This window comes from Bidens hawaiensis, unplaced genomic scaffold (genome assembly GCF_021521415.1).
Source record: "Bidens hawaiensis isolate Kalapana, Puna unplaced genomic scaffold, B.hawaiensis_p1.1 tig00035419_1, whole genome shotgun sequence".
NCBI lineage: Eukaryota > Viridiplantae > Streptophyta > Magnoliopsida > Asterales > Asteraceae > Bidens > Bidens hawaiensis.
The window spans coordinates 11,951-84,039 of record NW_027496147.1 but is presented as its reverse complement, the minus strand read 5'-3'; the positions used below and the strand labels follow the sequence as shown (position 1 = coordinate 84,039).

The following is a 72,089-nucleotide window of genomic DNA, read 5'->3' as shown; positions in this document are numbered from 1 at the left end:
CCACGAGGACTTATCCAAAATTCTTAACCCGGATTTCACCATACCAAATATGGACCATCCACCCGGGTTAAGTAAAAGATATTAACTGTTCTTAAGATGCAGGAAAATAAAAGTCAGAGGCACTAAAGGTTTCATCCCCCCAAAACAGAGGATCCATCCACCTTCAGTACCCCTATGAATTTTCTTCAGGATTAGTGATCCTTAAACCTACCTACTATTGTTCATTACAGACCAGAATATCCTTAAAAACATCAACAAAAATAAAAAAGTGGGCTCGGGCCTTGTCTTCTGTATCCTTCATCGCCAACCTAAGCTGCGTCATCACCCTCTGCAGCACCTTCTCCTTCACCAGTTTTGGCCACCTCCTTGACACCACAAGTCCCAGCCTCATTTTCCTCAGCCATCTCCTCATCCTCTTCGCCACCAAGAGCTTCAAGGACAGACTTCCATTTGTTCACATCCCAGGTTGCCTTATCGGAAGCAGAGTCGCTGGCCTCCTTCGCCATCTTGATCCGTGCTTGGAAGACCGACCTAGCGGCCCACATCTTGGCCTCCTTAGCCTACTTCACCGCTTCTTGTTGCTGAGTCTCCGTTAAGGATAGCTGATCCTCCAACTGTTTTTTGTCCTTGGAAAGTTGGATCATGGCCTTATCCTTGGCAACCACGGCCTTCCCTAGTCATGATAGCTGCTCACTCATCAGACTGATAATCTTTTCGTAATGCTCTTCGAAAGCATTCATAGCCTACAATCAACAGGAAGTATAAGTTATAAGGATATTGGATTCTTGAAAGCGATGTTACAGGATATAAGATACTTACATTCAGGACCGTGTCATAGTGAGTTTCAGGATCAGAGGACCTCTTCCTCTTAGATGCGGCAGACTTGGCTCTGGTCGTTGCAGTCTTAGGCTCGGAATTGGTTGCTGCTTTCAAGGCTTCTTTCTTGATGTCCGGAGAGGTGACCATACAATCAATGTTTTCCAAGGAAAACCTGCTTGTTTTGGATAAAAATCTGCTAAGGATCAAGTATCCAAATCTGTTAAGTGAGGTAAGGTGCTAACTTAATACTGACAAGTGTGTAATCGTAATATTGGTGAACACAAAGGTTTGATCACGAGGGAAAAAGCCCTTAATCAAGATAGTCTTACTTCGGTCAAAACTTATCAAGGCAATCTTTGGTAAAATAGCTTCGGTCAAGGATTAATGACATAATCTTTGGTCGAATTACTTTAGTCAATGATCAACAAGGTAACCTTTTGTCGAGGAGTATATGATTATCATGATCTCCGGCACAAAAAACCCCCGGACGATGAAAATTATCACCGTTAAGTTTATTAATGGTAAAAATCAGGTTACAAATGTGGTGGAGTTTATGATCGAGATTACAAGGTTTGCTAGTGCGTAGAGAGAGTATTTACTTCTGCTCTAGTGTGTGTCAGTACATGTGTGTTTTTCTACTCGATCATTGCTCATTTTAAATAAGATAATAACAATAACAGTATCTCCTAATTATCCGGAAGTCTTCCACTTAGCCGCTCCACGATCTTGACATCGTGCCATTAGCCATCCAGCAGCGATATAAGCGGTAGACCAAGTCTAAATACCGTTGTTGTTATTTAAACATCAATCTTCTAGAGAATTCATCCATAATCAGCTATGTTGAAGTAGGATCCTGGATCCATGCTCCAGCTAGAGGTTGCTCTACGAATATAGTTGATACAAATACGTCTTAAAGTTGCCACACATGTCTAACACATCACCATACTAAACGCAATCATTAGTAAACAAGTAATACCGAGGATCATCGATCCTTTATATACTTATACATATATCAAGGATAATCTATCCATAAGACAGTTAAGGATAAAGGATCCTCAGTATAAAATTCATGGCCTAACAATTGCCCCCAAAATGGCGGGTGACAGTGGAATACAGCTGTCATTTTGAAATTCAACATCACTGTGAAAACTGATAGATGGGACGGTTTTGCCAGAATATTTACCATTTAACCCCCAAGGTTAATTATAACCGTCTATATATGCCGCCCTATATCTTTGATTATATACACGCCTTCATCCAACGCATCAGGTATCGTTCTTACCTTTCTCTCTTATTTTATTTAATCATATCTGCTGCTTTATCTTCTTCTTCTCCGCCCCCTCTAAACCTTCTGAGCAAACCTCCTACGGCTTCGAGCTAACAGAAATGGAACCACAATGTCTGCTTGCTAACCCATCTACTGAAATCTGTAAGCTTACGAATCCCGAGGTCGATGACTTTCGTACACTGTTTCCACCGAAAACCATCTTTCGACCCTATGAATCCAGCGTTAGATGTGATGGTTACTCCAAGGTTTGGGTTTGCTTCCCGGCGACTCCCTTTCTTATCGGCTATAAATACCCCTTTCCACCTTTTACCCAAAGTTTTTTCGATTCTACCGGCATATCTTAAATACAAGCTATGCCGATGATTTAGAGGGTTCTTAGCACTATCGAAAGAATCATTGAGGAGGAAAAAATCGATTTCGGCCTTCCAGAGTTGTCATATTTGTATACCCTTACTACCTTCGGTTCTGCTCGTTTCATCTTCAAATCTAAGCCCCGACAGCCACATCCGATCTCGAAAGCCACGCTGAATGACTCCGTGTGGAAGAATCAGTTTTTCTTCGTAAAACGTGATTCAATACCAGGGGGAACTGATCTTCCTTCAACGTGGGTTACGAAGTGTAGGATCCCAGATCCTTAAGAAGTAGCAGGATCCTTTATTCTTCAATCTCTATCCTTATGCTGTTTTTGTTGTCTGCAGTTGAGAACTTCGCTTCATTGAGCAAATTACCTGGAACAGAAGAGAAAGCAAAACGGTTCTTGGAGCTGGATACCGCAGTTAGAACTTCTCAAGCTCGATTTATCGAAGGTTTTTGTGACATCTCTTCAAGTTCAAGCATGTCAAGTAAGTTAATAATTTTAAAATATTTATAATAAAGTAGAAGACTTATCTGTCAATTTTTCTTCCATAGGTACCAAGAAATCAGGAAAATCTGCTCTTAAGTTCTCCCTGGATGATATCGATTGTATGGTCACCTCTCCTGCTGTCAAGAAAGAAGCTTCCAAGGCTAGAACTAGCTCTGAACCCAAGACTGCCACGACCAGGGCCAAATCCGCAGCTTCCAAGAGGAAAAGATCCTCTGATCCTGAGACCCATTGTGACATTGCCTGTTCTGTAAGTATACTGTATTCTTATAATATTTTAGGATCCAATGTTGTTCCGATTCTGATATGAAACTTGATGATAGGCTGTGACCGCTATGAGGGATTATTATGAAAAGATTATCCATCAGATGAGCGAGAAAATGTTAGGCTTAGGAAAAGCTATGGTTGCTAAGGATAAATCTACGACCCAGCTTTCCAAGAAGAAGAAGCAATTGAAGGATCAACTATCCTTAGCCGAAGCCCAATGTCAAGAGGCAGTGGAGCAGGAAAATGATGAAGCCAAGGTGTGGGCTGCTAGGTCGATATTCCAGGCACGGATCAAGATGGCGACTGAGGCTGCTGATCCTGCTTTTGACAAGTCGGCCTGGGATGTGGAGAAATGGAAGGCTGCTCTTGATTACTTTGGTGGTGAGGATGACGAGGAAATGGTTGAGAACACCGAGGCTGGGACCAGTGGCGTTAAGGATGCGGTTGAAGCTGGCAAGGAAGGAGGTGATGCTGCGGTTGGAGATGCAGCTTAAGTGGGCAATGAAGGATATTAAAGACAAGGCCCGAGCCCACTTTTTTATTTTGCTTTTATGGTGTTTTTAAGGACAATTTCCATGGTTTGTAATAAACAATAGAAATTAGGATAAAGGATCCATGATCCTTAAGACAATTGGCGGGGGTGACAAAGGTGGAGGGATCCCCTATTTGTGGGGATGAAGCCTTTGTTGCCCCTGTTTTTTAATTTCCCTGCACTTTATGAACAATTAGTAACTTTCACTTAACCCGGATGGATGGTCCATCTTTTCGTATGGTGAAGTCCGGGTTAGGAATTTTGGACAAGTCCTCGGGGCTTATTTTAATTAATATATAAATCTTTTGACTTTTTACTTGTTATTTATTTTCAAAATTTTTTATTAGATATAATCTTAACATTGTTGATAGTTTTTCAAAATAACTTAAGTAAAAGATTTTTAGGATAAAAGATCATTATTACGATTGCTTAGGATAGAATATCCTTAAAGGTTGATAAAAGTTTTTAGGATAAAGTATCCTTAAAATAGGGTAAAAGTTATTAGGATATAGTATCCTTAAAATTGGGTAAAATATCTTTAGTAGTAAAACAACTTTAAGTGAATAACCTTCTAAACTGAAATATTCAAAACTATTGCAACAAATATGATACATAAATTAATAGAGATCATACCAGAGGGTCTAGATAGACCTAAGCTACCAGAAGATCCTTGAAGGAATAGCTTTAGGATCCGGGATCCTTAGATTTTTGATCTTCACAAAGAACTTAGTAAGTCTGTTGCAAATAATTCATAAGGTTAACTGGGATCAAACCCATTAAGCTGGGGACAAGCCCAAATAATATACTGGGGACAAGCCCGTGCAGCTGGGGACAAGCCCGTGTAATCTGGGGACAAGCCCGTGCAATCTGGTGTTAAACTGGGGACAAGCCCAAATACTGGTGTTAACTGGCGACATGGCCTTTGAGAAGAGGTGAAAACCCCTTAAACCTTAGGAAATGGTACGTCTACCATTATTCGTAGGATCCTCCATATAGCCGGAGACAACGAAATTGTCAGCCACTAAGCGTGTACTGGTCCCGCTGCCCCGAACTATACGTCGGATAACGTGCGCAACTGGCGATCGTGAGAAAGGTGAAAACCTTTAAACCTTAGGGGATATGACCATCGGGGGTCATATCCAATCGTGGGAAAGGCTAAGGAAATAGTAAAGTACCTTATATGTAAAGGAGAGGTGGCCAACCTCTTAGACTTTGAACCTCTTATTGAAGTCTGCATTATTACTTAAAAACTTGGAAAAGATAAATGTTAAGAATATATTATCCTTAGAATAACAAGAATAAAAAATAGATAAGTAATCAGATAGATATTACCGATTTTAGGATCCTTGATCCTTTAAGGATAATATATCTTCTCAGGATACCGGATCCTGATTAGAAAAAAATACTTCTTTAGGTGGATAGCATTCCATGCTCTTGGTAGTCTATTGCCTTCCATTGTGAGCAAATGATATGCCCCCTTTCCTGCTTCCGACTCAATCTGATAAGGTCCTTCCCATTTGGGCGCTAGCTTCCCATCAGCTGGTTTTGTTGTGTTTTGGAAGGCTTTCCTTAATACTAGATCTCCTTCTTGAAATATTCTGATTCTGATATTTTTGTTATATGCCCCAGCTACCCTTTGTTGATAAACTGCCATTATGATCTTTGCTAGGTCTCTGAGTTCTTCTATGGTATCCAAGTCTTCAAGAAGGATTTCCTCATTGGCTTGAGGATCACGGATGCTCGTTCTCGCAGTAGGAACCACCATTTCTGTGGGAATACTGCTTCGGATCCAAACACCAATGAAAAGGGTGTTTAACCTGTTGCATTCTTTGGAGTTGTCATATCTTCCCAAAGAACATAAGGAAGTTCTTTAGCCCATTTTCCCTTCTTGGATCCTAGCTTCTTCTTTAGATTGTTGATGATGATCTTGTTTCTAAACTCAGCTTGACCGTTGGCTTGGGGATGAACCGGATGGAAGTAATCATTTTGATGCCCCAACTGTCACAAAAGTTAGTGGTTCTATTCCCGATAAACTGGGAACGATTGTCACAAACAATTTCAGCAGGAATACCAAATCTAGTTATAATATTTCGTTTAATAAAAGATATTACTTCCCTTTCTCGGACTTGTACAAATGCTTCTGCCTCAATCCATTTGGAGAAGTAGTCAGTCATAGCAAGCATAAAGACTTTTCCACCGGGTGCTCTTGGTAGCTTGCCTACAATATCCATATCCCATTTCATGAAAGGCCATGACGAGGATATAGGATATAAAGGCTCCGCTGGCTGATGAAGATGTTTGCATGTCTTTGACAAGCATCACATTTCCTTGAATACTCCACTGCATCCTTCTTCATTGTTGGCCTGAAGTATCCAGTTCTAAGTATTCTAGAAATAATGCTCTTCCACCTGTGTGATTGCCGCAGTCTCCTTCATGAAAATCCTTGAGTACTTCATTGATCTCAGGATCCTCAATGCACCTCAAGAATGGACCTACAAGACATTTTCTATATAGTATATCATCTAATAAAATGTACTGTGATACCTTGAGTTTGAAGGATCTGGGATTCTCTATTGTTGGAATTTCTCCTGTTTGGATATACTTTTTGATTGGGAGGATCCAGGATCTTTGATTATCCGAGGATAAAGGATCCCAAAATACTATCTGCTTATCACTTGTTATTTCCCCAACTTCTTGCTCTCCTATTGCTGGTGAGAGAACATGAATGATTGGAATCTTCGTATTTTCTGGAATTTTCAAAGATGAGGCTAAATTTGCCAAAGCATCTGCCCCGGCATTTTCTTCTCTTGGTACCTGTACAATGCTAAATAATTTGAAGGATTTTGCCAATTCCTTAACAATATCTAGGTATCTGATTAGTTCTTCTCCTTTAACAGCATATGAGCCATTAAAGTGGTTAGCAATCAATAATGAGTCTATATATACTTGAAGATACCTGATCCTCATGCACTTAGCTAGTTGCAAACCTGCGATCAAAGCCTCATATTCGGCTTCATTGTTTGTTGCTTGAAACTCACAGGCTATAGACTGGGGTAATATGTCCCATTGTGGCGATTTCAGTAGGATGCGTAATCCTGTTCCTCTTACGTTGGATGATCCATCTGTGAAGAGTATCCAAGGATCCTTGGTCTTTTCTAGTTGTTGGACTTCCAAGTCAGCTTCTTTTTGTAGATCACTAGTGAAATCAGCCACAAAGTCCGCTAGTGCTTGAGATTTGATTGCTGTTTTTGGCTCATATTGGATATCATATGCACTTAATTTCACTACCCATTTGGCCATTCTACCTGATAACTCTGGTTTTCTAAGAACATTCTTCACGGGATAGTTAGTTCTCAAAATAATAGGATGAGTTTCAAAATAAAGTCTTAATTTAGTGGATGCCATAATGAGTGCAAGAATTAACTTTTCTAAATGAGAATACCTGGCTTCCGCATCTAGAAGACTTTTACTTACATAGTAAACGAGATGCTGTTCACCTTTATGATCCTTCACCAAGACGGCACTTACTGCGTTTCCTGAGACGGCTAAATATAGGTATAAGGATTCTCCATCCACAGGTTTCATTAGGGATGGAGCTGAGGATAAGTAATCTTTCAAGGCTATAAGCGCAGCCTCATTCCTTTCCGTCCATTCAAACTTTTTATTCTTCCTTAGAATGTCGTAGAAGTCCTTGCACTTCTCGGAGGATCTTGAGATGAATCTATTGAGGGCGGCTATTCTTCCTATGAGCCTTTGGACATCCTTTGTGTTTGCAGGAGATTTCAAATTGAGGATGGCTTCAATATGCTCGGGGCTTGCTTCAATTCCTCTCTTCGTCACCATGTATCCCAGAAATTTTCCAGCCTTAACACCAAAGTGGCAATTTGACGGATTCAATTTCATGTTATATTGGTCGAGGATATTGAACGCTTCCTCGAGGTCTCTAAGGTGATCCTCAGCTTTCTTTGATTTTACCACCATATCATCTATGTAGACCTCCATAGTCCTACCCAACTGATCCTTGAACATCATGTTGACTAATCTTTGGTATGTTGTCCCTGCATTTCTTAGTCCAAACGGCATAGCAGTATAACAGTATATGCCGGTAGGAGTCATGAATGCTGTATCCTCTTGATCAGATGGTTCCATCTGAATTTGTTGAAATCCAGAGGAAGCATCCATAAAGGTAAGCATTTCATGTCCTGCCGTTGCGTCCATCATGGAATCTATATGTGGTAATGGGAAATGATCCTTGGGGCCTGCCTTGTTTAAATCAGTAAAATCGACACACACCCTCCACTTTCCATTCTTTTTTGAAACAACGACCACATTAGCTAGCCATCGAGGATATTGAACCTCTCTGATCATACCGGCCTTAAGAAGTTTTTCAACTTCTTCTTGTATGATCTTGTTTCTCTCAGGAGCGAATTTCCTTTGCTTCTGATGGACGGGTTTAACAGATAAATCAAGGCCGAGTTTATGAGTGATTACCTCTTTTGAAATACCCGTCATGTCCGAGTGCTTGAAGGCAAAAGTAGATCTTCTTCGCCCTAAGAAGGATATTATATCCTCCTCTATATTACTGGGGATACTGGATCCTAAGAACACCTTTATTTCTGGATCTTCGGGGTCCAATGATACTTCTTTAAGGTCTTTCTCCAGAGCTTCCAGCATGTCCCTAGGATGTTGCTGTAATTGCTATGCTATGGTTGGCTTGGCTGTTGGCTTCATTGATGATGAATAATAGTTCTTGGCCTCCGCTTGGTCACCTACTATCTTTAAAACTCCCCAAGGAGTAGGTAGCTTGATGCACTGGTGATAAGTTTAGGCTACAGCCTTCATTTCATGGAGCCACGACCTACCTAAAATAACATTGCAACATGAGAGGTTATCTATAACACAAAATTTTTGGTATGAATTTAACCCTTCGATATAAATTGGGAGGTTGATGTCCCCCAGTGTCTTCTTGGTTTCACAACTGAAACCAACCAACACCGAAGTTCTAGGAATGATTCCTGAATCCGGGATGCTCATTTTCTTAAGGACATCATGTTGGATAATGTTGACCGAGCTGCCTCCGTCTACTAGGATCCTGCTTACATAATGGTTAGAGATAAATAAAGTAATAATCAAACCGTCGTGATGAGGATCCTGTATGTTCATTTTGTCTTCCTCATCGAAGAATATTCTCTTGTCTATTGTTAGGGTGGTTGACACGATTGGTTAATCTCCATTATCCATCTTTATCTCTTTAGCGAGTCTTTTTGCTGCAGAGAAAGAAGTTCCACATATGTCAGAACCTCCTGAGGTGAAATTGACCGTTCGCACGTCCAGCTTGTCCTGGTGAGGATCCTGGATCCTTGAATTGAAGAAGATTCTCTGATCAGTCACTCGAGTAGTGGGGATGAGCGGTCTTCTCACGCCGTCCAGTTCGAATTCTACTACGGAATCTTCTCTTATGGCACAAGAATCTTTAAATAATTCGTAGTCTCTGGAGACAAAGTTGATCACATGAGCATATGGTGGTGGCGGTGTTGCTTTATGTGGAAGGTCTTTAGGATCTTGGATCTTGGATTTCTTCCTTCCCAAGAGTTCTTTAAAGTGAACCTTTCTCAGGAGGTAACCAATTTCCCTCCTTAAGCCGATGCATTCGTCTGTTGCGTGGCCAAAATCTTCATGGAAAGCTCACCACTTAGACTTGTCCTTGAAGCCGACAGTATTCTCATTTTTTCGGGGCCACCTTGCTTTTTCTCCCAGATCCTTCATAGCACAGATCAAGCCATGGGTATCCACAGAGAAACAATAATTGGAGATGCAAGGATAGTCTTCATCGTCATCTCCTTCTTCAACTGCCCGCATGTTGTGATTATTGGGCTTGGCGTACGGCTTTGAATTGTTGTTCCTATTCCAGGATCCTTTATTCTTCTCGGGAGTTTCTTGTTTCGTTTGTCCTCCAAGACGATCCTGGATCCTTTTGTCTTCTTCTAATCGGATGTATCTTAATGCCCTGTTTCTGACTTCGTCTAATGTCCTGCATGGAGTCATCACTAAATCATCATAAAGAGGGAGCTCTTCTGAATTCCCATCTTGAATGCTTCAACAGCAGTAGTCATGTCAAGATTTGGGATTTCTAGAGCTTCCTTGCCGAATCTGGTGATGAAATCCCTAAGGGATTCATCACTAGGTTGGACAACACGATATAGATCACTGGTTAACCTCTCAAATTTCCGACTACAGGAAAATTGAGTGTTAAACAAGTTAACTAAGTGAGAGAAAGAAGTAATTGAAAAGGGAGGAAGATTTAGCAGCCATTTTAGAGCGGCTCCCGTTAGTGTGGATCCAAAGCCCTTGCATAGGCAAGCTTCTTTGAGTCTCTCCGGAATAGGATTGATCTCCATCCTTTCCCTATAATGTGCTACATGTTCTTCAGGATCAGTGGTCCCGTCATAAGTCTTCATATTCGGAGTTTGGAACCGCTTCGGGATTTCAGAATCACAGATAGGCGGTGCGAATCTGGATATTCTGTGGCTTCCCTCAGGTATCTCGGGGATTGGTCTTATGACTCCCAGAACACTGGATATCATATCCTTGAGCTTCTGTAGCTCCTTGGCCATAGCTTGGTTGATACCTGCATCCTGCACGAAACCACGGTTAGCATCTAAGGGTAAAGGATCGTACAAGTTACCTCTTTGTTGAGTGAAGGTTGGCATCTCAAATGAGTAGATGGGGTAAGAGGAGTCTGCGATAAGAGTTGGTCCTCCAGAGGCTATGGTTTGCATGGGGATTATGTCCCCTTCATGGACTTCGGAGGATGGTTGATGTTGGACGACCGAGGATCCTTGATTCGGAAAGAAGGATCCTTGATTCGGGAAGAAGGATCCTTGAGGTTGGGTACCATAGGATCCTTGTGGAAGGATGACCGATCCTTGCCGATAATATGAGGATCCTTGATTCTGCTGACCCATGGATCCCTGTTGAAGGATAGATCATCTTGACTGAAATAGCGAGGATCCTTGAGTCTGTTAACCCATGGACCCCTGTTGAAGGATAGATGATCCTGGCTGAAATAGCGAGGATCCTTGAGAGAACTGAGCCATGGATTCTGTACTGGTGAAATCCCGCATCCTTGGCATCAGGGGGGTGAGACCCTCTGCTGGCCTCTTGTTCTTCTTGAGATCCACTATCTCATGGAGGATCCTCTGATTAGTCTTGTTCTGCTGCTTCATGTATGCTTAAACCTGCGAAAACATAGATGAAACATCACTATTAGTATTAACCACCGGGGCAGCAGCAGCATATTTCGAGCTCTGAAAGACTGGTAGTTGCGTCTTGCTCCCAGCAGCAGCAGGCCGTTGCGTTCCCGTGATTGGCGGAGGCATCGGTGGCAAAGTCCTTGATGAGAGAGGAACCGTAGCCGGCATGGTTGATGAAGCAGAGGTTGATTGAGAGGCCATTGATAGTGATATGGGTATGAAAAAGTTGAGAATGATAAGAATAATATGGATTATAGCACCAATTGCCCCACGGTGGGCGCCAAATTGTTTTGGATAAAAATCTGCTAAGGATCAAGTATCCAAATCTGTTAAGTGAGGTAATGTGCTAACTTAATAATGACAAGTGTGTAATCGTAATATTGGTGAACACAAAGGTTTGATCACGAGGGAAAAAGCCCTTAATCAAGATAGTCTTACTTCGGTCAAAACTTATCAAGGCAATCTTTGGTAAAATAGCTTCGGTCAAGGATTAATGAGATAATCTTTGGTCGAATTACTTTAGTCAATGATCAACAAGGTAACCTTTTGTCGAGGAGTATATAATTATCGTGATCTCCGGCACAAAAAACCCCCGGACGATGAAAATTATCACAGTCAAGTTTATTAATGGTAAAAATCAGGTTACAAATGTGGTGGAGTTTATGATCGAGATTACAAGGTTTGCTAGTGCGTAGAGAGAGTATTTACTTCTGCTCTAGTGTGTGTCAGTACATGTGTGTTTTTCTACTCGATCATAGCTCATTTTAAATAAGATAATAACAATAACAGTATCTCCTAATTATCCGGAAGTCTTCCACTTAGCCGCTCCACGATCTTGACCACGTGCCATTAGCCATCCAGCAGCGATATAAGCGGTAGACCAAGTCTAAATACCGTTGTTGTTATTTAAACATCAATCTTCTAGAGAATTTATCCATAATTAGCTATGTTGAAGTAGGATCATGGATCCATTCTCCAGCTAGAGGTTGCTCTACGAAGATAGTTGATACAAATACGTCTTAAAGTTGCCACACCTGTCTAACACATCACCATACTAAACGCAATCATTAGTAAACAAGTAATACCGAGGATCATCGATCCTTTATATCCTGATACATATTTCAAGGATAATCTATCCATATGACAGTTAAGGATAAAGGATCCTCAGTATAAAATTCATGGCCTAACACTGCTGGCTGACTTCTGAGATTTCTTAGCGCCTACAAAGGATAAGTAAACAGATAAGTATTTTTTCTAATTCTATTTACTTTAAAATTATTATAGTAAACTTACTTGACATGCTGGAACCCGAGGAGATTTCACAGAAAGCTTCAACAAAACGAGCTTGAAAGGTTCTAACCTCGGTATCCAGTGCTAGGAACCGTTTTGTTTTTTCTTCTGTACCAGGTAACTTGCCCAAGGAAACAAAATTCTCAACTGCATACAAAAAGAAAGAATTAGAATTAAAGTTAAAGCATTAAGGCACCTGCTATTTCTTAAGGATCCAAGATCCTACCCTTTCTAACCCACATTGAAGGAAGATTGATTCCCCCAGGTATGGAGTCACGTTTTAGAAATAAGAACTGATTCCTCCACAAGGAATCATTTAAGGTGACTTTTAAGATCGGGTGAGGTTGTCGAGGCTTGGATTTGAAGATGAATCGGGCAGGACCTTGGGTAGTAAGGGTGTACAAGTGTGATAGCTCCAGAAGACCAAAGTCGATCTTTTGCTCCTATATAATCCTTTCGATAGTGCTAAGGACTCGCCACACCATAGGCATAGCCTGGATGTAGGATATGCCCATGGAGTCGAAGAAGCTCTGGGTAAAAGCAGGAAAAGGATAACGATAGCCGATCAAAAACGGTCAAGCCGACACACAAACCCAGATCCGAGAATAGACGTCGCATCGAATTCTGGCGTCATATTGACGGAACTCCGTTCCCGATGGAAATAGCGGACGAAATTCATCTACCTCAAGATCTGTTAACTTGCAGATTTCGATAGAGGGATTGACAATAAGATTTTGCGGTTGCATCTCAGACAACCCAAACCCATCGGATGCCTGGTCAGAATGTTGTGAAGAAGAAGACGACACAGTGGACATCGTTAAAGAGAATAAGAAAAGAAAGAGAAGGATACCTGATACGTCGCCTGAATGTGTGATTATAAGAAAGTTATAGGACAGCATATATAGATGGTTATCATTAACACGAGGGCCAAATGGTAAATATTTCTGGCAAAACCGTCCCATCATCCCGAAGAGTTCCAGAACCATGTAGACGATCAAGGATCCTCACAGGTTAGTATTGTTAACAATTGTTTTGTATGTGTAGGGGAATGTTCAACAAAAGCAACGGCTATGTGACCTGGTCCACCTTAAATATCGCGACTTGGAAGCTACCAGCACGTGGTCAATGGACGTTGGAAGACTAGTGGGATAGTGGCGAATAGATAGGACATGTTGTTGTATTTATTTTTGATATATACTGAGATAAGATCAATTAGAAAAACACATTGTATGACACACACTCAGAGCAGAACTCACTATTCTCTCTATACACGTTAGCAATCATTGTAACATCGATCTAATCTCCACAACCTTTGTAACCATTTTTTGATATCAATAAACCGGTGATCGACGAGTTGTCATCACCCGGGGTTTTTTTCTTTTGATCTAAACAAGGTCAAAAGGTTTTTCCTTGCAACAAATCACCGTGTTCATTCCATTTTCATTCATATAATCGTTATTATTAGCATAGCACTATACCTCACTTCAACAGATTTAGATACATTATCCTTAACAGATTTTTTGACCAAAACAATCACCACCATCATTACCATCGTTCACACCTGATCCTTCTTCACGTTCAAAATCTGAGTCGTCATGGATCCAACGATCATCAGAAGGACATACATAATCCGGATTCGCCAAGTGACAAATTAAAATTTTGGTCCTTTGACACTCTTCTGGTACTTGACTATGATATGTCTTCATTCTCTTCATCATACCAGCCGTCATGTGTTCTAATTTCAACACATCATTTTGTAACGACTAATCAATCAACAGATCAGGAATCAAATCATGAATAAATAACTACACGAATCATGGATACATGAGAAACTTATTCTGACGATTCTTAACCAAACAATTCTCCTTTAGATGGTAAAAGATAAGCTCAGAGAAATTGAACGGTTTGATAAATATAAGAGTGATGAAAGCGGATTAGAGCATTATCCGACATTCAACAAAACCACATTTTCGTCCCCCAAGGCAATGAATCAAAACATGTAGTAAGTACTTGTATGGAGCACACAAGTACGCCTTGCTATATTGGGAACATTCAAGGTCTCCGGTATAAAACAATCTCTAAAACAATCCACGTATCAACGCCTTATCAAATTAACATGGACGGTCCATGTTATCAGCAAACCTCTGCACCTGACATATCACACAGGGAGTGATTGTGATAGTCTTCTTGTTGATATAGGAAACAATGTGGTTCTCGGACTCCACATACCTTGCCGAATCCCAAAAAGGATGGATTACACTGAAATGTACTAGGCCATCAGCGGTTATGGCATAGTAAATCCGGGATCGGCGTAAAAATGCGATGATATCTCCAAAGATGTTCTGATCGCAAAGTTCTCATGTACGAATGCACAAATATTGTGCTTCTTATCAAACGGTAACATAGGAGCATCTTGAGCTTGTTGTTGAACAACAGGTTGTGTATTGACAGCTGGTACATCTTGTATCATTTCATCAGCCATTGCTGTAGTCACAAAAACCCGAGCATTAGTAACATAGAACATAATATTAAATTAAATCAAAATTTCAATATATAGTTAAATATATTGAATTATGTTTTAAATTATAAGTATCATTCGTTAACACATTCGTTATGACGCTTGTTGTCATTCGTTATAACGAATAGCATGATTCATTGTCATCTTATCATCGAAAGAGTAAATAACGAATGTATATGAACGAATGATTTCATTCATCAAATATGTGGAATGAATGAATGTTCATCCGTTACATAATGACACAAATAAGTCTTATTCGTGTTGAAGTTTCAACAAATGAGTTCATTTATTTCTTTCAGACATGAATGATCAGCTATTCGTTATCCATAATGAATAGATACCAATAATTATCAACTTTGACCCCTGTTCATCAAAATCAAAATTAATTTGAAACCCATATGGTCAACATGCAACCAAATTACAGTTAAATCATGTATGACGATGAATCAATGAAATACATACATCATTGAACTCGTATACTCATCGTTAACCATCCCGAATAAACCATTAAGATTAAAACACAGGTTTAAGTTGATTTTTAGTTCATTACATAGACCCGGTTAATAAAATGATCAATTAACCTATCAATCATGGATGAAATTCGACGAAACTCATCATGTTTGAACTGGTTTTACCTTATGAATCTTAGATAATCTCCAGAAATTGATAGAGTGATGGTTGAAAAATCTGAAAAATTTTGGCAGAGTTTTGCTTTGTTTTTGTGATAATCTAGGTGAACGAATGAGCCGATTCGTTCACCCCATGTTCATTATAAAGGACAAAAAATGCACACAAACCGATGCAAACAAATAGACTCATTCGTTAATTCAAAATTAACGAATGTCTCATATTCGTTTCTTAATTCGTTAACCAAAGTTAACGAATCAAGCTTAAGTTAACATTCATAATGAATCAACCGAGATTCGTTCTTCATTCGTTATCGATATTAATGACCAATGAGGTCATACGTTATCATTGTATCGGAAGCGAATGAAGGTAACGATTAAGTTTATTCGTTATGCAATTAAAAGATGACAGACCCTCATTCTTTATCAGTATATATAGCGAATGGACTCTATTCATTATGAATACTCATAGCGAATAGCAATTAAATAAACAATTTAAAAATGAAAACTTTCATTTTAAATTTCAAGAATTAAATAATGCATCGAAACCCGTGTTCCGACGAACTTTACCTTAAGAATTCTTACCACTTGGAGTAAGATGCAATACCTTAACGTGCGTTTCATTGGAAACACATAAGTTAAAAGAAATTACTTTAAAGCCGATTAACTTAAATCAGTTAAATAAAAGAATTCAATAAAACGAATTAAATAAGAACGTGGGAAAACCTTTTTGATATATTTTTTTCAAATTTGTACCATTTAGCTCGAAAATCAAAAATAAAGCAGAAGATAAACTAAAAACACAATATTTTTGGATTTTTTTATATATGTGAATTAAATAAAAGAAAGGAAACAAATACAAATATGAGATCTATTATACGAATACAGTACATATTTTTGTGAGTTGAGCAGATAATCATATTGACCAAATGACCCTTCCATCGCAGTTTAATATTTCAGCGTTATTATGACTGACGTTAAGTCAGTCATTAATATTGTTGTCCACTTAAATCTTATAACAAACCTTCTAGTATTTTTTTGATATGATTTAATTTTCAATTAACGCACAAAATATCAGAAACTATCAGCCCTTAATCTCGGTTTAGGCTCAGTTTGACTTTTACCATATCACCCCAACTTGACTTAGACCATTATGCTGCTGATTAAAATATTGATTTTATAGATTTATAAGCAATCTAAGCTCATAATCCCCACTACAAGGCAATGTTTTCAGACCCGACCCGGACGTCAACCCTGACGCCTTACCAGGTCAAATGTCTGACTGACCCGGGAGGGCGGACTAGTGTTTGGCCCGGACGACGTCATAAATAATTTAAATATATATTTTCACACACACACACACACACACACATATATATATATAATTCATATATATATATATATAAAATAATGGTAACCAAAAATAATAATAATAACAAACTTTAATGTTTATCTATGTTTTATAAACTGCTTTTTATATACGTATGATTTATGTTTGATCAATAAAGACATCAATGAAGCTTGATTGGTTGCCTAATGGATAATTGTTAAAACTTCGATCTCTGAAATGACCAAAGTTCGAATCCCGGTATACACATTTCATTTTGGATTTAATGAAAAAATGGGTTTTACCGGTTCACCCGTCGGGTCAACCGGTCCAGGCCGACCGCTCACCCGCAAAACCGTCAGGGTTTTTCGAGAACGGCCCAAATACACTGACCCGACCCGGTATAGGGACCGGGTCCCGGTCAAACCGGTCTGACCGGCCGGGCCGGGTTTCAAAACACTGCTACAAGGCATACCCCCGTTATCAAGCAATACACCAAGCTTTCTTTACTGTGAGTGTGTATGTACGAGTTCATATGTAGGCTTACAGACATTGCATTCCCCGGGGGTTTGTTTCTTACTGGTATTAAGACGCGCGCAAGGGAGGAACAATGTATGACTAACAGTGGATTTTGAATGACTCAGTAATGAGTTTGTACAATGTACAATAGTGATCAAGTTTACTTACTTTGGGTTCGCTCTAAAATCATTTGAAATATTTATGTTTATGAATACCCAAATAATTAAGCCACATAAAGACTCACAGTGTCCCGAAATCGGATGCATCCCATCAATACAGGATTTGAGGCCATAAGGCCATACACCGTTGAAGCGTTAACCATACACTAGATGCATTTTATTTAGAATTTTGGTTTTTGGTGATCAAACAAGACATAAGGCTTGAGTATAACAGGCTATTACAATTCTTCCTTCATTACAGAAACTTTTGGAAGAGACTAACACCTCTTTCAATTTGGCAGTTCTTTATGTTTATATCACACACTTTACCTTAACAGTTTGTTTAAGACCTATCAATGCACCAATGCAGTTAAGCACTCAGCCTTTTAAGCTTATTTTTTTCTGGATATAGGGCTAAATGGTCAATGTACTATCATTTTCTCTTTTTGCTTCAAAACTCATTTTTAGGAGCATTTTTTTAATGTTTTTGTCCTTTTGAAATATTTTCATGTTTTTCGTTTTTCTCTATACAAACGGAAGTCACAACATTTTTGTATTTTCCCCTTTTTCTCCCCCAAAACCCAAAACAATAGAATAACAAAAGTAAAAACAAATACTTTACAAACAAAAAGTTGATTATCCGATCTTAAGGATATCAGCAAAAGATTTTAATCCGTTTAAACCAATCAAAAAGTTAAAGCGTGTTTTATCAAAAGCTTTGGTAAACAGATCAGCTTTATGAAAATCCGTGTGCACTTTCTCTAGATCAATCAATTTCTTTTCAAAACAAAGGATAATGATATCGTATTTCGATATTCTTCGTCTTAGAGTGGTGCACGGGGTTCTTAGTGATACTAATAGCAGCAGAGTTATAAATAAATATGGGAGTAGTAAGAAACTTCAAACCGTAATCCCGCAAGTGTTGTTGGATCCAAAGAACCTGTGAACAGCAACTCGAGGCTGCCACGTACTCTACTTCTGCAGTTGAAGTGGAGACCGTTGTCTGCTTCTTACACTGCCAGGAAACAAGTCGGCTTCCTAAAAATTGGCAACCCATTGTAGTTGACTTGAAATTAATCTTGCATCCTCCATAGTCGAATCGTAAAATGCAGTGAGTTCAAAGCTATCATCCTTGGGATACCATAACCCGATGTCAGGATTACCCCTCAAGTAGTGAAGTGTAAGGCCCCGTTACCGGTGCCCTACACTGGACGTTAGATTTACTCATTAACATAGTTTTAAATATCAGAGTTAATTAAAACTTTACGTGGAATATAAAAACTTCAAACAATATATTACATAACCATCAATTCTTATCTTAACGAGCATTCGAGACGTTTAAACATAAAACATTGTCTTTTAAATAACATAAAATTTCCTTGAGATGCCAGTATCTTCAATTCCTTTCCATGTGTCTCCCCTTAAGCGAGCTGCCTCATTCTACCCACCTGCGTGCATACTAAAAGTCAGCTACGCTGAGTGATTTCTAGTTAATCTTACAACATACAATCAGTTCACATACTTGCACACATGCCCGAAGGTGTTTACATCATTCATACTTTACTTTACATGCATAACTATCCATACTACTAAAGAGCCTTCCGCCTTATAACCTCACAGATATTATAAGGGTCTAGTCCCCAACATCACAGATATTATTAGGGTCTGGTCCCTATCCTCACAGATATTCTTAGAGTTTGGTCCCTATCCTCACATATATTATTAGGGTATGTTCCCTATCCTCACAGATATTATCAGGGTTTGGTCCCTATCCTCACAGATATTATTAGGGTCTGGTCCCTTTGTTCTGTGCAACCAAACCATACCTTTCTTTACATACTTCCCTTAACAATACATGCAATATCCGAAGATCGTTCACGTACTATCAATCATTCATAAATAATATAACATACATACATCATTCATACTTCATATATAGCAATCATACCTTTAAACTACCACCTGGCGGTACATGTAATATCCGAAGATCATTCACGCACCGTCAAGCATTCATCATACATGAATCATACAAGGCATACACTTACCACTTAAGGTAAGTGTATTAAATATCACATCGAGTATGCACACAGCCCTGAAAACATAACAAGGAAGTGGGGCTAGAAACTCACCTGAACGCGATTACGTTCACCGTTTATGGTAATTCCTTTCTTGAGCTGTGCCCGACTAACTTATAATAATTACATATATTAAATATGGTTCTAGCTCTTCTTATTGTTTACTTAATTAATCTTAAGCGTCTAAGCCGGTTTTACTCCATGGAACCTTTACCGGTTAGTTAATCGTTACTCATTAACCTTTTAAGGTATCTTTCATAATCTATCAAAGTCCAAAGGCTATTATGTAATTATATCATTCTTTTTCTAAGTCCAGGGACTGTTCTGTCGTTTTATCAAACTTCTAGTTCGTTACTTAGTTCTTAATGAATTGGGTTCATAACGACTGACCCATTCGTTACTTTATAACGAATTGACTATCATAACAAACTGGTCCTTGTAACGAATTGGACCGTATAACGAACTGGTCCTTTGATGAATTGAACTTCATAGCGAATGACCCCCCTGTAACGAATTGCACCTTCTACTTCGTTATCTCCTTTTAACGAATGGTCATAACGAATTGGGGTTAATTCGTTATCTTTTCCTTAATGAATTTGGATACGAACTAAGGCTAGTTCGTTAAGCTTCCGTTAACGAATCAACCTGACGAATTACCTCTAGTTCATTAACTCTCCGTTAACGAATTAGGGTTAGGTCAGAGAATGTCAGAAACATTCTCTGACATGCTAACCTCGTACCCGTCGCCTTTCCGGCTACGTCACCGACGGAAAACCGGCCAGTGGCCGGAAAAACGTGCTTTTGCACCATTTTCACCGTTTTTCGTCCAGTTCGATCCAGATCTGAGCTAGGGTGAACCCTAGGCTCATCTTATGCTCGGTTCATACCCGATTCCACCCAGATCTCGTGACTTTAACGGTTAAAAGTGTCGGCTCGTCGTTTCATGACTAAATACAACGGGTTTCAGTTCATGCCATAACATACTATCATTACCTTGTCGGGATTGGTTTTCCTTCTTGGTTTGTCTAGATAAAAGAGAGAAACTTGAGAGAGAGCTTAAGTGTGTGTTTTGGGTGGTGTATGGAATATGTGTAAATGAATGAACTAATTAGTAATTAAGGTTTGTATATTATGGATCATGGGCTTAAGCCCATGGTCTTTCCTTCTTTCCTTCTTAATCCAAGTCCATAACCCATATACAATTAACCCAACACTAGCCTGACTCATAATAACTCATGTTTTTATTTTATTAACCGAAACGAGAAAACGAGATGTTACATGAAGTGTACGTTTAACCGCCGCCAGATGAGTCACTCGGGGACTTGATTGGTACCTAGCACATAAACAACAACAAACATAATATCAGGATGAGAAGCAGTTAGATACATTAAAGAACCATTTATTGCTCGGTACAGGGTTGGATCTACGGTATCCTCCAATTCATCTGGTAACAAATTGTGACCCACGGGAAGAGGCATCGAAGGGATTTTTCCGGCAGTTATCTTGAATTGGCTCAAGACGTCATTCACATATTTCGTCTGATGAATAAAAATTCCAGTATCAGACTGATGAACCTGCAACCCTAAGAAGATATTCATCTCCCCATCGAGCTCATTTCGAATTTTGTTTGCATTGACTTCTCTAAATCCTTACACAGCTTATCGTTTGTAGAAAAAAATATGATGTCGTCGACATATATCTGGACAAGGAGCAAATCATCTCCGATAGACTTATAAAAGAGAGTACAGTTCACAATCCCTTGTTTGAAGCCACTATCAGTCAAATGGTTAGCAAGTGTGTCGTACCAAGCTCTCAGGGCTTGGTGTAGACCATAAAGTGCCATGATTAAACCATAAACATGGTTAAGATAGTCCTAATCTTCAAAACCAGGAGGCTGCAACACAAAAACCTCTTCATGAAGTTCCCCGTTGAGAAATGCACTCTTGACGTCCATTTGATAAACTTTAATATTCTTGAAAGCTGCATAGGCCAAAAATATTCGTATAGCCTCCAATCGAGCAAATGGAGCATACACTTCTATGTAGTCTATGCCTTCTTGCTGAAAAATTCCTTGCACAACCAAACGTGTTTTATTTCTGATGATAACCCCACGATCATCCTTTTTAAATTTAAATACCCATTTGGTCGGAATTAGTTTCTTAACTTATCAGGCTTGTCATTGAGATCCCAAACACCAAATCAGTTGAACTGTTGCAATTCCTTTTGCATTGCTTCTACCCACGAAGAGTCTTAAAGCTCCGTACGAACACTTGTCGGTTCCGTTTGAGACATAAAGCAGGTGTATTTAGCGAGATTCGTGATTCTTAAAGAATGCGTATCAGCATACGCACATAATACATTAACATCACTCATATCAGCTATCCGATGACGTGTTTGCACATCAACATTAAGATCACCAATGATATTGTCCTGAGGATGATACGTGTGAATCCTAAGTGTCGGATTCTCAGGCACAACAACATTATAAATTAAATAGTAAGATTCTCTTCAGCATCATGAGACGATTCAACAATCTCATGAGTTTCAAGAAATGGAATTGAAGAGGAATCAACAAAATGACTATCATCCGATGAAATAGAAATAACATCAGACGTATCATGAATATCATCTTGTGTAACATTATCATAATTAGAAGGCGAAAACTTTGGTGTGGAAAACAATTGATCTTCTAAATAAGCACGCACCAAGTCTTCGTTCGATTGATCAACTATGGGAGTGAAAGAATTAAATAAGCTCTCATAGTCAAACATCCAATTAGGACCCTTGCCAGCAGGAGGTGTTGTGTATCGTTGACAATCAACATGGTACCACTCTTCAACACAACCCGAAGTAAAGTTGAAAACACGTTTCTTAGATGCATAGCCCAAGAAATATCCTTCAATAGACTTTTCTTAGAATTTTCCCGCATCTCTTTTCAACATAGTGCAAGGACACCCGAACGGTTCTAAAAACTTTAAATTAGGTTTTTGATTGTTTAGAAGCACATAACTTGTCTTTTACAACTTCTTCACAGTCAGAACACGATTAAGCGTGTTGCAAGCAGTGTTCACCGCCTCATTCCAAAAATTGGACAGGAAGCTTTGAACCTGCCAACATTGTTCTTGTAGTTTCAATTAGTGTTCGGTTCTTCCGTTCAGCAACACCATTCTGTCGAGGTACATATGGAGCACTATATTCTCGATGAATTCCTTTCTGGATACAAAAGAAATCCAATATAGTATTTTTGAACTTTGTACCATTATCACCCCGAATACGTCTCACTTTGTGTTTGTACAATAACTCAATCTTCGTGATTAAGATTTGAACAAGAATCGGTGTCTGCTCTTTTGAACTCATAAATAACACCCATGAGTATCTAGAATAGTCATCAGTGACAACTAGACAGTACCAATCTCCAGCAATACTCGCACGATTCACAGGACCAAACAAATCCATATGAAGTCGTTCCAAAGGAGTATAAATGGAATTAATTAACTTAGATTGGTGTGACTTCTTCTTCTATTTGCCCAGTTTCATACATCACATTGATCGGTCAGCTTGAAGTGTTTCAGGGAAACCCCATCCACCATATCATTTGCCAGCAGATAGTTCATCTTTCTAACATGAATGTGACCCATACGCCTATGCTACAGAATCGAGTCATTCTCAGTTTCTTTTGAGACAAAACACGTTTCAACAAAAGTCGATACCTTAGTACTCATATTCAGTACATAAATATCATTTCAACGAGGAGACGACATAACAACCATGTCTTCTGAATGACATATCTTGGTTTGAGTATTATGCATTCCATGTCAGTAAATCCAGTGGTATGCTTCTTATCACAAATTTGAGACATGCTTAACAGATTGTGATCCACTTTATCACAACAATTAACTTTCTCAAATATAATATGACCATTTGATACATCTCCTTGTTTTGTAATCATTCCCCCAGAATTACCCGCGAAAGCTACATAACCCCCTTGAATATTCTTGACATTGGTTAGTAGGTATATGTTGCCGGTAATATGACGAGAGCATCCACTAAATATAATCTAGTTTTCACCAGATATAGTCTTGGATAAACTCTGCATATATAGGTAAAATGATTAGTTCAAAAAGGCAGCCCAGGCCTCAGTCTTGGACAGCTCTTTAATTTCTCTTAAAGAGTTAATTATGATTGAATCCAAATGCGGTTTAGCTACTTGTGAATAAGTCATAGGCCTTTTTGACTTACGTCTCAAGTATGCAGCTTGAACTACATTTGTGTTGACATTTTTACAAATTGGTTCCGTAGGAACACATTTGGGTTTTAAATTAACTTTGCTTTCATCAACATGAATCACTTTGCATGGATTCAAATTTGAAAACATGATGTTAGTCTCATCATCACAAGACATGGGTCTTTCCAGAATTTCTTTAACCAAAGGAACTGGTTTGGCTTGTTCCTTGATAAACGAATGAAGATTCTGTGATTCTTGATTCCACAGTTTCTTACTATGTGACCATGTTCACCGCATAAAAAGCATGTTCTCATGTCAACAAACGTATGTTGTGGTTTGACAGAAACTGGTGCAACCGAAGGTTGATGAGAAACTCCAGGAACATGCACTTTGTTCAAGTCATCAAACATAACAAATTTCTTTTTTATATAAAAATCAAGGTTTGAACAATTAGAAAAACTCTGTAACGTGTCAGTTCCATTTGAATTAACAAATTGAACTTTCTTAACAGATTTTAACAATTTTTTTGCTTTAACCAATGGATATTTTGCGTTTGATACTTTAGATTTAGCAAATTCATGTTCAAGATCTTGTATCTTTGAAGTTTCATTGTTAAAGGCACTCTCAACCAACTCTGGTTTGATCAAATTAAGTGTAATGTCTTTTTCAGTGCATACTTTGCTAAGACCTTTTAACTTAAACACACGACCAGTGTTTTCATTAGAAGTAGATGGATTGATGAAGTGCATCAAATCTGCATCAGAAATTTTTGGTTTTTCTGATTTCTTAGCCTTAACCTTAGATGTCTTAGGCTCTTTTATTTTAGATGTACTTGAACCGTACACAACTTTCTCAAATTCATGAGGTTCAGATAAAATGTGATTCGAATGTGGAATATTCGACTCTTTGTGTACAATTTATGGTTCAACTACATCCTCTATAATGACTTTCTCAACAAAGACTTTGTTACTCTGAATATGTGGTTAGTGAGTTAAAGCTTTTTCTTTATCATTATGTTTCGGTTTCTCCGCATGAATGACTGGTTCAGTTACAACTTCTTCCTTTCCCCCAAATGGATTTCGGGAATAGTCATCGTGAAATTGTGGAGGAATCTCAACAAATCCTAAACCATTTTTAGAACCCTTTTGTTTACCAGATACTTCAGTAATTTCATTCAACAAAAAGGATAAATTTCTAAACTTGTCTAATTTGTTTTTCAACTCTAGAACCTCTTTTCTAGCTCGGTTATTTTAGATCTTTGTTTGAGAATTTCAAAAATTGTTTTTTCATTAATGGTCTGAAAGTTCTGCTTTTAGATCATCATTACTTACAGAAAATCCCTCAATCTTATCCTTCGATATCTTTTGTGATTCTAATGATTGTATATATGTATCCTTGATCGAAGCAAGTTCTTTAAGTAGTGAATCATTTTAAACATTAATTAAATCATTTTTTGACTTAAATGTTTCACAATTAAAACAAGACACATTTTCTGATAACCTAATAGAAGCAGATGAAGAATTGACCTCGTCAATTTTTGCCATGCAAGCAAAGGTATTGGGTTTCATGTTGCAAGAAACATCTAAATCTAATTCAGTTTCAACTTCACTTTCAGAAGTCAATCCCACTCCACTTGCATCTTGAAAATTTTCAGTTTGCTCAAACATTTCCAGATTAGTTTGACCTCCATTGCCCAGCAGTCGTTGATTTCAGTCTATCCCTTCAACTGTGAGGAAAGCTTGTGATCCTGCAGCTTTTGAAGAATCTCCCCAGACGGTTTACCTTTCACAACAGTAAGAGTCTTTTCTGAACTTCCGTCTTGAGAACGGGGATTATTGTATTCCTTCTTTGGCTATCACATTCCTTAGCAAAATGACCAAACTCTTGGTAGTTGTAACATTTAACCTTCAATTTGTCAAAACCAACCCGTTTGTTCAAAGATGGTAAATATTTTCCAGTTCGTTGCATAAAATTCTTCACTTTTTGTACAATCATAGCCATGTTTCACTTGAGATCCATTAACTCTAGATCATCATGATCAATTTGATCATAATCTTCATCAGTCAAATCACTTGTAGCAATCTTGCTACCCACCAAGTTTTCATAGGATGTCATGAAAGTACTAAGGAAAGCAAATTTCTGTTCAGCCTCCTTCATGTTTGCATTAGGTGATGCAGTGAAAACATTTGCAGTTGATCCACTAGGAACGTCATTAAACCCGGAAGCCATGAAACATACTTTCAGATCACTATAGGAAGATTATCCCTCTTGTGAAGTTTGAGTAAGAAATGCATTAACTGGAGCAGCAGAAATACTCAAAGGCAAACAACCTCCATATAACGTTGGGTCTTGAGTATCTTTTGATGAGTTTTGACATTTCAAGTCATACTATCTATCTTTAGTCTTTTGCATAAATTCCATAGCAGTAAGATCTTCATTCTTAAAGAAACTATTTTCTTTAAGTACCATGAGAAACGTCGAGTAAGAACTTGGAAGAGCATTCTTCACGGTATCAATCTTATCAACTTCACTCGGTTCCATCTTTAACTTATTCATCTCCGCTATAAAATGATTTAATCTTGTAAGCATTTCCTCCACAATCTCTCCTTTCAACAAGTTAAAATTTCGAAACTGCAACTTTAACATCACCTTTTTACTTTCCTCAGTATTACCCATACTTCTCATTTTAATGTACTGAAACAAAGATGCACAAATTTTAATACTTCCCACTTGATGGAAAATATTGTCAGGTAATGCCATTGTTAACGCAGAATATGCCTTTGTTTCAATCTCTATTGCTTTCTTTTTTTCTTGAGAATATTGAGAAAAAGCCTTTGGTGAAAATGCAGTGGTTTCACTACCAATCAAAGGTACTGTATAAACATCGTCAAGACACCTTGAATAATCAGGATGTACAGATCCTAGATGTGCTCTGAAACATGGTTCTCATTTAGCAAAATCACTAAACTTCATTAACCAAGGACATTTTGAATGAGATCCAATCTCAGCATCAAGATGTAACATTTGTGCATCAATAGGTTCTGAGAGGCCAGTGCATAAAAACCAGCCATTTAAAAAAGTAGGTTAAAATAAAGGTTTAATTTTAAAAATGTCCAAACTTGATACTTAGAGGTTTAAAATGAAAATATCAGTAACGAATGGGTATGACGAATGAATGAGAAGTAACTAATGGTGAACAGTGGCGAATGGATGTATGAATCACGTAACGAATGAAGTGGAAAATGGTTCTTAGTCTTTACGAATGAGAATTACGGATAGCTCACACGAATGAAGGGTCAAAGATGACGAATCAACACCCGAATAGCTTACCGAATTGAGCTAACAAATGTGGAAAAGAATAATATAACAGATGATATGATGTCTATGTAGCGAATGACTTTGGCACGAATGAGTTTCTGTGATGAAAAAGGATTCACTGGATGACGAATGGGTTTTAATAACGAATAGCTAATCACGAATCAACTATAGTAACGAATTAGGTTGTTATTTAGTTGTAACAAACTTGACACGTGGCAAGAATTAGTTAGACTGAGATACGAATGAATATTATACGCGTAACGAATGATCAAAATCATCATAACAAATGAATACGTATCTTCAATTCTTCAAACATTCAAAGTTTAATTTCCAGATCTGGAAATGTTTTCCAGATTCAAACCATCATCCAGAAGATCACAAATTGATGGATTAATCGTCGAAATCTAAACCAAGTCAAACAAGTAACATCTCAAAATACTCGTCTCAGTCCCGTGGACAAATCTCAAACATTCCGAACCACTATAATCAATCCAAACACAGTCCGAAAACCATAACCACAAACAGAATCCTTTGTTCCCGTAACATCCAAATTCAAACCAATTCCATTCCAATTCACGTTAATAACCTAATTCAACAACCATACAATCCACACAACCAATACTGAATCCAATTCCAATCAATTTATCAACCAGTTAACATCTCAACATGCTAATTCAATGAAGAAATGATAAAATCAAATTTGAATATCGAATTAACAATCAAACCATGAATTATCAATCAATTCATGTTGAATTACCTTAACAAATACACAATCTAACCCTGCTGCTTTGATACCACTTGTTAGAAAGCTTGAGCTAACAATCAATTGATCAACTCATATCGGTTAACCTACGGATCTAGTTATCTAATATGTGTATGTGATTGATACGTTAATGAACGAAGTGTGTGAATGATTAAACGGGCAGAGTAACGGCTTAGAGAGAAATACTTAAATCACACTTAAATTAAACGTCTGAATCAACCTTATATATAGAAGATAAATGTCATTTGTTGCACATTCCGTAACGAATGACCTTCATTCGTCTTCATTACATAAAATAACAAAATGCTATAGCGAATGACTCATTCGCTATACCCCATTCGTCAACATTTCATGACGAATGGATACGTATCAATAACGATTAAGGTCCATTCGTTAAACATCCTTAACGAATGGACAAGAATAACATAATAACTATCATCCGTTAAACAAGCTTATAGAATGACGTACATAATGATAACGAATGGGCTTGTAATTACTAAAATAACCTTACATTAAAATAATAATAAATTACAAACGGTTACAGAGACTCGAGACGACCAAAACTGTGCACTAACAAAACATAACCTCTCAAACTATCAAACAAGAATCTTACAATGTCGCAAAATGGTCTTCAACAGTTGGAGAAGTTGAAGACATACACTTATGATATGAGAAAAAATATGAAAAAACTCCACTATGGAAGAAGTTTCTTCTTCTTTGTTTATCAAGATCCAACTTATACCTAATTATGGCCCATGCCCAGACTTCGACTTATCCCCTCGTTGCTAAGCCCACACAAATCTAATCCAACACTCATTCTTCTTTGCTAAGCCCTCATGAATCTGATGCAGCAAGCATCCCTCATGAAAAGAAACACAATACAAAAACTTATAGCATAGCTACACAACCATATGTTTGGAATTCAGTTGAAATAATTTATATTTCAGCATTTTCAAATGTTAACTAGAGTTTGACTAGCTAGGGAATTAGTTAGACTGGCAAGAATGGAGAGTAATGAGATAATATGATTAATACTATCTCATTAAAGAGAGGTATGGTTAACTGCAGAAGTCAACAAGTTAAAGTCTCAAAAACTTAATTGGCATCAAATTAAGATGTTGAATTTTAAAGGAAGAATAGGAGCCAAAGAAGTACATGTCATAACATGTTATAGGGAATATAATAATGACACTGTGTTATGTGTTTGTGTAATTTTTTGTGTTCAATATGAGGTTTGATTGTGGAGTTTGGTAGGACTTGCAATGCGAGGATGGCTTGAAATACAGTTTAGTACATGTTGTCCAAGTCTTCAGGGACTGACTTTATCGAATGTCGCCCAGCATAGGCGCATACGCTGGCCAGAAAACCCATTGTTGATAATTTCCATCTAATTAGACACCTCACGTGTAAGTTATAGGGATGGACCTATAGGTACGGTTACCCTTATATATGCAATGGTTTATGTTTTTGCAATTAGTGTTCAATTATAATTGTTAATACTTGTTGACTACGTACGGTTACCCTTATATATCATAGTCATGATTATATGAAGGATTACTGTAATATTGATTTTATCTAGTTTATTGATTATAATAACATTAGAGTTAGATTTAAATTGTGTGTTTGTTAGTATTTTTGAGTATCAATTTGTTATCGACCACTATATCCAATTCGGAACGTTGTATGTCAATGCATACGCGCAAAATTGATTTTACAACCAACATAGACGTACTACGTGGGTGTATGCATCATGTGATGAAATTTTTAATGAAAAACGTCTTATAGTTTTTGTAAAAGGGTGTACCCTAAAATATAGCTAAACTAATATATCGTACCATGTATACTTTGAGATATGTTGCCGCACAATGGATGATAAGCTCGGGTTGAGAAGTCAAACAAAATCTTTTGTAAAAGTAAGTACAATTTATTACATTAAAAGGCCAGGTTTTAAGAAAGAAAGTAAAAAAAGTCAGATTCATTAAGGTTTCTCATTTATTGCTAGATTCATCCAAATCACTAACTTTGTTAATTTTATAACGTTAAGTTAAGGGCGTTTTGGTCTTTCTAGTTTCCTTTTTATATTATTTATTTTCTAAATCCCTTTTATCATTTTAATCATATTAATAATACACATCCATCAAAATCAACACTTCCCCCTCTTTTCGGTATCTTTCAAACACCCCCCCCCCCCCACACACACACCCCCCCCAAAAAAAAGCCCTCCCCTCTTCTCTGCTTTCACACCACCACCTCATCAAACCCTACCCCTTAATTTTAAAAGTATTGGAAGACGTCAAACAGGCCGTCTCTGAGAATACGACAAACAAAATGCCCTATAATACAAACTAATATATGTTTATATAACTTAGACAATGTGATAACATTAGAACTTTGAGGTTATTTTTTGGAAAAAACGTATGTATATTTGCAATCTTCTCGATTTGAGCCTTTTTAAATTCTTTTTTATTTACATTTTTGACTACCGGATAAGTGTATAGGCTTAGAAGACATGATATCCAAAAAAATAAAAATATAATAAAAATTGATTCTACGATTCATCAACATAAAAACTGATTTATTCATAAATCATTAAATCATGAATCACTTAATCAAATATTAAATTTAGAACTTAACGGCACAACTCTAAAAGTCTAAATTCTAAAACATAAAAATATTAAAATTATAAAATAAATTCATCAAAACAGATTCTAAAGCATCAAAAGTTCAAAACAAATTCTATAAGACCTAAACAAATAAACTCATTACCCATCAGAAACTAAAAAGTAAAAGTGTAAAACAATTAAACAAATAACATGCAATGTTTAAAAAGGCGGAAACGGGAATCTAGCGTTTTCCTTAACACTCCCGAGGCGTAAGCCTCGAGGCAGAGAGAGGCATAAGCATCGAAACATTATTAAATAAAAAATATATACACTCTATAAAAATCACATTTAACATAAAACTAGTATTTCGACCCCCCCGCGTTGCGGGGGGTTGTAAAACCATAGCCGAATACAAAAACAAAAAAGAATGACATTTCATCGAACACAACAAACCATAGCTTAAACATTCAACCCTCTTAACAAAGAGTATAACCAATACAGATGGCCACAAATGGTCGTTGACATTCAACCCGACAACCTTAACACCCACACATATTCGAACAATGATGGTTAAAAATCTTTTTCAAATGCGTGCATGAGAGACGTGTGTAAAGGAAGATAAGTAAGGCAGAGCACATGTAAGCCAAATAAGGCAAACAAATAAGTACAAAGGACAATGTATTGTGTACAACTTTTCAAGCGGCAATGAAAAGCAATAATAAATCCTCCTTAACTCGTCAAGTTGAATCAATTCACGTCCAATGAAAAAACCTACAACACGCCAATCTTAAAATTTGCATGATAAAACTTTTAAAAATAAATCCCAAGGTTAAAATGACATACCTATCAAATACCCACATTTAATAAAGGCATGGCTTTTGGTTTGCTCCTAGTATTCAACAACATATCTTTCTTCAAAAGAAAAAGGAACTTGTCGTCAAGCTCACCATGTTCTTTGTAAGAATGATAAAAAAGCATTTACAATGATTTTAACCTCAAGATAACCCGGGGGTTGAACCCACTTAGGTAAACGTGCTCGTGGTTTTAACCCGAAAGTGCCCCGATCCCATTTTGTATTATGCCATAAAAACATAAACAATTTATGTTATTTTATAAAAGTATGCTTTAAAAACTTAAAACAAAAATCAGTAAGTTAAACTGGTCAACCCACAAATTTGTAGTGTTTACATGAACACAGCCCATTTAAATAAATGTGCTTGTGGTTTCGACCCGCAAGTGACCCGAACCCATTTAGATATTGTATTATGTCAAGAACAACAAACTTTTTTTTTTCATCTAATAATCATGTTATGAATATATAATTAAAAGTTGAAAATCTAGATATACACTCTCGCTGTTAACAGGTAACTGACGTGACTTTTTTGAGACCTACATCACAACAACAAACAAATTGCAAATCAACAAACAAATCTTGTTACAACTTAAGATCTTAACAAACTGAAAGAACTCAAAATTCTGGACTTACCTTGTTCCTATGGTCTTTAATAACCTCACCTAGTATGCTTTTATTTAGCAATTCAATAATATATATTACCACCTGCAATTATTTAAAATAAAATCTCCTCAAAAATAAAGATTAAATGTAAAAAAGATAAATACATTGGCTATATCGAATGTGATTACACGTAATTGAACTGATTACCTGTTGTGTGATTGAGACCAGAAGATGATAAGTTTTACGGAGGGATCGATCACAATATATTCAAAATCATAGACGCCTAAAATGCTGACTACAACAACGTCAACAAATGCCAGCTGTGAAACACCCAACATTAGTGCAAAACACCGCATCTACAACCACATAAAAAACTCTAAGGACCGCCACCACCATAAACTACGCCCGCCATCGCTTAGGGCTCCAATTTGGAGCCCGGGACGGTAAAAAATCACCGTCTAAACACAAAGAATTAGCAAATTAAATATACACTAAAATTTGCAAAACCATTACTAAAAAATGAACATCACGACCTAAACTCATGAATCTAACAAATAAAATGAGAAAACCTACATTCAAAAAATTCACGCGGGGTTGTTAACCGAGGCTCAGGTCCTGTACACGGCAGCAATATACCAAGGCCCGGGTCTGGTACACGGCAGCAACATAGGTTGCTACGCCCGATACCCAAGTATCCATCTGATGTGTAGTAAAACACACTTACTTTCCTTATGATTTTATCATGGTTTTTGTGCTTAATTGTTTATTTTATGAAAGTATTGTGGGTTAAGTGCAATAATTTACAAAGTTTAAATGTTAATTGTAGGTTTATGGAAGATGGTGAAAAAAGAGTTAATTTGGAAGATTCTAGAGGCCTTGTTGGTCAAGTTTCAAAGCTACAACTCAAGGCCCAACCCAAGCCCAAAAGTTAGAAGCCTTACATGATATTATATTAAGTTAATTAACTTAGTTTCCAGCCAATAACACAGCCCTAATCCCGAAATAAAAAGAACCCTAACTTCCTATAAAAGTTCCGATCGGCAGCAGCAAAAGGAGAAGAAAAAAAAAGAAGAGTTTGGCGGTTGTGGTGGCTGTGACGGCTGGAGAGGAAGAAGAACACCAAGGAGACTCTTGTGCAGCTGCTAGGCATCAAATACATCCATAAACTCAGCCATATAACCCTAAGTAATTATCATTAAACTTTGTTTATTGTTCAAGAACCCTAACTAGTTGAATTGATCTTTTTCTTTGGATTGTTTTGCAAGTAATTGATTGTTTGACTTTGATTTAGTTATTCTTGGATCTTGAATGAGTTTTAGGATAGATTGTTTGACTTTGACCGGTACACTTGCCATTTGTGTGAACTAGGATAGATTGTTTGGTTTTTAAAGCTTAGTTGCGACTTGTGTTTTATTTATATATATATTTTCGCACATCACAATCACAGCCATACACCATTAGTTCATGACAGATTCATCAACCAACCATCCTTCACCAAACTAATCCGAATTTCAAAGTAATCATCACCAAAAATGCCAAAGTATAATTGATAAGTGATCTGTGTGGTTATAAATTTAACCCAATTAGAAACCTCAACCTTTCATCAAACACAATTCAATAAAAATTTCTTAGATGCACCAAAAAATACAAATAAGGCATTTCATCAAACACCTTGAATGTGTTAAAAGAAAAGAAACCATACCAGTTTCAAGAACTAAATCAAACCATGAATTCTTGCGACAAAAATTCCTGAAGAAAAGTCAAACAAAATTTGTTGCCTAGGGTTCCAAAATGGAACCCGACAACAACATAAAAAAATCCATTGTGACATTCGTCAAATTCGGGTCTCGATTGTATTCGTATTGGTATTGTTTTATGTTGTAAACCGACCCGTTTTATAAACCGAAACTCATGATATATAAAATATTGGATTTTTATGTTACCAAATCATTCCCATTTGTTTAATTTGAAAAACCCCTTTTTCGGATTCGAAAACGGCTTTATAACGACTAAAATACATCAAAAATGAACTTTCAGACGCGTAACGAACAACGGTAGACGAGCTGGACCAGCCCCTCCCCCTCCCCTGGGCACGCCGCACCGCGCGGCCAGGGGTATGGTTGAGCTCGTGCGGCGCCTACACCCATCTGCACACATTTCGGGTTTTGTTTGTTGTTTTGTGCTTTGCTTGTTTGTTTAACCAATCTACTTTCATGCAAACATAAAAGAGAACCTTGCAAAGAAGCTTTGACCCTTACCCTATATATACACACCCATCTTCTTCATTTTACTCTTGCTACATCTCTAAATTCTCTCTCAAAACACCATAGATTCAAGGTTGTTATTTTCTTTATGTTCTTGAAGGTTTGACTTCCAAATGTCGAACCAAGTTTAATCTTTTATTCTAACTTGTTCATCTAACCTTACTAACACTTGAATATGGTGGTACAACATATATATAATACACACCCCTTGTTACCTTTGGTAGTTACTTCTCCGACTCTGGTTGGTTAAGTTTCGGACTTCGTAAGGCTAGGCTTCATGTAGAACTTTCGTAGTCCTTGATATATATACACTTATATAACTTGTTGCACATACTAACCATGACTAACTTCTACTCTTTTTAGTTTGTTTGTCATATTTATAAAGTTCCATGGTGTGGGTTTGTAGAGAGTAACCTTGGTTTAACCGTAAATTGTCCAAACCGTAAACCGAACTTGCTTACTAGTTTTGTTAAGTAATTGTTTAAACATGTTTAATGTTAGATTTGAGTTTCTAAAATCATTTTTACAATTTCTTTGATATTGGCCATGTGGAAACCATCTATGAACTTATTGGGAGATGGAAACCGAACCAAAACCGAACTTTTGTTTAAAGACTTTATTATTAACTTTTGGTTGTAAAACTTAAGTTTCTTCATTCATAAATTATTATACAAGTTCTTGGATATTTGGGCATGTGGAGACCATCAATGAAATATTTGAGAGATGGAAACCGAACAAACCGAACTAAACCGATTCTTACTCGATTAAGACACACAAGTGTGTTTTTAGCTATCAAGAATTGTATATTTCTTTAAAAATAGTTTACAAACCGATTTTAATTATTTTCTTAAGTACTTGGAAATGTTGGATCCAACTTGATCTCATAACAAAGTTTGGACCGACAAAACCGAACACTCGCTTAACGTGCGTTGTTAGTTCTAAAACAATAGAAGTACATACTTGGTTAAGTGTTATTATATTTTAATGAGTTATCTCATAACAATTAATATTTTGGAAAGTTGACTTTGGGTTTGACCATTTGTCAAGACCCGAACCAACAACCCGAACACTTGTTAAAGACCCGTTTTAGTATCTTTGTCCCAAAGTAAGTTGCATTCTTGCATTTTACCCACCTTATTACTTAACATAGGTTAAGTAAATAATAAGGTTAGATACTTTAACCCGGTTTCGAGCAAACTTACATTTTAAAGGGTTATTATTATAAATTCTTTAATGGTTACATTTTAAACCCTTACTTTAATTATTTACACTTCTTGTCTTTTATTTTAAAGAATTTCCAAAACAACCTTCCTAATTCAAGGCTTTTATTGCTCGTTAAACTCCATCCACCCAGTTATTCATCTTTTGCCGATCAAGTTTTATACTTGAACGTGAGTACTTTCATACCCCGTTTTCTACTTTTCGTTTGGGGGTGACATTTCATACTTATTCAAATTAAATGCTTTATACTTGATTGTTAAACCACAACCGTTATTGTATACTTTACTTAAATAAATGCTCGATTTGGTGTTTTATGCTTACATGATTATATGCGTATCTGTTTACCGATTTTGGAGGGTTGAATCATAAATCCGTGAACTATCTGGTATTCTCTTATAGCACGATGCCGTTAATGTATTCTTATTAACGACCTCAAGAAATCCGAATCTATTTGGTATTCTCTTATAGAGGGTGCCGCTAATGTATTCTTATTAGCGACCTCATAGTATCCAAATTATTGTATTTATTTGTTGTTTCGTATACAAGATTGTGGCTTTTCTTATTATATACATATATGCTCAAACTTATGAATTGCTCACCAACCTTTGTGTTGATGAACTTTATTTTATGAAATGTTACAGGTTTGCATATAGGTTGATTATGGAGTTTGGAGAAGAAAACGTCACAAATACCTCTACGATATTAGCAAAAATGAACAATATTTGATTTGCCATGTTTTGCTATATTTTGTTGTATTTGTCTTATGAATATTGTTATGTGACATTTTCGATGTTGTGATATGAAATGAGTTTGTTAAATATTGTCGCTTTAATTAGTGTCATGTGCTTATGGGCAATCGTTACACCTCGGCATGTTCCATTGCCTTTGGTCGGGGTGTGACAGATTGGTATCAGAGCCATGACAATAAGATAGGTGGTTAGACGTAACGACCTAGAATTGTTATGCTTAGGGTCCTATACGTGTGCTTATACGTGTTTACTCTATTTTAAATTGTTCATATTGCATGTTATTTATAAACTTATTTAAAATTCACCAATATCCTAAATGTTCACATACACACACTTTCATAGTATTTTCAATGTATCCTTACCTTAAAACGCAAAAGTAAATTTTTATTGTGTTTTATGGATTACAAGATTAACTAGGATCCCGTTGTTCAAATCCCTTAAAGGTTGCGTTTATATCGGGTTTGTAGCCATCATAGTAAACGAGACATTATAAAACGACCATTTGACAAAAAGATTCTAAGAATCGAAGGTGATTTACTTACCTGGGATGGTTGGATTATAGTGCTCGTTTACTAGGCCACAAATCGTGTTATAAATTTCAATACTTTAAGTAGTCGAATGCGAGCGTTCCAGTCGCCATCCTTATTTTCGGTGTCAAAACAATAGAACTACGGTGGTTTGTGGACTAGTGTTTGGCATGACGTTGTATCTCGATTTATTGTGTTATTATCGTTATTTGAGTCGAATACATGAAAAAGTCGCGGCGGTTCATGCACATGTTTAGCCTCCAATATGGTGTTTTATAAAATATTTTTTTAGTGTTGGAATATCAAGTCATGGTGGTTCATGCACGATTTTCCGACTCTACAAATCTCAAAATCTCAAATTTTCAAGCTTTAACCCCTCAAAAACCATTTACGATTGTTTTCTGATTGTTTGTTTATATACAAAGATTTACATTTTAACTAACACTAACATATCCTCCTTACTAACTCTAGGATTCACAATCAATAATTTAAACCTCATTTTATTTTATGCACCCTTATATTCATTTCTTATTACCCAAATCGTATCCCATTTTCTTTATAATCTTTTAGCATGCCTCCACTAAGATCGCGCAAGAACTCCAACCGACGTATGGCTGCATTCATCGTCAAACAAATGGCCGATGTGATTCCCGAACTTGTAACCCAAATCCAAGCTACCTAACCCGCACCCGTTGTTATACCCGTTGAACCCAAACCGGCATCCTACTTGTACAAGAAATTTACAAGTGCCAACCCGTCCGAGTTCCTTGGAACCAATTGTTAGACTACCCTGTTGCAATGGTTCGAATCGACCGAGAGTGTGTTCCTACAAAGCGAATGCCCCGAGGCAAAGAAGACAAATTTCGCTTCAAGCATGTTTAGAAAAACCTCTCTAACATGGTGGGGTAGTGTCATGCACCTCCAAGGTTCGGAAACGGCTATGGATCTTCCATGGTCCGATCTAAAGGCACTCATGATGAAGAAATTCTGTCCTAAACACGAGCTCCAAAAGCTCGAGGAAGAATTTTGGAACCTGAAGCAAGAAAGTGGTCATAACGCCACTTATTCACTCCGTTTCCATGAGTTGAACATTCTTGTACCTCACTTGGTTACCCCGACCGAGCGCGAGCTTGACAAATACATTTGGGGTTTACCGATGCAAATCCGGGACTCTGTTATGAGTAGCAAACCCGTGAATCTTGAGGACGCCATCACTTTAGCCGGTGCGCTATCGGAAAATCACGTGAAGGTGAGTACCCTAACCCTCAAGAAACCGAGTGAGAAAGCCAAGCCCGAGCCCGCACCACAAGCCAAGGTTGAACCCGCACCATAAGCCATCAATTACTCCAACTCTTCCCGTCAGCACAACAACAAAAAGAAACCCAAAACCAATCACCGAAACTTTGTTGTTACCCAACCCCAACCACAACAAAACCAAACCCAAGCTCCCCAAAACTGAAGACCCTATACCGGTACTTTCCCACTATGCAACACTTGCCAACGACACCACCCATCACATTTGCCATGTCGCCAATGCACTATTTGCAACTGTTTTGGTCATCTCGATACCTCATGTCGATCCGCACAACGAATCCAACCTAACCAGCCAAGAACCACTCCCCAAAATGCCCAAAACCGTTATGCACCCTACCCACCAAACCAATCCCAACCACCCTAAGCATGCTTCAATTGTGGCGATCCTAACCATTTTCGCAACAATTGCCCCCGATTGACCTTTGCTAACCAGGCCCAAACCGTGACCATACCATACTACCAAACCCAAGCTTATCAAGTTCAAACCTACCAAACCCAAATTCCCCAACTCAATGCACCACTCATCCAACCCATCCAAGCCATACAAGCACCACCACCTCCTCCTCAACAATCACCTCAAGTCAACCATGGCAATCAAGGGCGAGCTTTCATGATGAATGCAAATCAAGATCAAGTGGCAAACGATGTCGTGAACGATATGTTTTAGGTGAACCATCATTTTTATTTTATTTGATACTGATGCCGATAGAAGTTTTATATCTTTGAAATTTGAATCGAAACATGTTATACCTCGAACTAAGCTTTCCCGACCGTTTTCCATTGAAGTCGCCAATAGCAATTCCATTACCATCAACTCCGTCGTCCGCGATTGTACTCTCATCCTTGCTAACCATAAATTCTCTATCGATCTCATTCCGATGCAAATGGGAAGTTTCGATGTCATAGTAGGCATGGATTGGTTATCTTTGCACCGTGCCGAAGTTGTTTGCTTCGATAAATTCATTCGTATTCCGCTCGTCAACGGTAAAATTCTTAAAGTCTTTGGAAACGCTACTTCTAAAAGACTTAATCTCATGTTGTGCTCCCAATCGCAAAAGTAGTTACGCCAAAAGTATGTTCCGTTTCTAGCTCTCTCGGTGACAAAAGACAAAAGGAAAGGAAGATCCAAGATATTTCCATTGTTCGTTATTTCCCGGATGTCTTTCCCGACGATGTCACCGGTCTTCCACCCATTCGTCCAATTGAATTCCGAATCTATCTTGTGCCCAGCACAATGCCCGTGGCCAAGGATCCTTATCGTTTAGCCCCGTCAGAAATGCAATAATTGTCTAACCAACTCGAAGAACAATCCGATAAAGGTTTCATTCGTCCTAGCTCTTCTCCTTGGGGCGCTCCCGTCTTATTCGTGAAAAAGAAGGATGGTTCATTTCGTATGTGCATCGATTACCGAGAGCTTAAAAAACTCACCATAAAATATCGATATTCCTTGCCACGTATCGACGACCTATTCGACCAACTTCAAGGCGCAACTTGTTTCTCCAAAATCGATCTTCGATCGGGTTATCATCAATTGTGTGTTCGCGAAGAAGACATTCCTAAAACCGCTTTCCGTACTCGATATGGACATTTCGATATTTTGGTTATGCCCTCCGAGTTAACAAATGCACCCGCGGTATTTATGGACCTCATGAACTGCGTTTGCAAACCATTCCTCGATAAATTCGTTATCGTCTTTATTGATGACATCCTTATCTTTTTTAAATCCAAAGCCGAACATGAACATCATTTGAGTTCCATTCTCTAGCTCCTTAGAAACGAACGACTTTATGCCAAGTTCTCCAAATGTGAATTTTGGCTAGAGGAAGTTCAATTTTTAGGACATATCGTAAACACAAGGGTATTCATGTTTATCCCGCTAAAATTGAGGTCTTTAAGGATTGGAAGACTCCAATGACTCCCACGGAAATTCGATCCTTCCTCGGTTTGACCGGATATTATCGGCGTTTCATTCGAAACTTTTCTAAGATTTCCTTGCCTCTTACCTCCCATACTCATAAAGGGAAACCATTCGATTGGGGTTCGAAGTAAGAGGAAGCCTTTTGTACTCTTAAGGACATGCTTTTCAATACTCCTATCCTAACCCTTCCTGATTGAAACGGCGATTTCGTTTTATTTTGCGATGCCTCTCATCAATGACTTGGTTTTGTTCTCATGCAACGAGTTCAAGTCATCGCTTACGCATCAAGGCAACAAAAGGTCAACGAAAAGAACTATACGACTCATGATCTTGAACTTGGTGCCGTCGTTTTCGCTCTCAAAATATGGAGACATTACCTTTATGGTACAAAATGTGTGGTTTTTACCGATCATAAAAGCCTTCAACATATTTTTGACCAAAAAGTTCACAACATGAGACAACGATGATGGGCCGAATTACTTAGTGATTACAATTGCGAGATTCTCTACCATCCCGGTAAAGCGAATGTTGTCGTCGACGCCCTAAGTCGAAAGGTTAATGTTAAATCCGTTTGCTCTTAAGCGTCTTTGTTCAGACCGATCTTCAAATCTGTATCTTTCAAGCTCAACGTGCCTCCGTTGAAGAAGGTAACATGTATGACGAAATGTCATGTGGTGCCGAACTTCAACTCGAAACCAAACCCGATGGTCTTTTGTACTTTCTCAATCGTTTGTGGGTTCCCGATCGCGATTACCTTCGTACTTGTATACTCGACGAAGCTCACAATTCGAGGTATTCCGTTCATCCCAGTGCGGATAAGATGTATTTCTATCTTCGTGCTACCTTTTGGTGGCCGGGTATGAAAAAGGACGTAGCGTTGTATGTATCTAAATGTCTTACTTGCTCAAAAGACAAAGCCAAACACCAAAGACCTTTTGGTCTACTCGAGCAACCACCTATTCCCGTTTGGAAATGGGAAGATATTGCTATGGACTTTATCACTAAACTACCCAACACCCAAAAAGGCAACGATAGTATTTGGGTGATCATCGATCACTTGACCAAATCTGCTCATTTCATTCTGATCCGCGAAAAGTATTCAGTCGAGCAGCTTGCTCAAAACTATGTTCGGGAGATCGTGTGCCGACACGGTTTTCCATTGACTATCATTTCTGATTGTGATGCTCGTTTTACCTCTCATTTTTGGAGATCTCTTCAAGAAGCCTTGGGAACTCGTCTCGATCTTAGCACCGCTTATCATCCTCAAACGGACGGTCAATCCGAACGCACGATTCAAACACTTGAGGATGTGCTAAGAGCGTGTGTTCTTGATTTCGGTGGGAATTGGGACTCTCACATTCCGTTCATCGAGCTCTCTTATAACAATATCTATCATTCTAGCATTGATATGGCTCATTTTCAAGCTGTTTACGGTTGTAAATGTCATTCTCCGATTAGTTGGAACGAAATCGGTGAAGCTCAAATCACGGGACCCGAAATGGTCCAAGAAGCTACCGATGTGATCGATTAAATCCGTAAAAATCTCCTAGCCACTAGAAGTCGTCAAAAGAGTTACGCCGACAAACAGCGAAAACCAATCGAATTTAATGTTGACGACCTTGTCCTTCTAAAAGTATCTCCTTGGAATGGGGTAGTCCGTTTTGGAAAGAAGGGTAAGCTAGCTCCTCATTTCGTTGGTACTTTCAAAATTCTTGAACGTGTTGGGAAAGTAGCTTATCGACTCGAATTACCGCAAGAACTTGCCGGTGTTCATTCGACATTTCATGTTTCGAATATCAAAAAGTGCCTAGCCGAGGGTAATCTCCATATACCTATCTACTAACTACATGTCTATGAGTCGATAATCATGGTTGCATGACCCGTTGAGATAATGGATCGCAACGAGAAGAAAACCAAGCGTAGTCGTATTCGGTTAGTAAAAGTTCGATAGGAATCACGGCGTGGCGAGGGATTCACTTGGGAACGAGAAGACGCAATGAAAGAGAAGTATCCACATTTGTTTGCATCATCGTCTTCTTCTTAATTTCGGGATGAAATTTCCTAAAGTAGTAGATACTATGACATTCGTCAAATTCGGGTCTCGATTGTATTCGTATTGGTATTGTTTTATGTTGTAAACCGACCTGTTTTGTAAACCGAAACTCATGATATATAAAATATTAAATTTTTATGTTACCAAATCATTCCCATTTGTTTAATTTGAAAAAACCCCTTTTTCGGATTCGAAAACGGCTTTAAAACGACTAAAATATATCAAAAAAAAAAACTTTCAGACGCGTAACGAACAACGCAAGACGAGCTGGACCAGCCCCCCCCCCCCCGGGCATGCTGCGCCGCACGGCTAGGGTTAAGGTTGAGCTCGCGCGGCACCTAGACCCATCTGCACACATTTTGGGTTTTGTTTGTTGTTTTTTGCTTTGCTTGTTTGTTTAACCAATCTATTTTCATGCAAACATAAAAGAGAACCTTTCAAAGAAGCTTTGACCCTTACCCTATATATACACACCCATATTCTTTATTTTACTCTTGCTACATCTCTAAATTCTCTCTCAAAACTCCATAGATTCAAGGTTGTTATTTTCTTTATGTTCTTGAAGGTTTGACTTCCAAATGTCAAACCAAGTTTAATCTTTCATTCTAACTTGTTCATCGAAACTTACTAACACTTGAATATGGTGGTACAACATATATAAAAAAGACAACCCTTGTTACCTTTGATAGTTACTTCTCCGACTCCGGTTGGTTAAGTTTCGGACTTCGTAAGGCAAGGCTTCATGTAGGATATTCGTGGTCATTGATATATATACACTTATATAACTTGTTGCACATACTAACCATGACTAACTTCTACTTCTTTTAGTTTGTTTGTCATATTTATGAAGTTCCATGGTGTGGGTTTGTAGAGACTAACCTTGGTTTAACCGTAAATTGTCCAAACCGTAAATCGAACTTGCTTACTAGTTTTGTTAAATAATTGTTTAAACATGTTTAATGTTATATTTTAGTTTCTAAAATCATTTTTATAAGTTCTTTGATATTGGGCATGTGGAAACCATCTATGAACTTATTGGGAGATGGAAACCGAACCGAAACCGAACTTTTGTTTAAAGACTTTATTGTAAACTTTTGGTTGTAAAACATAAGTTTCTTCATTTATAAATTATTATACAAGTTCTTGAATATTTGGGCATGTGGAGACCATCAATGAACTATTTGAGAGATGGAAACCGAACTAAACCGATTGTTACCCGCTTAAGACACACAAGTGTGTTTTTAGCTATCAAGACTTGTATATTTCTTTAAAAATAGTTTACAAACTAATTTTAATTATTTTCTTAAGTACATGGAAAAGTTGGATCCAACTGGATCTCATAAAAAAGTTTGGACCGACAAAACCGAACACTCGCTTAACGTGCGTTGTTAGTTCTAAAACAATAGAACTACATACTTGGTTAAGTGTTATTATATTTTAATGAGTTATCTCATAACAATTAATATTTTGGAAAGTTGACTTTGGGTTTGACCATTTGTCAAGACCCGAACCAACAACCCGAACACTCATTAAAGACCCGTTTTAGTATCTTTGTCCCAAAGTAACTTGCATTCTTGCACTTTACCCACTTTATTACTTAACATTGGTTAAGTAAATAATAAGGTTAGATACTTTAACCCGGTTTTGAGCAAACTTACATTTTAAAGGGTTATTATTATAAATTCTTTAATGGTTACATTTTAAACCCTTACTTTAATTATTTACACTTCTTGTCTTTTATTTTAAAGAATTTCCAAAACAACCTTCCTAATTCAAGGTTTTTTTTTATTTAGGCGTTTCTCGTTAAACTCCATCCACCCGGTTATTCATCTTTTGCCGATCAAGTTTTTTACTTGAACGTGAGTACTTTCATACCCCGTTTTCTACTATTTGTTTGGGGGTTACATTTCATACTTACTCAAATTAAATGCTTTATACTTGATTCTTAAACCACAACCGTTATTGTATACTTTACTTAAATAAATGCTCGATTTGGTGTTCTATGCTTAAATGATTATATGCTTATGTGTTTACCGCTTTTATAGGGTTGAATCATAAATCCGTGAAATATCTGGTATTCTCTTATAGAACGGTGCCGTTAATGTATTATTATTAACGACCTCAAGAAATCCGAATCTATTTGGTATTCTCTTATATACGGTGCCTCTAATGTATTCTTATTAGCGACCTCATATTATCCAAATTATTGCTATTTATTTGTTGTTTCGTATACAAGATTGTGGCTTTTCTTATTATATACATATATGCTAAAACTTATGAATTGCTCACCAACCTTTGTGTTGATAAACTTTATTTTATGAAATGTTACAGGTTTGCATCTAGGTTGATTATGGAATTTGGAGAAGAAAACGTCACAAATACCTCTAGGATATTTGCAAAAATGAACAATATTTGATTTGCCATATTTTGCAAATTTTTTTTTATTTTGAATATTGTTATGTGACATTTTCGATGTTGTGATATGAAATGAGTTTTTAAATATTGTCGCTTTAATTAGTGTCATGTGCTTATGGGCAATCGTTACACCTTGGCATGTTCCGCCCCTTTTGTCAGGGTATGACATCCACCACCGCCATAAACGATCACCAGTGACAATTTACACTGTCGTGTGTCGTCGCCTAGGGTTACTCAACAGAATTCGGCTACAACTGATATACATTTATTTATACATTTCGAATCCTTTGTAAAGTTGTGTTTATTTAATGTTTGAGTTCGGTTTAGTTCGTGTTTCGTTTATCTTTTATTATTTAAGGTTTTGAGTCAAGTATTTATATTTATCATGTTTTATATCTTTTGGTGTCTTGCATGTTAAGATTTAATTCTTTCTATCATTTCATGTGAAGTCTATGTTTGTTTTTGTTCGTCAATGGTTACATGATTACATCACTAAATGTTTTGTTATGTTCTTTATAGATTTATGGCTTGGAGAACCAAGGGAGACAAGTTCTAGAAGTTCCTAATCGTTGCTTGGAGTTCAAGGAATGAATTACACAAGATTTAACAAGATCTAGCATGAAATAAACAAGAAAATACGAAATCTCCTCCTGGTGTGCGCCGCACCGCACGACCGGGGAGGCTAAGGCCCGTCGCGCGGCGCCTACTCTTTCTGTTCAGCGATTTTCAGCAAAGTAAAGGCCCAGCTCGCGTTATATAAGTATAATTATAAACCTAAACGAATAACTAACTTTGGTCAGCCGTTTTTGGAGAGAAAAACCAAGGTTTTCAAGGAGTTTTAGAGGCTAGGAAGAGAGAAGATCATAGATCTTTCATACGAGTGTTCAAGGGTTGATTAAGAAGGGTTCTTTCGTTCTTTTTCATTATCCTTGTTCATTATCTATCATGATTTTCTCTTTGTTCTTGGTTTTAGTTATTTGTCTTTAATTATGACTATGCTAGGCTAGACTTCATGTCTACCTAGGTTTGATGAACATGTTTTGATTTGATTCTTGCTTTGAACTATTGTTATGATTATGGTTTTGTTGATTTAATAGTATAGACTTGATTTTTCTTTCATGATGCATATGAGTGTTTATTATCTTGATTGATTGTTAACTATTGCTTCACATAGATCTTATATCTCTTGATTGTGTTCTTTAGATTTAGAGTTTATGTTTAATCATTACTTGGTGTTTTGATTATTGTGATTGAATAGGCCTATTAGATCATAGAAGCTTGTTGATAGTTGATTTAGGATTTTGAATGTTCTGCTAAATTCCAATAGCTAGGAGGTGAGGAGTTGTCCATGTGTCTTGGTCAATCGCATTCTAGGATAGATTAGTGACAGTATTCTTGCTTGGTTATTGTGTTGATCCTTGTTCATGATGTCATGATGAGTTTATCAAGTTATTTAGGGATTAGTGTTTCGTGAGATTGCTTGCTTTAGATACTATTAATTAACCTTAGTTGATAACTGTGAGGAAATCAATAATACTGATTGCTTAATAATCTAATAATTATTCTTTAGGATTTTACTTGATGTGATTGAGGGTCCACTAGGGTTTGTTAGATGAATAAATTTAGAAATCAGTTTTCATATCATATTAGTTGTCCATTATTTGATGATTGTTGATAAATGGGATTCTTACTTGTAACATCCTGAAATTTCTAAGAATAAATAATTAATATATTATTTATTTAAGAGGGAAAAGTTTACTTAAGTTAGTAGAGAAATAAAATAATAAAGATGGAAGGATAAGTAAGCTAATTAGATGGAATTAATTATGGACCAAAAAGGAAAGATGGGCTTAAGGTCCATGGGCTTTAGGGAGTATAAATACCCCCTTAAAACCCTAATCCTTTTCATTTTCATACATCTCCACACCATAGCCTACACCATCAAAACACACACTTAACCCAATTCCCGTTTTTGAGAAAACCACCCATAAAGACACAAAGATTCCCGGAGATCTAGCCGTCGGATCAGTCTTAAATTTTAACTGAGTGTTCATGGTATATAAATGAGGATTTCCACATATTAGATCTTCGATCAGAGGTAGGGAAGTCCGATTTTTATAAGCAAAACCATAGCAGCTCAAAAGTGAAGATTTCGGCAACTGTTCAGGTGTTCTGGCGACTGTAGCGGCGGTTTTTGGCGAAGGTGAGCTGACGGGTTTGTAGATCGCGACGAGATGGTTTCGTGGCCGCTTCACTCAAATCGGAGTTCGTTTGATATGGTTTTGAGCATCTCGAGTGATTTCATACAAAAACCTCAAAGGTACGTTTTTGTTAAAAAAGGCTTACTTTTCATGAACGGATTTACATGAAAATTAGTAGGATGATAGATCGGGTCATGATTATTGATAAATTAATGAACTTGATAGTAAACGGGTTAGTTGGTTCGTTTCGGGTAAAACGAGTATTGTTCGGTTTATGAAAAGGACGGGTAAACGAAGTCGATTTTGCATGAAACTTGGTAGGATAGTAAATCGGACCCTATTATGTGAGAAAGATGTAAAATTTAACCTATATAAGTTGATTTAAATGAAAAACGGGTAAATGGGGTAAGATCCCGGTTTTCCGGCGATGACGGCGCCGGAAAGACGGCGCCGAAAAAGCGTATACAAGGACGAAAAGAATATTAAAACCCTAACCATAATTCGTTATGTGAAACTAACGAATTAAAGGTAACTCGTTAACGAACTAGCCTTAATTCGTGAACTGATTCGTTAATGAAGGAATGACGAACTAGCTCCGATTCGTTAAATAATTCGTTATAATGATTCGTTAAAGAAGAACAATGAACTAGCTTCAATTCGTTAAAGCAAGTTCGTTATAAAGAGTCCAGTTTGCTATATTCTAAATCACGAATTAGAAGTTTGAAAGAATGACAGAAAGGTCCTTGGACTTAGAATTAATGGCTTAATTACATATTAGCCCCGGGACTTTATTAATTTATGAAAGATACCTTTAAAGGTTAACGTGTAACGATTAACTAACCTGGTAATGACTCAATGGAGTAACATCGGCTTAGACGCTTAAGATTAGTTAAGTAAGCAGTAAGAAAGGCTAGAACAAATATTTAATATTGTATCTATCAAACAGTTAGTCGCGCACAGCAAAGGAAGGGAATAACCATAAACGGCGGACGCAACCGAGAACAGGTGAGTTTCTAGCCCCATTCCTTGTTATGTTTTCGGGGCTGTGTGCATACTCGATGTGATAGTTAATACACTTACCTTAAGTGGTAAGTGTATGCCTCGTATGATTTATGCATGATGATTGCTTGACAGTGCGTGAACGATCTTCGGATATTGCATGTACCGCCAGGTAGTAGTTAAAGATATGATTGATATATATGATGTATGAATGACGTATGAATGATATATATTTATGATATATGAATGATGTACGTAAGACATGTTGACAATACATGAACGATCTTCGGATATTGCACATATCGTCAAAGATAGTATGTAAAGACAAGTATGGTACAGTGGCACGAAATGGAGGGTGACCGGACCCTAATAATATACGAGGATGGAGGGTGACCGGACCCTAATAATATCCGAGGATGGAGGGTGACCGAACCCTAATAATATCTGAGGATAGATAGGCCAGTAAATATATAGTATGAAAATAATAAAGTATGAAAGTATGTACGACATTATGTAATGATAGTAAATCAGTATAGTAATTATTATGTATCTTCGGATGCATAATTGGTGGTAAGTGTATGTATTGTATGATGTGCGATTAACTAGAACTCACTCAGCGTAGCTGACTTTTAGTATGCACGCAGGTGAATATGTTTAACGAGCTATCTTGAAGAGGTCACATGGCATGGATTGAACGGTTGGCATCTGAAGATAGAAGAAACGATGTTTTAAATATAACGTTTTATGTTATGACGTTAAAGAAAATATTAATGTTTTGTATTGAATGATTAAAGTTAACGTTTCCGCGAAAGTTTTTAATGAACTCTGATTTGTAGAACTATGTTTATGAGTAAATCCAATGTCCAAGTAGGTCTACGGGGAAAGGGGCCTTACAAGTTGGTATCAGAGCAAAGTTCGAGAGATTTAAGCATCCTACATGCTTAAACTCAAACAGAGAATGGGATTCATGTAAGAAAAGAAAGAAGATGCCAATTCAAGATAGCCATGTGTCACTTAAGCAAACTTAGTAATGGTAAAGTATATGGTTAAATAATGTGTAAGGATGTTAGCTTAATTGTTAAATGAAGAATATGTGTATGTAGGGATAGGATTAATTGATTGTTTCAATTATTAATTGTTTAAAGTAGAAACTAGCACAAGTGAAATCATAAAGGGAAGTATGTAGAACCTGAGGAGTAATGCAAATAGTTAATTACACTTGGCCACTGTCATTAACTACTTACCTTACGAATCATGTGCTAAATAATTCCTAGAGTGATAACGTTTGTGTTTCCTTAGAGATAAGATAGATGACTTACAAAGGGGCGAGCGTGAGGAGATCGTATTGGACGCTGTGGTAAGACACGTGCCAACCAAACACCTGTTGAAGAAGGCGTGACAAAGCGATATATGAAAGCAGTAGGACTTCGACTTTAGAAAGTAATGAAAAAGGATCCCGCTTGGAGCTTGTAATCATATACACCAAGGGATTTGCTCAAATGTTTCTCACTACAGTGCCAACAATGTTCGCCGAAGCATCAAAGGTAGCCCGAACTGTGAAGTCCAAATGGAAATAGCATGAAAGAAACAGAGATAAGCCAACTAGAATGAGTCAAGATAGGTAGTATGTCTGCAATAGTTGACTCCATAAAGGAACTAGCTGGGATCGTTAGTAACGAAGCGAATGACGAGAAAGTAGAGGTGATCGAGAAAGACGGGTAAAAGTCGAGGCATCCTAATTGGAAAGGAATGAAAGTACAAGACTACATAGTTTATCAAATATGAAAGAAGACGTTAAGAAGAATGTAGTTGTGTACCTGATACTTTACGGAAGAGACCAATAGCGATACTTTCGTCAAAGTATGAGAATGGTTAAGAATTTTAAGGTAGAACAAGAGGGACGTGAGTTCCTTTCTACTTTTTATAATTGACCTTAAGAGAGTTCGATGTCATTTGGGAATGGATTTGACGTCTGAGTTAAAAATCGTATAGCATGTAAGAGTAAGTTGATAAGGTTTATGTCATTGGATGGCGGTACAGTGACGGTTTACGGTAATAAGAAAAGTTCAAGGCCTAACGTCATTCCGATGATAGAAGGCTGAAGGTTTGTTAAGGCAAGGGTGCAGTGCCCACCTGGCGTATGTTGTCAAAGCTACGGCCGACATGAAAGAAATAAAAGATGTTCCTGTAGTGTGTGACTAACCAGAAGTGTTCCCGTAGAACCTTCCAGGGTTACCACTGGAACGAAAGGTAGGATTCCAGATAGAGTTAATACCATGAGCACAACCCGTCGTGAAAGCACCTTACCTCCTGGTGCCGTCCTAGATGAAAGAGTTAATGTCCCGACTACAAGAACTCCTCGACGAAGGTGTTTTGTGCCGAGAATTTCCCTACGGGGTGTGCCAGTGATGTTCGTGAAGGAAAAAGACGGAAGTATGAGAAGGTGTATAGATTTCTACTAGTTTAACAAGCTTACTGTGAAGAATAGATATTTTTTGCCACAGATTAACAATTTGTTTGATCAAATCCTCGCAAATAGACCTCAGAGCAGGCTATTAACAGTTGGAAGTGAAAGAGGCAGGCATCCCTAATACAACGTTTCCGACACGATATGGATACTAAGAATTTCTCGTGATATCGTGTGGATTGAAGAATGCTCCAGCAATATATATGCATATGATGAATAGGGCGTGTCATCCGATCTTGGACAAATCTGACATTTGATTTGTTGATGATAATATTGAAATATTCAAGGAATAAGTCCGATCATGCTGAACACTTGAGAGAAGTGTTGGAGACGCTAACGAAAGAGTAATTGTATGCTAGGTTTTCAAGGTGTACCATTAATACATCGATACCTCTTCAATATGAAAGAACGGAATTCGAGGCAAGAAGATGAGCAAGGCTGATAAAGGATTATGATTGTGAAAACAAGTATTATCCCAGAGAGGTTAACGAGGTCACTAACGCACTAAGTCGTAAAGGTGGAGAGGTTATCACGACAATTAAGTCGTATAAATTAGTTAGTACTTCGGATTGCATGAGCGAGATCCACGAGGTACAGCTAAATGTTATAAAGGATGAGAGCAAGATGAAAAATAAATGAATTCTCTAGTTACACCGAGAGTTGAAAGGTAATACTTATGATGTAAAAATCAGGTTTGGTCGCCTGAGGATTCCACGTCATGGATATATCCTAGATGAAGGTCATAAGTCTAGATGTCGGTTACAATGAAGGCATATACTAATAGAAGTGAAACGCTTAAGTAGAAGTCAAATGAAAACTAGTCCATGATATGTGATGGCTGTGGATAGACATGATACCTTGCCTACACAGATAAGAACACCCCCAAGTGTTACGCCGCAAGAGGATGCTAGAAACCAGGGACAAAAGGTGGAAAGACATGCGAGGAAAGAGTAGATATGGTTTTGATTTATGTCTACCTGAATTGAGTCTTGACACAAATGATTAGTGTGTAATTGAAAATCATGTGATCAGGGAAGGGAAGTCCTCTGGAATGGAAAGGATAGGAGGGTATTATAAAAGAAGGTCGAGACATACCCGATGGGAAGTCGGTTAAGGTAATTGGTTAAGATAAGATCAGGCAGCCTGATATGCAACGGCAAACAACAACGGATTCATAGGACAACATGAGACTTGATTATTCAAGAAAAGGAAGATGTATCATCATGGACTTCATGATCAAGCTACCTTAGACAGCTATAACTCATAAACCCTACCTGTTGATACAGAGCTAAGAATGAAAGAAGGTTTAAGTGGTAACTTAAGGAGTTCTCCAACAAATTATGCAATAGATGTACATAAGGATTGCAAGAAGTGTTCTACCTTAAGGGATGGACAAAGGGGTTTCAAGAAATAATCATTAAGGAGGAACTGTGAGTGCTTCCTTACGTTTTGAATGCATCAAAAACAGTATATTTGCTAAAGGTTGCAAATGGACAGAATGGTCATTCAGTGCTCAGTGTAGTGATAGTAAGTGCAATGTTTCTATTTTAAAGGACAAGAAAGAAGAGTATGCTTATGGAAGTGATATGCACTAGCAAAGTCTAGATAAGGAAATGTATCATCAAGGACTTCATGGACAAGCTACCTAGAAAGCTAAAACTAATTAACATCACTCGATGATTGTGAGACAAAGTATAAACCGGTAAGTTAGGAAGCTAAGCCGGTTCAAGAAAGAATGTAATATAAGAAGTAGTCCTTTTACAAGGACTAAGTAGGTTTCGAGGACGAAACCTCTTATAAGGAGGGTAGACTTGTAACATCCCGAAATTTCTAAGAATAAATAATTAATATATTATTTATTTAAGAGGGAAAAATTTACTTAAGTTAGTAGAGAAATAAAATAATAAAGATGGAAGGATAAGTAACTGGAATTAATTATGGACCAAAAAGGAAAGATAGGCTTAAGGTCCATGGGCTTAAGGGAGTATAAATACCCCTTAAAACCCTAATCCTTTTCATTTTCATACATCTTCACACCATAGCCTACACCATCAAAACACACACTTAACCCAATTCCCGTTTTTGAGAAAACCACCCATAAAGACACAAGTATTACTGGAGATCTAGCCGTCGGATCAGTCTCAAATTTTAACTGAGTGTTTATGGTTTATAAATGAAGATTTCCACCGATTAGATCTTCGATCAGAGGTAGGGAAGTCCTATTTTTATCAGCAAAACCATAGCAGCTCAAAAGTGAAGATTCCGAAAACTGTTCAGGTGTTCTGGCGACTGTACCGGCGGTTTCCAGAGAAGTTGAGCTGATGGGTTTGTAGATCGGGATAAGACGGTTTCGTGGCCGCTTGAATCACTCAAATCGGAGTTCGTTTGATATGGTTTTGAGCATCTCGAGTGATTTCATACAAAAACCTCAAAGGTATGTTTTTGTTAAAAAGGCTTACTTTTCATGAACGGATTTAAATGAAAATTGGTAGGATGATAGATCGGGTCAATATTGATAAAGTAATGAACTTGATAGTAAACGGGTTAATTGGTTCGTTTCGGATAAAACGAGTATTGTTCGGTTTATGAAAAGGACAGGTAAACGAAGTCGTTTTTGCATGAAACTTGGTAGGATAGTAAATCGGATCCTATTATGTGAGAAAGATGTAAACTTTAACCTATATAAGTTGTTTTGAATGAAAAACGGGTAAATGGGGTAAGATCCCGGTTTTCCTGCGATGACGGCGCCAGAAAAGCGTATACAAGGATGAAAAGAATATTAAAACCCTAACCATAAATCGTTATGTGAAACAAACGAATTAAAGGTAACTTGTTAACGAACTAGCCTTAATTCGTTAACTAATTCGTTAATGAAGGAATGACGAACTAGCTCCGATTCGTTAAATAATTCGTTATAATGATTCGTTAAGGAAGAACAACGAACTAGCTTCAATTCGTTAAAGCCAGTTCGTTATAAAAGATCAGTTCGTTATAAAGAGTCCAGTTCGCTATATTCAAAATCACGAATTAGAAGTTTGAAAGAATGACAGAAAGGTCTTTGGACTTAGAATAAATGGCTTAATTACATATTAGCCCCGGAGCTTTATTAATTTATGAAAGATACCTTTAAAGGTTAACGTGTAACGATTAACTAACCTGGTAATGACTCAATGGAGTAACATCGGCTTAGACTCTTAAGATTAGTTAAGTAAGCAGTAAGAAGGGCTAGAACAAATATTTAATATTGTATCTATCTAACAGTTAGTCGCGCACAGCAAAGGAAGGGAATAACCTTAAACGGCGGACGCAACCGAGATCAGGTGAGTTTCTAGCCCCATTCCTTGTTATGTTTTCGGGGCTGTGTTCATACTCGATGTGATAGTTAATACACTTACCTTAAGTGGTAAGTGTATGCCTCGTATGATTTATGCATGATGATTGCTTGACGGTGCGTGAACGATCTTCGGATATTGCATGTACCGCCAGGTAGTAGTTAAAGATATGATTGATATATATGATGTATGAATGACGTATGTATGATATATATTTATGATGTATGAATGATGTACGTAAGATATGTTGACAATACGTGAACGATCTTCGGATATTGCACGTATCGTCAAGGATAGTATGTAAAGACAAGTATGGTACAGTGGCACGAAATAGAGGGTGACCGGACCCTAATAATATCCGAGGATGGAGGGTGACCGGACCCTAATAATATCCGAGGATGGAGGGTGACCGGACCCTAATAATATCCGAGGATTGATAGGCCAGTAAATATTTAGTATGAAAATAATAAAGTATGAAAGTTTGTACGACATTATGTAATGATAGTAAATCAGTATAGTAATTATTATGTACCTTCGGATGCATAATTGGTGGTAAGTGTATGTATTGTATGATGTGCGATTAACTAGAACTCAGTCAGCGTAGCTGACTTTTAGTATGCACGCAGGTGAATATGTTTAATGAGCTAGCTTGAGGAGGGCACATGGCATGGATTGAACGGCTGGCATCTGAAGATGGAAGAAACGATGTTTTAAATATAACGTTTTATGTTATGACGTTAAAGAAAAGATTAATGTTTTGTATTGAATGATTAAAGTTAACGTTTCCGCGAAAGTTTTTAATGAACTCTGATTTGTAGAACTGTGTTTATGAGTAAATCCAACGTTAAAGTAGGGCTACCTATGTAGATTCCTTCTCTTATTGGTTTCGATCTTGTGATTTAGTGCTTGTTTTCTAGTTTACTCGTTTATTTACTTTCTTAGTTTAATATTAGTTTAAAAACCCCCTTAAAATATTTAATAATAAATAGTCGTGTCGTTAGTCGAGTCTAATTAGTTAATTAACCTAATTTATAGAGTCTTGTGGGTTCGATATTTCAGACTTACTTTGCTTTAGTTCAAATTGATCGGTTCACTTGCCGGTGTTTTGTGTAGTTGAGTCTTAAGTCTAGTTTTTATTACTTGTTTAATTTAGTTAATATTTAATTGACTGTTTTCACCACATCAACAACACAGACAAATCCACCACCGCACCACTGCCATGCAGCACCAAGGGTTTCGAATCGGATCCGGGTAACGACATATAAATGATATTTAGAACTTATAGCATAAAGACAAAGACGGCCACTGTAACCGCCTGTGAACCACCGTCGTAAATGATTCGCTACCATCTCTCCGTCGCCACCAAGGGTTCCGAGTTGGAACCTGGCAACAATAGACGGTTTCGCGAACATATAACTAAAACTTGATGACACTCAAGTAGGAAACAAAAGAGAGAGGATGAAGACGGTGATAGAGATGAAGATGAAAGTGCATCTGGAAAGTGGAAACATAACAGTGATTTAACACGCAGAAGCCATAACTCAAAACACGTGTCCAGAAGTTAAAATTCAAGAATTATATAACCAAAAAAGCAGATAGTATAATACACAAAATGTTTGAGAGAGTGTACAACAAAAGAAGTAGAGTATACAACAACTAATGCATAAGAAACTTCTCATTTAAAATATATATATATATATATATATATATATAATAAACATTATAAATAATATAAAACCTAATTTAGTAATAAAACATACTCATAAATTAGTTCGACGACCTAATTTAGTACAAAACAAAAGCATCACAAAGTAGTTTAACAAAAAACAAACATCACAGTAATTCAACAACCTAAATTAGTGATGCTATGACATTTAAACTTAAATATTATAAAACTCGTTTCCCTCCACATCCTCCTAAATGCTTTCATCATCGTTTTCACCGTCCCAAGTTGGATCGTCATCGTCATCTTCATCTTCATCTTCATCTTCATCAACCAAAATAGTTTCAACTTGTCTCCTTTTCCTAGTCCTAGCTGATGAACTCTCACCTTCCCCACTTGACCCGCCAACTCCAGTAATGGCATCTTCAACGAAACTTGGGTCGGCTATCCACTCATCAACTGACAAAACCTCCTTGACAACTATCAGATCCTGGTCATCTTTTAGACTAGCCCTCTTTATATGCTTGTTCTTCAATTTCTTATTGTAAATAATGTACACCAACTTAGTCATCTTGATGGTGCTCAACCGGCTTCTTCTTTTTGTATGGACTTGATTGAACGTGCTCCAATTACGTTCACAAGCCAAAGCCGAACAAGTAAGACCCAATATCTTCATCGCAAAAGCCTTTAGTTATGGAACTTCATCTCCATAATGATCCTATCATGTAACTATATAAGTTAAGGGAAATAAAGTAATGAATAATTAACTAAATAATAAGATATAATAATCATAACTTATAATTTAATTACTTGGTACACGATACATATATGTGTTGAGAGAGGCTCGATGACCAAACAATCCTCTCTTGTATTTGAACTCATCAAGTTGAGCTTCGATCTTCATATAAACTTGATCACTCTTAATAAATCTATCCATGCAATTGTACAATCCACTTTTAATTTCAGGGTGGTCGGAAACGTCGGGACTCCATCTAATCGAGGATTCAAGTAGTAGGCCGCCACATGCAAATCACGATGCATTTGGTTTTCCCATTTTTTTATCAATAATATCCCAAATTTCTATATAAGAAGAAATTTCATTATCAAAGTTCTTAGAAATTGTTTCATTGCATGAATCTCGCACCATAAATAAAAGCCATAGCCGGTGACCTCTCCCCATCAACAATCCTCAAAACCTCGACAAGTTGATTTGTGCCTTTTATAGAATAAACCACACTTGGCCAGAAATTTCTCTCATCCATGATTATTTTCTTTATCTCTTTCCCATCGGCTTTCTTTGCCCAAGCACAGCCACTCCATCCCGTTGAAACAAACATTTGTTGTAATGGTTGTTTCAATTCATACACACTTTCTAAAGTAAAAGAAAGTGGTGGCAAATCTAGTGGTTGTTGGTCGAAGAAGATCTATCTTTAAAAACTTTCTAGCTAAACTCAACACCCACCGATGGATATATATGAAGTTGCTAACCCTTTTTGCTTTAAGCAAAGCATTTTTTTTTTGTGGCAACTCTCCAATTTTCTCAAGCATCAAGTCGATGCGATGAGCAACACATGGGGTCCTATACAAACTTTTCCTCTTCTCCATCAACAAAGCTCCAGCCGCTTCGTATGCACTCGCGTTATCGGTCACGACTTGAAACAACTATATCTTCACCAATTTCTTCAATCACCCCATCAAGCAACTCAAATAATTTGTCGGAATTCTTGATACAGTCTGATGCATCAACAGTCTTCATGTAACATCCTAAATTTATAATATTAAATAAAGAAAGTTGTGTTTAGTTTTTGTGTGTAAATATTTAATTAGGATTAAATATTAGAAAGAATATGGACTTGGAATAATTAATATGGATTAAGGGATGGGATGGGTCTTAGGTCCATGTGTTTTAAGGAGTATAAATACTCCTTTAAACCACCCTAAAACCCTAAATCCTCATTCCATCTTTCCATATTTGTCTACACACTCCAAACACACACACACACACACATAGCTACTTTCGGCTGTGAGGGTGAGAGAGAGATCCAAGGCCAAACAAACGTTGATTCTTGATAGATCATAATTATAAAAGATAGATACAAGATCTAAAGTTCATAAACAAGATAACTGAGACCTAAATAACATATAAAGGTATGTTCTTCATATTTAAGTTTACGTTTTTATGAACGGTTAGCCTTGAAACTTAAACGTAGAGTAGATCGGATAGAAACGGACCATAAAGTAGCAAACTTGATGTTAAAAATGAACTTAACTAACAGACCTGCGGTTATGAACGGCTCGTTAAAGAAAACCCTAGATCTAGTTTTGAGCGTTTTAGCCTACAAATCCAAACTTTACGATTCCCCGGGTCAAGCCTTATCTGAAAATGGCCGTGGGAAAATTACGGATTTGATATTGTCATAATTTAAGGTCTACATGTTGAAACGAAAATGGTCAGTGGGTTCAAGATCATACCCGTAGCTGCTGCTACAAGTTCGCCTGCTGATTAAGTTCGCCACTTCAAGTTCGCCTGCTGATTAAGTTCCCCACTTCAAGTTGGCCTGCTGATTAAGTTCGTTATAAGTTCGCCTGCTGTTAAGTTCGCCTCATATAAGTTCTCCTGATAACAAGTTCGCTTATATCTAAGTTCGCCTTATATAAGTTCTGCTGATTAAGTTCGCCACTTCAAGTTCGCCTGCTGTTAAGTTCGCCTCATAACAAGTTCTCTTATATTTAAGTTCGCTTATATCTAAGTTCTCTTATATTTAAGTTCGCTTATATCTAAGTCCGCTTATATCTATGTTCGCTTATATTGAGACCCGAATACATGGCGACTCGTATATGTATACGAGTATACACTTGATGCTATGCATTGTAAGGACCTAAAGGGATAAAATACTATAATGTTAAAATAAAGGAAAACCATAAAAATGCAAAGTAAAAGTAATCTAATACTAGGCCATTAGATTAGATCATATGAGTATTGATACGTGTAACTTACATACAGTTAGCCGAGATCAACTAAAGAAGGGATTAACGATTAACGGAGAAAGAAATAGAGTTCAGGTGAGTTTCTAGCCCCATTTCCTTGTTATGTTTTCTGGGCTGTGTGCATACTCAATGTGAATGTTAATACACTTACCTTAAACGGTAAGTGTATGTCTTAATGACGAATGTGATATATTTATGTTATATGAAGAATAAATACTTAACAATATGTGAACGACCATCGGGTATTGCACGTATTGTTAAGGAAAGTATATGTAGTGAGTATGGAATGAGTATATGAGATAAATTATGCATGGATAATGATATGTATGTATATATATGTATGAATGTAAAATGATGTATAGTTGTATGGTAACGAAGAGGGAACCAGGCCCTAATAATACTCGAGGTAAGACGAACCGAACCCTAATAATATTCGAGGCAAAAGGGAACCGAACCCTAATAATATTCGAGGCAAGAGGGAACCGGGCCCTAATAATATTCGAGGCAAGAGGGAACCGGGCCCTAATAATATTCGAGGCAAGAGAGAACCGAACCCTAATAATATTCAAGGCAAGAGGGAACCGGGCCCTAATAATACTCGAAGAAAGTAGGATGTAATGCTCTTTATAACGTAGGTTATGAAGGTAAGTAAGTGTATGATAAAAGTATGATAGTATGTATGAAAGTATGTAATATGAATGTGTTGTGCGCTGTATGATTAACTAGAACTCACTCAGCGTAGCTAACTTTTAGTATGCACGCAGGTGAGTAGGATGAGGCAGCTAGCTTGAGCGGGGGCATGTGGCAAATGAATAAGAGGCTGGCATCTGGAGACTCATGACGTTTTATAATTTATGTTTTGGTATTGAAAGACAAGGTGTTAATTTAAGACAAGTTGTGAATTGAAATGTAATGTTTTATGAAATTTTTAATATTACGCGAATGTTTTAATTAACTCTGATAATTGGAACTGTGTTTATGAGTAAATCCAACGTCTAAAGTAGGGCACCGGTAACGGGGCCTTACACTTCAAGAAAACAATATCATGTGGATTTTTCACCAAAAAGTTAATCAGACTTCTATTTCTCATACAATGACACTCCGGTACTCTTCCATGTACCTTTTATGTCATCCACAAGTTTTGTTGTTGTATTCACTTCTTCTTCTAGTATCCAAGTCCTCAACTCGTACATGCTGGGAGGTTTTAATCCTCGACCATAGTTACCAACCGATCGGAGCATGCTAATGAATGAATGAGTATTTGAAACATTAAAAGGGATTGCATTCTCAAAAAGACATCTCCCAATGTCTAAACAAACTCTCTTGTGTTGCTCTTTCAGCGTGGTTGGCTTCATCTTTTCTTCCCCCACTAGTCCTTCCTCATCTTCTACTATAACATGATGATCCATTGGGCCTCTAACACCCCTTTGCACACTACCCCTTCCACAGCACTAGTTACTAAGTATGCTCCGACGTCAATTAAAAGCTATGAGATTGATGAACCATTTAAAAGCTAATGGTTGGGTTTGTTAACTTCTGATATGAAAAGATAGAAGTTGAATAACTTTTTGGTCGGTGGACAACGAGATTAATTCTTGTTGTCGGTTAATGTGTCCCCTCAGTGACGGAATTAATTCTTGTTCCGGTGGGTTTGTGAATTCTTGTTCCGGTGGAAAGTGGCGGTTCCGAATTCTTGTTCTTACTTGAGTGGTGTAGTTAATTTGTTAATTATAAAAGAAAAATGGTTTATTGTTAGATGGAATATGAATATGAAGATGAAGAAGATTGAAGATGAAGATGAAGATGAAGATGAAGATAAAGAAAAAGTTAGGAATAATAATAATTTGAACGAACCAGATAGAAAACATAAAAAAAACCGTCTGGAAAGACTGCTTTTTACAAAAAGATTTAATCATTTCAAAAATACGGTCGGATTTGTCAGATTCTTACCACGTGTCAACTTTTAAATGGTTCATCAATCTTGTCAGTTATATTTCCACTGTCGCCTCAGTACAAATTACTTGGTCATATTGAGAAAGTTGGGACTTTTTGGATCTTTCTCTCTCTCTCTCTCTCTCTCTCTCTCTCTCTCTCCCTCTCTCTCTCTCTCTCTCTTCATTTGGGTCATATGGAGAATTTTCCTTTTAAAAAAACATGAGCCCTAATGGGAGGTGGGCCCTCCCCCCATAACTGGCTTGGCGTCAAACACATGTTCCGGTACTCCCTACGAAACCTTAACTGATAAACCCCACAAGAACATCATTTGGATCTAGATCCTCAAAGAGAAGTTATTATGGGGACATGGTTCATGTTTTTTAAGCTGGTTCCATGGTGGCATCCAAACGACTTACCTTGGAAGCCTCCTCTATATCGTTTAAATTCAAATTCTCGTTACCGACAAGTTGATCAGTTAGGGCTTCAATCGATTTCAATCCGTAGCCAAAGAAGAATGGTGGGTGGTGGCCGGCAATAGTATGGTGGTAGAGATACGTGGAAGGAACTGGCCAACAATGGTGTTTTGCGTTACCTGTGGTGAAAACGGGTGTGGTCAGCGGGTGGTCCGGTGGTGGAATAGTTGTTGTTGAAGAAATGGAAAATTCTTGATTTATCTGAAGAAGATGAAGTGGAGTAGTGGGTTTAGTGGTCCCACTCACTATAACATTTTTAATATATAAAAAAATCCAAGAGGGTAAAAGGACCAAAATAGCCTTGAGTTAATGAGAAAAATAAACAGAGTTAGTGATTTGAACGATTTTGACAACAAATGCGAAACTTAAATGGCCCAGTTGCGAAAAAAAAGAAAAAAAAATATTTTTGACAAAATTCGCAAAATTAACCAAATTTTAAGGATGATTTTGACATTTTACTCATTAACTAATGAATGAATTTCACATTATGTAATTATATATATTTCTTCATGAGTGGGTTATAGATAATTTTGTAGAATGGAGGAAGTGGATAGATGGTTTTACCAAAAGAGGGATGGAGGGGAGGGAGGGGAGTGGATTATGGATTTAATGCTAAAAAGAGAAATGAAATAAATTATTAAAAAAAATGACTTCAAAAATATATCTTCTTAGACCATGTGTAGTCATAAAGTCTCACCCTGGGCGTTATGCGTTATGTGGCGCCCAGTCAGAGTTATGGTTTTTTACAAAAACATGATGTAGTCATAACTCTCCACCCCCAGACATTATGCATCACGTGGCTCCCGGTAACTATTAATTTTTTTTTTTAAATAATAATTCATTTAAATAATTAAATATAAAATTAAAAAACTACATTAAAATTAAAAAAAAATACATTAAACTCATAAATAAAAACTAAATTAAAATAAAATAAAATACATTAAATTAAAAAAATACAACAATAAAAAATAATAAGACTACATGTATTTTTAAATAATCTTCGCTTGCCGAATTACTTTTAGAGATTGGACTCTCGGGTCGTCTTCAGATAACTCCTTTGTTAAAACCTCGATGTCGTGGTCCAATTCATTCCTTTTAACTACTTCGACGGCGTCCAAATTTACTTGAAGACGTTTAGATCCAAGTTCTTGTATATCTTTGAGTCGAATGTTCATTTCTTTGAAATGACTTTCCATTTCGGCATTCGAACCCGTTGTCGATGATGACGCGACCCTTTCCCTTGCTTCTTCTACCCCCCGGTCGAGGCATCTCGGTAATATCCGCATAGAGATTCCCGGCTTCATTATCTCTTAAGTTGAAGTTTCGAGCGTCGGAATGGGACGTTTCTGGATCAACCGAATGCGATGTTTTAGAGCTTTTCCGGCTGACCATTTTCGGTGTCGGCCTCCATAACCGGGGCCCATTTAGAGTAAAACCTCATGTGTTGTTTCCAAATGCCAAAGTAATTGAAGCTCCTCGAGGTCTTATGTTGATACTCTGTCAACGCCTTTTCCATGATTTTTGCATCAGAGACACCGCAACTCTACGTTCGAGTCATCCGAGAGTGAACCGCATGGAAAGCCGTGCATTTGGTGTTTATATCGGTCCATTTCGACAGTAAGGAAACTTTTTCTCCACGCGAGTCCCCGCCAAGTTCGTGGAACAACTCTTTAATTTTGTTCCAAAATATGCCCGATGCTTGAAAGTTCGCTATAAAAATAAAACATCACAAGTTAAATATTTGTTCTAAGAAATTTAAAAAAATATATATATTTTTTAAAAATTACCGCACTCGGGATCTTCCGATATCACGCACCAAGCACCTTACAGTTCACACTCGTCGATACTCCACGACATAGTGTTCTTTTTAGCCCGAGTTTCGCCGGCGGGTTTCTTTACGTGTTTTCTCGGACGTCCACGTTGGCTCGAACCGCCGCGAGTCTCCAGGACGGGTTGTGACTCCGGGTTGAATTGTGTCTCCGACACCGTCTCTTCTTCGGGTTGGGAACCCAAACCGGCCATCATGTTTGTGTTTGGGATTTGAAAACCGGCCACCGTATTTAGGTTAGTGGCTCCGGAACTTATATATTGCATTTACGCGGCCATATGCGCTTTGAACGGATACGAGGATTGAGGGACGGGGACTGTTGGCATCGGGACGGTAGATGGGTTCGGTTGTGGATTATTCGGACCGGGATTGTTTGCGTTGTCTTGATTAAAGAGGTTAGGAACATTATTGATCGTGCTATTCTTCCTAGAGCCGGAAACCACACTAGATGAAACAGGTTAGTCCCTAAAATATAAACATTTTTGGTTGGCATGTTCAGTGGCGGACCCAGGATTTTTTGTTAATGGGGTCCCAATTTTTTCGGTTTACAAAATTTTTTAGGTCGGTCGTTATTCGGGTCGGGTCGAGGCGAGGAACATAATAAAACACGGAACTATGGTGTCATTGGAAACGAGTAAGTAGAAAGAATCTAAATTACAAACTAGATAAAACATACACTTTTAATTCATACCCGAAAAACATGAACGTAATCTATATATATGGTCTTACATAATTGACCAAAACATGAAAAAATAACTCTAACACAAATAAATGATTAATTATAATATACATACACAAGGTAAATAATAAAAGAATATGCAAAATCCATGTTAACATTATATATGTTGCATGGTGATAATGACTATATAAGAGAAACTAACAAAAAGCACAAATACCCTAACTGAATAACTAAGACTAGGATATTAAAAAAACAACAAAAAAAGAGTATGATGGGGCTTGAACCTACAACCTCTCACAAGTAAAACAAGGGACTTTCCACTGTACCAGTTCAATCTTAATAGTATGGGTTCCAAGTATTAATTTTTATGGGGTCCTTACAAAATTTAATATACCGTCTCTAAGTAATTTTTAAAAAACATCGGTGTCCCGGGACCCCGATCGAACCTATGTGGGTCCGCCCCTGGGCATGTTCTTCTAGATAGATTACCAGCACGCAATAGCCTAAGTCGTTTAGGGCTTGACATCCCTTCCATTTAGTGTCCAATTTGTTTGTCACAAACTGGAAACTAGTAACCATGTTCTTTGTCTCTGTCACGTTGCGGAGAAGACTCAGAGGCTAGTGTATATCTGGCTAGAAACAAACCTTTTGGTTGTGACGAATCCGAAGACTTTGATGATGTTACTACTTACTAGACGACAAGTTTGAAACAAAAAAGTGTTCATTGAAATGGTTCGCCTTACAACTTGGTAGGCTCTTTGGAATTTGATCAGCAACAAGATCGTTTTTTAGCCAAACAGAGTTAGACGTGGAGACATGTTTGAGAATATTGTTCAGTATTCTTTATTTATATAGCACACTAGTAGAAATCATATAGATTTGTTTGGAATGAGTGGATTAAAAACCTCTCCTATTGATGTATATTTTTTTTTTGGCTCCACCTAGTTTGGTCGGAGCCTCTTATTTCATGCCATCACAGCTTTAATAAAAAAGTGAAAAAAAGAAGTATCCTTTTTTTGTTCATCGGATGTTTTTTAAATAAGGTTTCAAGATACGGGTGAGTTTTAAAAGATAAGTTGTGTTGATCCAACAATGACTGTTGGTTCCATCATTTTTTTCATGACTGGCAAAAGGCTAAGCATCATGACTAGATAATAATCATAAGTCATAGAGCTTTATGGTTTTACAAGATACACAAATATGCAAACCAATAATAGTAAATAAACTTAATAGGTTCTTTCTCTTGTGACTTCCTGCCATCAAGAAACAAGCCACATGAAAAGCACAGCGTGAGAGCTATTGCAGCCACGCCATAAGTCCAAAGCATAATCACAGAACACTCACTTTCACCCACCTCAAACAATTGCGTTATTGTACCTGCCAGTTTTTTCAAAACATTAATATTGCCGCTTTAGAAATCATATTTGACACATTAGTCATTTACTGAAGATCTAAAAATTTAAATAGGGTCAACCCAACCCGACTAGTTAGAACTTAGAAGTTATGACCCAAGCCCATTTTGATATAATATCCGATGTGTCTAGCCCCTTCATCATCTTACTGCCCATTGCTAGCTATGGATTATTTCTTCATTTTGTAAAGAAGAAATTTACACACTAGTAACTAATTTCCTAATTGTTTCATGACTTAAGTCATTCAAACTATTGAAATTTAACAGTGTGTTTCAGTTTTATGGATTTTTTTTATTAATGTTAGAACTTAAAGATATTAAGTAATCTAAATGGAATATATGTGAATCATGTTTCCTATTTATTGTTTTTTTCTTATTAAGTTGAACTATGAGTAATGGTGAAGAAAAAAAATCACTTAATAATAAAGTTTAATAATTACGTTAAATTAAAATTACTAGATAGTAATTAAATATACTATATGTTCCATTTAGCCTAGCTAGTTTTTATTTCTTTTAATTATTATAAAATTGAAACTTCTGATAAAAGTTGAGTGATTATAGGAGAAAAACAATATTCGAGTACTACGTTTGAGAAATTTGGTTACTATTACGTGAAATTTTCCATTTTCTATAATGTGATTGTTTTTCTTGTCACGAAGATGTATAAATATATTCATACCAATAGCCATCGCGGGTGGTAGAGAGTATTGGATCAAAAGAACAAACATGTACAATGAATCAGATCCCACGAATCCAAGATGGCGTGCGGCTTTCACGACACCAATGCCCACGATTGGCAAAGCAACATAACGAACCACTAGAATTCCTGTCATCAGCCACACACCTACGCTCGATTTCTTCATACCTAATTGCAAATGAAACTGACTAAGAGTGTACATGTCCTAGGGGTTATGAAACAAAAGAAAATGGCACCATGAGTAAACATACCCCTATAAAGATTAGCCCCCACTATCAATGTCATGGCTGGAACTGTTGCCTCACCGTTGATTTGATCAAATACCAGAAAAATTAAATAAACAAAAACCGCAAATTGTTGTTAAATTTGGACCTAACGATGTACAGGAGTGTCCTATATTTAGATTCAATGTTATGTCGAGAATTATGAAAACAATATTATACACGTGTACACTACTTTTAGGTATATGACATTCCCACTCACTCCCGAGTGATCAAGGATTATAGTCTCGTTATGAACATTGGTGTAGATTAGATTTATATTGTTTGGAAGTTAGTTGTTCTATAAAAAGCTTACTTACCCTCTCACACAAAATCTACAAAGCATTGTGCACAAGTGTATTATATGATTCTTTTGTTCTTGACATAATATTAAATCTGAAAAAGATAAGTGATATGTATACCCAAGGAGACTTGCGGAACTATCGATGACACGAAGAGGAGCATTATCACCGACCATTAGCTTTCTAATCGGAGAGATGACTCCTATCAGAAGCCCAACGATCTGATTGCAAAAAGTCGGTATATGAAAACAAATCCTGCATCTAGAGAAAAAGTTACAACATCATACCGTGGCAATGGTAGTAGGTGTTAACCACATTTTAAGGTTGATCTTATCAGAAAAAGCCTCTAAATATCCTTTAATCTTCGTAAACACAGTCACCTGCTTAAATTCATTGTTTTAATCACGACTAATATCATGTAGGAACATAGAATCTTGATGTTTTCAATTAAAAAAAGAAGTTAATACCTTTTGCTCTTCGTCATCTTCGGGTACTATATTATGTTCCTCCACTTCGGAAGATTCATCATCAGGAGCTTCACAATCTTCAAAACTTGAGCGTCGAGAATGTAGCAACGCTTCAGTATAATTCTCGGAGAACATATCCAAAGTTTTACCCGAACAATCAATGCTAATAGTCGATGTTTTTGCGAGGTCTTTGCCACTCAAGTTCCCATATGTCCGTATGATGTTGTAAACATACGTCCAAATATAAACCGCACCAAGCTGGAAGCCGAAAGCTCATGAAAGTAAGTTATTTGCACCAAATTCAGAACAGATTGAACACGGAATTAAAGTGAGTACAAATTGGTTTTAAGACATTTACCGCCAAAGATAGTGAAACTAAACCTTCCCCATTAGCCGAGCAAGTTAATTTGTCTCCAAATGGGCTGTTACTCTTCACAAACTGCAGGAACGATGATCAGAAGCAGGTTTCCAAGGTTTCCTGCAAGAACAACAATCATTAATAACTAGGGACAAATGAACCGATTCAGTGTCGAAGCTTGGACGAAAACGTCAATGGGGCGGACGAAAATAAAAAATTTCCATAAATGGAGCGGGCAGGCTCAAATTTTCAGATGGAAATTGGTAAATTTACACTGCATAAAAAAAATTTCGGACAAAAACATATAAATTTATACTATCGCGCAAAAAAAAAAAAACACATGGTCGGTCACCCTAGCTAACTATCCTTTACCCTTGACCCGGCTTGGTGGGAGTGTGATAGATTTGAGAAAAAAACACGATAACAAATTTAAAATTAATGAAGATTTTTTGAAATTTTGTTTTAATAAAATCGTGTCAACATAGTTGGCCTGGTGGGAGTGAGACCGGGAACCCCAAGCCAAACTCGGATACCAGCGTGGATCCCGATCATGTCAACATAGTTGGCCTGAGTGGGTGGTGGGGCGCGACATGCTCGCGCAGTGAGAAAACTTAACTGTGAAAGTCACCGTTCGAAAAAAAATAAAATCGTCAGTTGTCAGTGACTCATTCAATTTACTAGTTGTTTTAATTTCTTAATTGTTGCATTTAATTTCTTAGTTGTCAATTTAATTCTTATTGAATATGCACCACATATTTATTTTCACTGAGTGATATTTCTTTGACTATTTATTTTTTCTTTTGTGTTTCGCATGATGCGTGACAATTCCGTCCTACATCAGTCAGTATCAAAGTCACACCCCGACCCGAAAAAACCACAACTCTCAAAAACATTCGTCCAGATCACGCCCTCTCTTTAGAGCATCCACAATAACAAACTTTCACAAACTGCCACATCAACACCACATCAGATATCAAACTTTTCACAAAAACCCACACTTTCTTCACAACAACAAACCTCCACCAAACTATCCACATCATCACCTACTTTCATAATTATTTAACATAAATCAAATTACTTTATAATATTTTTTTAAATATTTCGTATGTATCGAATGGAATTATAAAACAAATAATATTCTTATATTTTTAATGAATAACCCAAACAGTTTTTTAAACTTTCCATTACTATGTATTTTTCTAGAATTATGTACTTCGTTTATAAACAAATTATTTTTGTAATAAAATAAATGGAGACAAGCATTATAGAAATGGTTATTTACATAAATTGTTTTCTTTTTTTTGAACGGCCAACTAAGTAATGCCGGGTATTCCGTACGTGGCCCCATTGGCTAAGGTAGCCCGAGCCGGCCACTAGTCCGGACGGAGCCCCTAGCGGTCCACCTGTTGAGGGATTCACCGGATAAAACCCGACCCCCACGCCCGCTAAACGGCACGACAGCGAGGAGCCGGTAAAACCGGGTGAGATCAGGACTCGAACCCTGGCAAGTCAATGTCATCCCTCATATCTCTCATATAAATTGATGGTAGTGAGGTTTGAACCCTTTATCTCTCACTAATAAAGTGAGTGATCGACCATTGAGCCAAATTCAATTTATACATAAATTGTTTTCTACTAATTAAATACAATATTTGTTGGTTGGTGCCTTAAATTTGTGGATATAGTAAGAAGTCAGGAAAGCTGTCATGCATTAAGTGACCACGTGGAGTTTGTTTCCTGTTTGTAACTGCAAACTTTGTTTCCAACTTTCAATCAAAAACATATACTACATCGGTAAAGTTTAATATTCTGTAGTTTGCTTAGTTCCAGCTGGATTCAAACATTGCCACATTGACACCGTTGTACATGCTCTTAGCTCTTCTAAAAAACACCCTAGTAACACCCTATCAAAGGTGCGGGAAACGAATCAATTAGTTGAAAATAGAGTTAAGAGAGAGGGTACCCGCAGCACATGAACCGATTACAAAACCGTGCAAGTGTTCAGGGGTTCTAGTGATTTTAGCAAGCACCCATCCAAGCCCTGATCCGATTATAAATGTGAGAAGGATGTTCACCGGCATGAACCATCTACAGTTTATCAATAAATCATGTAATTATTTAAATATTTAATCATCAAACTAACTGATGAGTCCATGGTAGCAAAAATCACGCCTGCCTGGTAGCACCTAGCGCCTTATGTAATTACAATATTTAATTAACTTATAAATTCAGTTGCACTCACAGAGAAATCAGGGAGGAGGCTGTGACAGTATCAGCAAGGCTACTGCCCACAAGTGCTGGAATGAAGACATAGAACACAACCTGTTCAACAAACATATATATATTTAGGTAATTATTTAGTTAACTGATTTTAAGGTTAACTTCATATTTCATACGTATGACTTACGTTGTTGAGATGGTGGCGAGCGGCATCGCCCAAGATATTAACACGCGGTACTGCTAGTAGCAAGCCGATGGCGGTGATCAGAAGCGTCTTCAGAACCGGAATCAGTGCTACAACAAACAAATCTAGAAATGCCATCTTACAAAAACAAATGAAAAAAAATAAAAATGAAATAATGAATATAATGGGAATGAAATGAAGCTATGCTCCCGAATGCCAGGAGATAAGTTCAGAAACAATAACGATATTATTAATTAAATAAATGAAGAAAGAAGACGCAGGAAGGAAAAAGACAGGAAATTTCGTGTTGAATTCTAGCATTCCAAAAGACATGTGTGAGAATTTATCAATTAGCATCCACTCATTCTATAGCTGGAATATGTTACCTACCAAACATACGTGCCGCTAAAAAAAACCGCCAAGATATAATATTATTTTAGTATTAAAATATAATTTATTTTTATTTTTGTTTTTTGTAAATACTTTTTTTAACCACTAATCAAACACGTCTTTTAATAACACAAAGCGAGCTACATCTGGATAATGGGTAAGCGAACAACAAGCTGCGCCGCTATCCCCTTTTGAATCGTAAATACTGAAATAAAATGATCTTTATGAAACATGACTTAAAAGTAGTTATCTTTTGAAATTAAAGTTTTAGTGGAAGTTAATTCTAAATAAAAAGTCACTAAATAATAATTAGGTTTTATTAAAATTCAATTTAGTTTAAGATAAAAGAAAATTAAAATTTGGTAGACTTTACAATCAGAAAGATAATAATTAAGTTAACTGTACTAAAATAATGTTAAAACTTGATTATGATCATATCTTATTTAAAAATACTTAAATTGCTTACATGGGTTAGATGGGATCTAAAGTTAAAAGTCTAAAACTGAGCCTCCAAGTTTGAAACAATACTTACTTTTATGATTTAATTTGTTTTAGAAAATATCTATATTTATAAATTTATAACGAAATTATTGTTCCTTTATGTTTAGGTAAAAAATGTGATATTTTAAAAAATTTCACTATATATAAGAGGATCTTCTGCGACTATGAAGTCATCGGTTGTCCGTGAGTAAAAGTAGTATCCTTGGTCATTGATAGTCTGCAAGTGAAGACAATGAAAAAGGATGCGGAAAGTTAGAGATCAACAAAAGCATTACTAAGACCATGTGTAGTGGATGGAGTCTCTTTATAGGCATTGTGTGACATGTGGCGTCACGTCAGTAAAGAGGTTTTTTTTTTGCTAAAATGGGTGTAATGGAATGAGCCAATCATATTCCTCTTCTCATCCCCCATCCAACGCTGTGTGGGGAGCGCCCCCCCCCCCCACCCACCCAAGTGCCCCGAGGGACGGGGTTTCCATGCGCTTTGGGGCTTTTTGGGTGGGCAAAACGCCCCACTACACCCGGTCTTATGGACTGCTAAAGTCCGCCGGACACTAAGTTCGCCAAACAAGTTCGCTAAGCAAGTTCGCTGCAGCTAAGTTCGCATGCAGCAAGTTCGCCTGTGGATAACTTCGCTACATTCAAGTTCGCCATTGATAAGTTCGCTTAATGTTAAGTTCGCTTAATGATAAGTTCGTTTAAAATGCTAAGTAAAAGTAATCCAGTACTAAGACCACGAATCGGGCTAACGAATCAGGCTTAATTCACTGTAACGAATGAGTAGGTGAATAAAATAATAACTTAAAATCCTAATGGAAAATGCTTTAAGACAGTTAACAAGAATAAAAATTTTCCAAGCTGACCTGGCAGCTTAACCCCAGCCAGGGGCTCTGCCCCTTGGACCCCGCTAGGGGTTGCCGCCCTAGAACTCCGCTTCCAGGGGCGTTGTCCCCTGACCCCCGTTCGTTGAGGGTTATAATTAGACTAGAAACGCGATATGGGTAGTGATAGTTAATTGATACGTGTAATTGTTATACAGTTAGTCGTGTACAGCTCAAGAAAGGAATAACCATAAACGGTGAACGTAATCGCGTTCAGGTGAGTTTCTAGCCCCATTCCTTGTTATGTTTTCGGGGCTGTATGCATACTCGATGTGGTTAGTTAATACACTTATCCTAAGTGATAAGTGTATGCCATATATGTTTTATGTGAAAGGTATGATTGACTGCTTGTCGGTACATGAACGATCTTCGGATATTGCATGTACTGCCAAGTAAGGTTTGATGATAAAATTGTTGTATATGAAGAATGAATGATGTATGTATGTATGAAACTTACAATTATGTATATAGAAATGTATGGTATGAAGGTACGGAAGAAAGGGTGACCGGACCCTAATAATATCCGATGATGGAGGGTACCGGACCCTAATAACATCCGAGGATGAAGGGAGACCGGACCCTAATAATATCCGAGGATGAAGGGAGACCGGACCCTAATAATATTCGAGGATGGAGGGTACCGGACCCTAATAATATCCGAGGTATGTAGGGTGAAATGCCCTTTATAACGTAAGGTTAGCTATAAATGTATATGGACGAATGAAGTACAGGTTATGTATGTAATGCGCACCTTCGGGCACGTATATGAGTATGTAAAGTAAGTTATGTGATTAACTAGAACTCACTCAGCGTAGCTGACTTTTAGTATGCACGCAAGTTAACAGATTGAGACAACTGGTTTGAGATGGACACATGGCAGGATTGAAGAGGCTGGCATCCGAAGATTGTCATAATGTTTTGAATGTTATAATTTATGTTATGTTTTAAAAGACAAATTATGGATATTTGTAACGAATGGTTGATGTTTTATATTATTCCGCGAAAGTTTTAATTAACTCTGATATTTAGAACTGCGTTTATGAGTAAATCCAACGTCAACAGTGAGGCACCGGTAACGGGGTCTTACACACACACACACACACATATATATATATATAGGGTGGGGTTATAATAAGAAGTGGAGTGTGTCAAAGAAGTGTAAGAAGTAATCTGGTGCGTTAGATCTGTTGATCTAATGGTGGATATGAAAAGTGTGTTTATTGTGCGGTGTGTTTTATTTTAGTTGCGGTGTGTTTATTGTACAGGGTGTTTTATTAGATCTAATGGTGAAAACACACTTTCTACACTTCTTAGAAAAAATCTACTTCTTATATATATATATATATATATATATATATATATATATATATATAGAGAGAGAGAGAGAGAGTTTTAATTTTATTTATTTATTTATTTTAAGTAAGTTTTTTAATTAAATGGGTAAAATGATAAATTGCCCTCATGTGCAATGCACATGACTTGACTTAATGAGAA

The 72,089-nt window shown here is 37.2% G+C and overlaps 1 pseudogene across 1 annotated transcript; it reads right to left on the bottom strand.

Annotated features, from left to right (window-relative positions):
• Window positions 1–64,090: 64,090 nt before the first annotated feature.
• Window positions 64,091–69,169, bottom strand: LOC143587241 (protein PIN-LIKES 3-like; annotated as a pseudogene). The gene is made up of 10 exons (XR_013144846.1): window positions 68,828–69,169; window positions 68,663–68,742; window positions 68,384–68,508; window positions 66,421–66,540; window positions 66,063–66,320; window positions 65,883–65,975; window positions 65,718–65,816; window positions 65,285–65,339; window positions 65,016–65,201; window positions 64,091–64,302 (listed from the first exon to the last, which is right to left on the bottom strand). The product of XR_013144846.1 is annotated as a protein PIN-LIKES 3-like (transcript).
• Window positions 69,170–72,089: the final 2,920 nt, after the last annotated feature.